This window comes from Cygnus olor, chromosome 2 (genome assembly GCF_009769625.2).
Source record: "Cygnus olor isolate bCygOlo1 chromosome 2, bCygOlo1.pri.v2, whole genome shotgun sequence".
Classification (NCBI taxonomy): Eukaryota; Metazoa; Chordata; class Aves; order Anseriformes; family Anatidae; genus Cygnus; species Cygnus olor.
This window is the reverse complement of record NC_049170.1, coordinates 153,181,900-153,253,988: the sequence shown is the minus strand read 5'-3', so window position 1 is coordinate 153,253,988 and position 72,089 is coordinate 153,181,900.

Genomic DNA, 72,089 nt, shown 5'->3' with positions numbered 1-72,089 from the left:
GCTTGGGAAAGCAAATTTGGAAGGAATTAGGAACTCAATTTTGTGTGTGCTCCTGGGGGCAAGGAATAATAAGGAACATGACAAGCAATAGGTATGTTGAAGGCGCTGAAGAGAGTGAAATTATACACAGGGACGCAAGAAAGGCATATATAGGATCAACAGGAATCAGTTGGTAATGTTTATGCTGGTTTCAGAAATCTTCCTGACAGCCACACCTGTTAATCTGTTACTGACCTCCCTGCTTCTCAGGCTTTTCTGCCTCAGCTCTGACAGATGTTTCCTGGGAACGCTCATCTCTTGCATGTGAGTGAAGGACACCAGAAGTAATTTCTTTTCCTAGTTAGTCCCTGCACAGTGGCCAAAATTGTTGTGATATTAAAACCTAAATCACGATGACAGCATTTTACACCCCTTTTGCCATTCTAGAAGGACAGTGTAACCAGAAATTATTTCAACTCTTCAACTCAGAAGGAACTTCAGATACAGACAAGGTGCTTTCTGTATTAAATGGGCCATTAACATTTAGCCTGAGTGGAGCCTCTTGTTGCAGGAGGTCTTTAGTGGGGAGCTCTCTATTTTAAAGAGAGTCAAATTTTAAAAGACAAGGGGAAAAAAAAATCTTTACAGTGCTTTAATTTCAGTTGCTGAAGGACAAGCAGTTTAAGCCCTACAGCAAATATACTTAAGTCAATTTAGACAGCAAAAAATAGTCTTGTAAGTTTCAGCTCAATCCTACAAGACACTTTCTACCTCCTCATAAGTGACCGTAGCCCATACTCAGTTTGAAGGTCACCTGCGGTGCTCCTCCTGGCCTAGAAGTATTCAGACAGCTCTGTCATTTTTGTGAGACACTGCTTTACTGCACTTTCCATTTGTATTAAATGAGGATAATTCATCATTATCTCACTAACGCTTTGAAAGACTCCGTACCCGATATTGGCCCTGACTGAAAACTCATAAATTCATGAGATTGATGCTGGCACAATCATATATCTTCACTTTTAAATCAAATGGTGTTTTCCCATAAATATTTTGGAGAGTGTCAATTCTAATTAGATTTTAGAAATTAAACTGAAGGGTTAAACATTTAGAAAATGTCTATTTTAACAAATTTTGATTGCAATATGTTAATTTTGATTTTTCAAAGTTTCTAAAATGAAACATTAATTTTTGCTAACTGCTTTTGTTTTTAAGATCGGGAAAAAAAATATTGAATAGCTGTAATGTATTCCATAATTATGGGGAAAAAATCCTACTGCTTAGGAAGTCTGAAGGTAGCATTGTTGCTTTTCCAACTCAGGCAATGTGATTGAGGCAGAAGCTGGATATGACTATTCATGTCTTGCTTGCTTTACCCACCTTTAACTCACTGGCCATCCACCCTTGCTCACAGCACTTGGATTTGTTGGGTTTTCTGGGACTAGGGAAGGCAGAAAGTGAATGAGGAAGGATCATGTATTCGTAACGATCAAATCAGTAGCACACCTTGAAAAGCACAGCCTATGAGCATGAAGAGCTCTAGGAGAAATCTGGCCAAAAAATAATTCAGAAAACAGCTGAGAGAACAAAATACTTCAAATGCCATGATTTATCTTGCTTGACCTTGAGCCCTGCCTTGATCTCATTTCTTTCCCGCCTGAACTGGTTTTGAACAGAGTGCATCAGATAAGCTTTTGGGGGAAGGGTTGTGGGAGTGGTTACAGGGGTGGTAAGTGGAGTTGTTTACCTATGAATGTGGAGGATCTACAGCTCTCTTATTCTTCTGTCAACACAATTTGCTGCATATGATCAGTCATAGAACAGGACTTCATAAACCCTTATCCAAATTGAAGATGTCTACACCCCTGCAGTCCTGAAACAAAGTGACAGGAACCATCTGATCTTTGTTCGCCCTTGGTTTTGATAAGACCAGATCCATTCCTAGGACATAATTAATTGTCAAATAACACCATGGAATATATTGTCACATCTCCAGATCCTACAGAGGGCATTGCTGTAGAGGAATGATAAAAGGATCTGAGACATACTGGAAGACTGAGATGAGTTGGCAGATACAGTGTCTCTTAGACAGAAAGCGCAGTAAATTTTCTTCCTTGTCAGCAAAATCTCATCATCCTCATCCAAGCAAAGGTCCCAGTGAATTTTAACCAGAGATTTGCTTAAGGGGAGACTGTATGAAACGTTAGTTAAGAATTGCATAATTAGTCCTTACATAATGTTGCTCTGAACAAAGAGGAAATGGAGATTATTTTTTTAGCCCAGTGGGCAGAGACAAGAGTAGCTCTTCTTAGTTCAGATAAGGGTTTTCCATGTTCTTCTTTTAAGGAAACAGCTTGAGTTAAAGATGTGGTTATTATACTGGCAATTACATAGAGTCCCATTTTTAATTTAGAAGATATCCATAAATTGCTTTCATGGTATTTTCCAACCAGCTGGTGGCTGTGTTTGCTGACTATCTGAGTTATTAGCGAGTGATTTGGCACACTGTTAATCATTGTGCTCTTGTAATGCCAACTTTGGCAAGAAATTTTGCTTCCTCAAGGTAGTTGCCATTCTGCAAATCAGAATTTAATACCTACCAAACAACATCCATCAAGACTAAAGTCTGCCTTGCACAGCATGAATTACATTATTACATTCCTTTCCAGTGATAAGTCTCCTGAATGGCTTGGTTGTTTTTACCATTTTCTTGGTTTAGGAAAGCAAAGCAATTCTTCAGAATGAATTTCCAATTTATATGCTCGAATAGTTTAAATTCCATTCCAACAATATATATAATGCATCAATACCATGTTCTGTATCCTACCCAGGCTGCTTGGATGAAAGACAACGACCACTTGTCTATTGCCATCAGTACTTAGCAGGGTGAGGAAAATCTTAGAATTAAAATGACTCTCCATGGGTTTTGCATTTGGTAAAGTTAAGTTTGGCATCAATACAAATCCAGGAGCAGTGAAAAATAAAATATGCTTTTCCTTAGTACGTTCTAGAGAAAAGTCTTTTCAGTCTGTCTTGCATTGACACAGCATGCTGTTTGTGTGAAATGTCATGCCTACTGCAGTGCATTTGCTACCATCATCTAAGGTCTCATTAGGTCCTAGCTCAGGATTTGAAGGAATGGTTGAATTTGTGTGCAGCCACAATATATTTTGCTGATGACAACTCCTGATACAAAATTGAAAGACAGGATACCAGCACTATAGCACAGAGACACACTTTACTAATGGAGTTGCAACGTAAAAATGCCCCCAAATATAGCAGTGTCCTGCAGAGTAGGAACTGAAGGGATCTGTAAGTACCTGGAGTCATAGGTCTATTGAAAGTGTCATCTTTCAGAGAACTGAAAATGAGATTGTTTGCCACTTACAGTCATTTTAAATTTGTCAACAGACAAATTATTGATCCCTGTACCAAGGAAAAATTCAATACAAGTCACTCTGCTACTTAAATTCATATTGATGTGTCAATTCTATGCACCGTCCATACTCATTTTGGGCCATAATATTCCTATGCAGCTGGACAAATATATTTTAGGGCTAGCTCCTTAGGTGAAGGAAACCTGGACTTTCTGACAAACGCAAAATGCAGTGTTTTGGAATGGATTTTATTTACACTGGGATGAAAATAAATGAGAACAACGACAAAATATTTCCCATGCACCAAAGAAAAATAAAAATGCATGACAAATAATGTCTTCATTAATTAAACATTCAATCTAATATTGAACTATATGCTCCATTTCAAAATATCCTTTTTTTTTTTTTTTTTTTTTTTTTTTTATGGTCATTTCTTCTGGATGTATTTCAGAATACAGAAATGGTAAGGATGAAGTAATTCACTGTTTGGGTTACAAAAGATAGCAAGAAGCAAGAAAGTCCATTGTTCTTCCTGGAGCTTTTTATTTTTGATGTCAGGCTTAGATGTGATACCAACATTTTTACAGTCACGGGGAGGGAGGGACACCTCTCTGGACCTGCCTATGAAGAAACCAGCTCTTAAACTCCTCTGTTCAAAGCCTATTACTCAGGGAGTAGTGGCAGTAGATGGTTAATCCTCTTTCCTGGCAATTTTTGAACAGCATCTCCATGTGCGTGCACTTTTTTTTTTTCTTTTTAATCTGTTTTTACAGATAAATATTTGGCCTTCAGTGTCCAGATAATAATTTGAGCAGGTTTCAGGGATGCTTAGCAAATATTTCAGCTTTTAAATAGTTACTAAATAGCAATGTATCATGGGATATGTTGAAAGAAGAGCAGTGTTCAAGAAACAGACCTGGATGTGCAAATATTACTGTTTTGCTTCTGTCTCAGCCTTCACATAAGATTATAACTAAACATTATTCTTTCTGTCTCTCTGAAAATCTTCCGAAGCCTGAGGAGACTTAATTAGAAGATAGTAGTAGGGCTCAAGATAGTTGTAGAAATTTCTGAATTGTCACATTTTTAATAGGGATGGCCTGATTTGAAAGCGCTGTTGTTTCCTCTGGCATTGTGGTCAGTTTGCATGGGCAAGTAGCCCACTTTTCTGCCAGTGGGCTGACAGGGAACCCCACTGTCCTCTCACCAGCCATTTCAGTGGTGAGCTTCCTGGCTCCCCAGAGCATGCTGAAGACTAAGGCCAAGAATTTAGTAATGAAAGAGCAGGGAACAATATCTTCCATTTCCCAGAAACAGGGTTATTACTTAAGTGCCATCTTGCAGACAATTCTGTAATTTTTCCTTCCCATTCTCAAGTAAAGTAATGTCTTTCACTCAACCAGCTAATACAGATGGAAAAACACCACCACTACTACCACCACCAAACAAACAAGCAAATAAAACAATCAAGCCTCTTAAAGAAGTGATTGCCCTGCTCTACTCTGCGCTGGTGCAGCCTCACCTCGAGTACTGTGTGCAGTTTTGGGCACCACAGCACAAAAAGGACGTGAAACTGTTGGAGAGTGTCCAGAGAAGGGCTACAAAGACGGTGAAGGGCCTAGAGGGGAAGACATAAGAGGAGCGGCTGAGGTCACTGGGCCTGTTCAGCTGGTAAAAGAGGAGGCCGGGGTTGGGGCCTCATCATGTTCTACAGCTTCCTCATGAGGGGGAGTGGAGGGGAAGGCGCCAATCTATTCTCTTTAGTGACCAGCGATAGGACCCGAGGGAATGGTGTCAAGCTGCGACAGGGAGGTTCAGGCTGGATATCAGGAAGAGGTTCTTCACTGAGAGGGTGGTTGGAACAGGCTCCCCAGGGACGTAGTCACAGCACCAAGCCTGTCAGAGTTTAAGAAGCGTTTGGACTGTGTTCTTGGTCACATTGTCTGAATTTTTGGGTGGACCTGTGTGGTGCCAGGAGTTGGACTCGGTGATCCTTATGGGTCCCTTCCAACTCAGGATATTCTATGATTCTTTGATGCTATAATTCTAGGTCTCCTGCTTTAAATATTAGCTCATTTTAGAGAATGGGGAAATACTGGTCATAGAAAATCCAAGCTTGCTGTCAACTCCAGCCAAGATTAGCCACAGTCTCTTTATTTGTGTTTTCTGTATGAGCCAGAAAAAGAATAACCATAGTCAAAGGGTATTCAGCATGCTAGGGACAGGTCAAGCTGGATGGTATTAAGCTCAGTCATCATCAGACAGAGAAGTTTCCTAAGGACAGTATGGGTACTCTCAGTTCAGGACTGTCTTGGTAGTATAGATGGAGAAAAAAACTCATCCTGTGTTCTGAGCATGTTTTCTGAAGGCATAGTCTCATATTTGCATTTAACTATAGTACATCAGTTCATAACTTAGCATGGTGATTATTTGTGTAATTTAAAGCATCTGAGCAGTTTTATTAAAGTTAGTGCTTAAGAATAAGGATGCTTTTAAGTGCTCTGCTAAGCTATAGCTTTAAAAGCTCACGCCTACACAGCAGTTATCATGGGATTCAGGAGTGTCTCATACAATGTGGTGCTGTTGGAATACCATTACTACAACATCTATTAAGTGCTGGTTCTCCAAGTGGTTGGTTATCACTGTGTTTTTGCTCAGAAGCTATTAAAATTGTTAAAGGGCAGCTTTCTTCCTGCCACTGGCACAAATATATCTCTGTTTTATAGCCTCCATAAAAAGAGAAGGATGAAGATGCACAAACAGAGTAGTGAAGTTTAATGGTGGAAAAAACAGACACTTGAATATATATCCCTTGAAGAACTTTGGTGTATTCTTGATTGAATTTATTTTCCTCTAAAACTCTTTCTGAGTAATAGCTATTAATTAGCACTGTGGTGCTAAGTAGTATATTACTGTGGTGTAGTGTGCTGATGAGGTCAAGTGTGGTTATCTTAGCTGCTTGTTTGAAAATGAGGTTTGTGGCTACATCATAAAAGAAATTCCATTTCAGCTTGAAGCTTCAGCTGGCAAACAATAATAGTCGGGACATATAAAACATTACTGCTCTTGCAGATTTTTGAACTGAGTTTTCAGTTACCTGATGATACTTCTGTGTTGCAGAAATTGTCAGTTTACAAGGTTCTTTGATAAGGCTATATATTTTGTTGGCATAAAGAAGTCATTTATTTTCAGAGGAGGAAGAAGACTATCCTGAAAAAAAACACCATGCTGATGACAGGTGCTGTTCACAAACCTGAGTTCCATGACATGTAACACTGTGTGTTCTCATTTACTTTATTTCTACTGTGCACAAGCATGGAAACAGACAAAGTGAATCTGTAACTGGGAAGGTTTATGAACATGAATGAGAGAAGTTTGGTAGGGCAGGGAGATGGTTTTTTTTTAGACCAATATTCATGTCCCCAAACAGGTCTCTTTTCTATTTGTTTGTTTTGTTGTTGCTTTGGTGTTCTTGATTAAAGACCTGTTAATCTCCTTCAGTGTTCAATTGCCTCTCACATTTGAAAGAGTTAACCTACATTTCTATGGTATATTCAGACAACACAAACTATCCAGGCCTGTTTCAAATGAGTGTAATCGAAGAACAATTCAGGATGGTAGGGATGTCTAGAGGCAAACTGTTCTGATCCCCTACTCAAAACATGTCCAGTTACACTGGACATGTGTTTTCCAGATATGAAAGGTGTTTTCCAGCTACGAAAAAGAATTATTTATGGTTTTCAAAGTCTGAGAGAAAGAATCTGGATGAGTTCACAAGATGGCTTCCCCATGAAGAGCACGTGGCCTGACCTCTAGAAGTCCTGATTTCATTTCCCACCATTCCAGAGCAAAACTTGTAGACTGTTTGGTCAGCATGGTGCAAAAATACCCAGTATAAGCTAATTAATCATACTGAAGGACACAGCTTCACTGGCATAGTGTTGTGCTCGTGTAACTACCCACATTTTTTAAGACTTGGGCCTTTATTGGACATGGGCTTTAGTGTGTAGGCCAACAGATTTGTGCTCTTTGTTCCCTGATATGAGAGTACCTCTGCCCTACCTGAGATGGATATAGTGAGGATTTTTGTGAAATAGCTTGGAGAGTTCACACATACTACATACTGGGAGCTGTGTACCTGTCAAAGACAAACACATCAACTCTTCTATGTGGTACTAATATACACGTCACTTAAGTCTACTTGGTTAAAATCAGAGGTGTAATTATCATCATACCTAAATGGAACAGCAGACACTGCAGAAACCTGCCACAGCAGTTTAGAATCCAATGATGTCCAGGAGGAGTTGGTCAATATATCTAGTGGAGCTCAGGCTACTAGCCATAAAGCTAAATGTACTCAATGTTAAACTGGATGTCAGCAACCCATTCACCAGGTTTTCTCCATTGCTAAAGAGAAGACCAGGATGGCATGTTCAGAAGCAACTGGAATACCACTAGTCCAAGAAGGTAGCTCAGGCTTGCTACCGGTGCTCCCTCTGTACTCAGTTCTAAAAGACACAGGCTCCTCTATGGGAAAGTTCAGCTCAACCTCCAAAACCTCCAACCTCCAACCCATGTTACATGTGCCCACATATCATTTCCTCCCTCTGTTGACTACAAACTCAGCTTTTTGGACGTGTAGTCAAAAAGGATGAATCCTACTCTGAGTTTGCCAATGTGACAAATGGGCAAAAGGAGTCCTGCATCTGTGTCTGTTCTTTATCAGAGTAATTGAGGGGATTTATTTCTGGAAACATCTGCCTAGCATTAACTTTCACATATAAATCTGCATTTCTGAGGTGTTAATAACTTACTGGTATTGCAACTTAGCAAAGCCTGCCTTCACTCTTCTGAAGATGTCTCTGTATTTATTACAGTATTTATTCATTACAGATTCTTTACCTGTAATGATATACTCTTATCACTTGTTTAAAAGGGGCTGCTTAATAAGCAGAGCTATGTTTTTGCTTAGCAGATTGAAGAAACTATTCCTCTGCCAATATTGGACATAATTTGCCCAATTTTATCCTCCTGATGGGGAGGACTGTGAATTTCAGCTGGAAGAGACCTATGAATAAAAGCTCTATTTCCTATGAATGATAACAGCATTGCAAATAATTAGTGTTTCATGACTCCCCATTCCCTGATATGTTTGCACTCCGTTGCAGTCTTTAAGAGATCTGCAAGTTGGTATGATTTTCTTTTTCATGAGGCACCATACAAACATCTTATGTTAAGTAGAATGGAAAATGTACACATGAACAGTTGGCCATTTTTTCTATCTGCATGAGCTAGGGGAAAATGCAAATACTCAAACTCTCACAATGTGTCAGGCACCAGGTTTTGTTCGACTGTAATTGCTCCCCTGATTGCCATGCATACAGCCTCAGCAGCAGCCTCGGGTTTGCAAAACTGTCATCTCGTACTGTAATTCACAGAAGCGAAATAAGGATTCAGAACTACCTCTGTCGTTCCAGTTTCCACACCTTTTTCTGTCCCTCTAACCAACAATAATCCAACCATACCATGATTTTAGATGAGATGCTTTATTATTCCTAGTAAAAGCGAGAGGATTTAATTGGCTAATTTTTATTGTCTAATACACCTTGCCTTTTATTTCTGTCACCATTTTATTCAGAAAATGAATATAGCTTTAATACAGTTCAAAAAAGATGAAGATAGAATGCAAATTATTTAACATGGATTTGTGATGGAACAAATATGTGTATTTTAAAGATCTTATCAGCAGCTAAGTTTCCAGTTGGTCAAAGTTTAGCTAAGCCTAATTCCATATATTTATTTTTCCTTCAGAATTAATTGAATACATTAGTAAATATCTATCTCGGGCTACACATATCTTTTTTATCCATTAAAATGCCAGCAGAAAAGTAATTGCAAACACCAAACAGTGCTTTATATCTCCCATCTCACCCTGGTGTTCCTCTGAGTCAGCAAAAAGAATTTCAAAATAAATTAAAGGCTTCCCACTTTCTTGTGGCAAGACACATCACAGTACATTAGAGGCATCTTTCAAACTCTCCTATGAACTGAAAAAAGAACTTTAAAGAAAACCAAATTCAGAATTCCAGTCTTAGCAAGTCAATAAAAAAGGATATCATGCTATCTTAAAATTTGATTGTGTCATGGTTTTCAACAACACTTTACTGGATGTCTTATTTGTAATAAATAAATGTTTTTTGTTTGTTTGTTTTTTTGGTTGGTTGATTTTTTGTTTTATTTTATTTTTGGAATGCAAAATTGTTTCCATATCACATCAAAGTATCTGGACACCAATTATGACTTTGACCTTTGTAAAAGGTCATCATTGCAGAGATGAAACTACACTTCCTCAACTCTTGCCATTTTTGTGGCTCTCCTTTTTTTCCCACAATTTCTGCACTATCACAGCTGAACTGAACATTTAGCAGAACACCAGGGAGGTAGAAAAGAGCTATAGACCTTTTCTCCAAATTATGTGATGGAGAGGTGTTCTGCTAATATGCAGCCCTCCTCCTTATCTTCCCCCTGAAATAGGGAGTTGCAACCTAATGTCATACTTGCCTTTTTTTTTTTTTTTTTTTTCTTCCTTCTCTCCTTCAAGCCAGGGGCTGTCCAAATCTCATTGACAGAAGTCACCTGTATGAACCAACATGAAAAAGCAAGGAAATTGTTATACATTTTTGCATTGAAATTTGTCCACAGATTTTGCCCAGCTCTGATTTGAAGCCAATGTTTGAATGAACCATGCTTTGCATCCATAAAAGCTGCAACCTGCAAGAGTCTGATAACAACCTGCAGCTAATGCTGAAACATTTTTCTCGCAGGCAAGCAATTCCTTTCAAGGAAAAGAAAATTGCAGAGCAGCCATTAGCACCAGTAACACTGCCTTCCACCCATCCCATGACATGGCGCACACTGGGGCTGCTACGTGAGGGATCCCATGTCTCTGGGTGGAAAATAAAGCTGTCTTTCTGAAATCAACAGCACTCCTTCAAGGGATACAAGCCAAAGCCTTCACAACAGCAATAGTCAGCCAAGTTGATTGTTTTTCTCTCCAACCAAAATTCACCCCGTTTTATTAATTCCCTTTGCTTTTAAAGAAAAAGGTTTTAAGGTCAAAGAGCTCAGGTCTTCTTTTCTGGAACACTCTGTCTTGTCCAAATATCAAGCTGTCAGACTGAGCCTCTCTGGGCTTTCCTCCCACTCCATCTCTCCAGAGACTTGCTAAGACTTTCTTTGCAGCTGAAATTAAACTAGCTACCCTGTAATTTTATATGTAGCTTGTCACCAGCAGTCTAAGTAATGAAGACACCTGCTGGTTGCTCACCACCCAGGCATCAGAGACATCTCTCCTGGCATCGATTATAATTAGCTTGTTGCAATGCCTTTAGCCTTCTCATCCTCCTTTCATCATGAAACCTTCAGCCATACTCCTTTCAGAATCACACTTTGCAGATCTTGAATTGTGCTGAGATGCAGCTGACTCAAAATTGGACCTCTTGTGGTCAGAAACTCCACTACTGAAGGCGAAGAAATAGAGCAATTGCCCTCTCTTCTTATGCCCTACTTATCCTCATATAATATAAGTGGTTCCCATATCTTGTGAAGGATTTGAATACCATAGAATCTACGCTAAAAATATCTGACCTCATTAAAAAGGAAGTGTTTCAGCGTCTGACACTGAACAGTCAAAATATATTACGGGATGAGCAGAAGTGTGAGCTGCAGCTATCCATCACAATTTTCATCATGCACCATACATTTATAACAGCCATTTTTGCAACAGTGGACAAGATAGGGCGCACTTGTTCACATGTAGGACAGTTCCTTTCATTCTGGAAGGAAAGAATCTTAATGAGAAATTTTAAGAAAATAGGAAAAACTATTATCACCATCTTCTGACATGGAAAAAACAAAAGGGATAGGTAAATCATAGCAAGAGACTACCTACAAAAAAGGTACAGTGATGAGCAACACCAGTACTGGTAGCTAAATGCCTGTGAAGACTTCACGTCTTGCTATCAATAGGGATTTGCACTGTGGAGGACTTGTACTTTAGAAAGAACTGGGAATACCCATTTATAGCCTGTTGCTTTGCCATTCAGGGGCCATATTCTGCAGCACTGGTCAGACCAGGAAAGTCTGCACTGATAAATAAATAAGGAGACAAGGAGAAATTTCAGGCACTGGCCACCCACACTGAATGTAATGGGTTTGGACCATTAGCAGATAGATACCTCTGCTATGATAAATACGTATATCATATTTTATATATATATATATATATAATAAGGCTATTTCTAGCATGCAGCAACATGTGCTATTTGGCAATTGCTCACCTTCAGGCCTAGCCATACTATCTTCAGAGAGCTGTCTTGAACGTGTTCCCCAAAATCGTCTCTGGTCTTGGCTGGGGCAAACAAGTATGTTCTTAAAGAGTGACTTCAGAAAGACTCTCTGGAGACAGGGGACCTTATTTCTCAGCTGTTATTGAACAACACAGGCTGTCAAATACAAAATACATTATCAAGAAGAATGGGGCAGTTAAAACAACACTTCAGAGACTGAGGATTGAGGAATTCAAAAGACACAAATAGAGAAAGCCTGAACACTTCACTGTATATCTGGAAGCAATGGGAGCCAGGAAAAAGAAAGAAAAATATTTAGACACTTCTTTATGTAGCTGCTTTTGGCATTTAATAGTTTCCAGTTACCTCCGTTAGAGATGGAGAAATATGAACGTGAATTACATTGTTGAGGAGTGCAGCACTCCCTATAAAAATAAAATTTATAGTATGGTGTTTTCTGCAGAATAGAAAAAAGGGAGGGAACAGAGAGGGCTCTGTGAGTGATCTGAAGCTGAAGAGCCAGATGTGATGTTTCTGTTAGTTAACTGACAGGAGAGCAGATCTCTGCTTCTAGTGCAAAATATTGAGGCAATAACTTCATGATACAGGGATCTGTTGGTCAAGCTGGCAATAACATTTGTTTCCTGGCTGCAGAATCAATTGTCTTGTCTTAGGATGGCACAAATACTGCAGCATTTTCAGCTGGAGGCAGGGTGGTGGGAAGATTTAATTGATTTTAGGGCTGTGGCTACATCCTTAGAAAGACAGAAAGATAAGGTGTTGCAGTCCCTGAGAGATCTGATGAAAAGCATTGCAAATGTGCCACATGAAGGAACTCACTCATTCCCATCTTCCATTTCTGAAGTGGTAATAAGGATGGGAATTGGAGCTTCTTTTCCCAAGCCTTGTGCCATGACCTACTTAGAAGAGGAACAGAGGGGAAGAGTGGAGAAGCCTGACTCTACCGTAGCCACTGAAGTAGAAAAGCCACTTTTTTTTTCCAGATATTCATCCCAACCCTTGCACTGGAGATGGGTGTCCCTTCATGAGGTGTGATTGTACCTGTAGACTGCCCTTTGCTCATTTCTGTCAAAGCCATAAAGTTAAAAAAAAAAAAAAAAGAGAGAGAGAGAAAAAAAACTTATTTTGAGATATGCCTCAAGCAGGACTGGCTGAGGAGAGGTCAGGTGTTCATTCAGACCTCTGAGGGGATTACAAATTCCATAATTCCATTTCCATGGTGAGAAAAGGAGGAGCAGAAGAAGGTGGCAACACTTTAACTTTAGCCTCTGCTTACCCCAATGCCATCTCCAGTAGCACGTGGTCCTTCTTCAAGTTTTTTTTTTTTTTTTTTTTTTTCTGAATATTGTTATAGCATGCAACAGACAGCTCCCTCCCTCCTTTGTTCTGTGCTAGAAAAAATTCAGCCCATAGGGCTCAGTCTGATCCTTTCATAAGAGTTACATCAGTTGCACATTGACCCACCTTTCTCTGCAAAGGATAGTTCAACCTTATAAAGTACCTTTCTTATGACATGTAACTGCAATTAATACTTCCATCTTTCATGCTATTTTTGAGTAACTGAACCTTTCTCTAAGCCCATCCTTACCACCCAGTTATCTCCAAACCCTCTAAGCCCTTTTAATTTAGGAAAAAATCTTCTGTGAGAGCATTAACAGTTTCACTGTTATTCTAGGCTGCCAAACCCTCCCATAGTTATGCTGCTTTTCAAGGGCTACCTCATTATTTATCTTGATCAGTACCCAGGAGACCAAGCCATGCATTAGGTGCTATACAAAAAATAGAACCAAAGAACATATTCTTCACTCGCTAACCCAGAACAAAACAAGAGATATTGGATGCAGGCGAATGCAGAAATAACGAGACATTATTGGTCAGCAAGTCAGTGAGTAGCAGGCCTCTGTTAATCAAAGGACTAGATTTATTGGCAGAAAGGAGCATATTCCTGTTCTGCAACCTGTCGGCCATAGTAGTCTCATCATATTGCAGGTCCTGATCTTAACTTATAAGACATATTAATTCCAAGCTGCAATGTGCTGTTCCATATTAGTCACTGCTCCCAGAATTTCTTATCGTACTAATTAAGTCCTGAGATTCTTAAATTCTGTAAGCCATGCACTGTGTTTATATTACAGGACATCAGATTTTAATTGAACAGTCAGGTCATTATTGCTCATGCTCAGAATATGGGATAATGAGTTATTACTGCTTGCCTCAGGTGATTTCTGAGCTAGGAGGCAGCAGGAGGAGAGTTGTCATGCATAGCTGATGGCATTGCCTCACCATGGTAGCATTTAGGAGAGATTGTCAAAAAAATTAAAAAAATAAAAAAAAATCAAGGAGAAAGAAGTGCCAGGGGCCTGAAGTTCTTATTTTCTCTTAGTAGTGGAAATAATTAAGCTGACACTTTTGTTGGCAGAACACTGGACAGCAAATCAGTCATCATTTCTCCCAAGCAATGGCATTTGACTCATGATGCAGAAGAAACATCATCATCTCATGGATGGAAATCAGACAGATACATCTTTTCACTCTTGGACATACTTGGTGAGCTGTTACATGTTCCTGTCTTCCTCTACAGCCTAGAAATAAGCAAATCCCACATGCCTACAACTGATCCTATCCTTTCTCCTTTTTCATAAAATGTTTCTAAACCTCAGTCTGAGGCCATAGCAAAGATGCCTTTAAAACATCTCTTTTTCATAAGGTTGATTGCCATTCAATTATTTTATGGTAATTTCTAGGAAATGTTTATTCCAATCCCCCATGGGCTGCATTGGGACCTACATAAATATGAGTCATCCAGATTAAAACATATCTAGGTATTTACTAGCGTAGCATCAGAACGCCTTGTGGCTACTGCTCACACTTTATTTTCCTTCTCAGAAGGTTTTGAAGTATTACACATAATTTTAAAGGGAGAGAGGGATAGGGGTTTGGATGACTGGGATGAAACACTGAGGTATAGGATTTAGATACATACTAAGCAGTATTAGGAAATCCACTCATTTCCTTGTGTCCTGGAACAACTTACTCTCCAAAGCATTATTTTCTCAACCTCAAACTCTTTATTCAGACTTCAGAAGACAACCGTCTACTGCACTCCCAACATCTAATTCCACTTCTTTTAACTACAACACTATATACTAATGGTAAAGAAGATAAGTATTCATAAGTTGTGTTTACTTTGACAGATAGTATTTGAAGGACATAGGACTGGAGAATTGGCAGGAAAATATTTTCTTTGACTGTAGCACAATTTCCAATGCCCTGATGTGTTTTCCTTCCACTGCCTTTTACAAACCTCACAGGAGATGCAATGCACCACCTCCGAAACTGTACACAAGACGATGCCTACCTTTAAATGCTGGGTGTCCTTTCCATGAGACAACCATCCCAATGCTGGTCCCTTGACCAAGCTATACACTACATCTGCGCTGCTGGGGTTTAACATGGGGCAGCATTCACTGAGCCTCTTGCAGTGGTGTCAAGCTGTAGGGTGTTTTATGGCTTTTCAGTTCAAAGGGCCCTCAGTAAAGTTAGGGTCACGAGGCTGTGAGTCTGTATTGTCCCAAAGCAGGGTTGAGAAGGATATAGGAGGTCTCAAGGTCTGATGGCAGACATGCAGAGGGAGGAAAATCTTGTGTGCTCTCATGCACATATCTTAAGAATAGTCATCCTTCTAGTCAATGGTCCCTACACTCATTTGTAGGTTTCCACTCAGACAAAGCTAGTTGGTTCTCTTCAGAAATGTTGTGGTTTAACCGGGCCGGCAGCTAAGCACCACATAGCCATTCGCTCACCCTCCCCCCTCCCTATCTGGGATGGGGGAGAGAACTAGAAAGAAATGAAAGCCTGTGGGTTGAGACAAAGACAGTTTACTAGGACAGAAAAGAAAGGAACATAATAATAACAATAATGATGATAATAGTACTACTAATAATAATGTGTACAAAACAAGTGATGCACAATGCAATTGCTCACCACCTGCTGACCTATGCCCAGCCTATGCCTGAGCAGCCGGTCCCCACACCCTGGCCAGGCCCCCATATTAATGGTTCAGCATGATGCCATATGGTATGTAATACCCCTTTGGCCAGCTGTCCTGGGTCTCTCCCCTCACAGCTCCTGCTGCATCCCCAGCCTCCTCACTGGCAGGGCAGGGTGAGAAGCTGAAAAGTCCTTGACTAAGTGTAAGCACTGCTCTGCAACAATTAAAACAAGTAGGAGACATTTCTTCTCAGAAAGAGCAGTCAGGCACTGGGACGGGTTACCCAGGGAAGTGGTGGAGTCACCGTCGCTGGGGGTGTTCAAGGAAAGGTTGGATGCGGTGCTTAGGGACATAGTTTAGTGGGTGACATTGGTGGTAGGGGGATGGTTGGACCAGATGATCTTGGAGGTCTTTTCCAACCTTAATGTTTCTATGATTCTGTGTTACACTGATGAGAGGCTAGAGCCTGAGCTGGAAAATGTCATGTGGACCATGTGGAACAAGGTAGATAAGGCTGCAATTTGCAAGGTCCTGCAGTTTTGCCACCTAACCTAACCCATAAAAGCGGCCTAAAAGAAAGGAGAGTCCCTGGAGAGGGACTCTATCCGGGAGTGTAGCGATGGAAGAAGGAATAATGGCTTTGAACAAATGGAGGGGAGATTTAGATTAGGTGTGATGTGAGGAAGAAATTCTTCACTCAGAGCACAAAGCGCGCATGGGAATTAGGGCTGAAGATGCACCTTGCTTCTGTTCTTTTCCATAAAGTATAGAATGAAATTACCTAAAAATTAGTGTTAAAAATAAACCCAGGGCACAGGATGGGAGGTGGAGGGCAGTCCCTGTGTCCGAGGGGCAGCCTTTCACTCTGGCAAGCCAAATGGCCTGGAGGATCCAGCCCCAGAAAAGGGGCCCTCAGCCCCCCAGACCCTCCTCCTTCTTCCACGTGAGGGCATCTTCCAGGCCGCTCCCAACACAGCCGCCTTTGGCCACGCATGGGCCACTCCATCACAGAGGCTTGCTGAGGTCACAGTGGCCACCACTGCCCCACCTTTGCTGCGGGCCCTATAAAACAGGACCCCTGCAGCTGGCCCACCATTCGCTGAGCTTCTAGGCACTCTGACGGCCAACTTGTGTGGTGGGAAGATGACTAGAAACAGCAAGGCGAGCGGCAGGCCTCCTCGGTGTGAGGACAGCAATGCGGTCTGAGGAAGCACCGAGAAGGAACGCACCTAATGAGAAGAAGTGTCATGGGCAGAGGGAAAGCACCTGCAGCACAACTGACACCAGTGCTCAGGGGACCTCTGGCGCCCAGCCCACAGACACTTATAAGCGATATCATTGGCACCGCAGCAACGCAGGGAACAGGCTGGCCCCTCAGCCATACAGCGACAGGGGGCCTGGGCCTAACCATTAGTGCAATGGTGGCGTGGGGAGAAGGCAGGATCATCAGCCGGACAGCCGTGGGGAGATCAGGAGTTCCCATAATCCGGAATACAGTGTGGGACCCAGCCACGGCCGCAAAACAGACGGCAACGTTGAACCCATGCATGGAAATCAACTGGACAGTGGCATGGGACCTCAGCGTGGAACTGGAAGACCCCCCTGGTTCGGCACCCTGGCCTGAAAACATTCCAGACGGAAGGCATCCCGTCTGGGCAGTCCCAGGCAAGGACTGGCTTGTCCTGCTGCCAAACACCGTGGAGCCCATGGAGCTGGATCCACGAGATGTGGAGGAGCCGATGGAAGTGGATCCACCTCGGCCAGAGCAGACCTGCGACTACCCCGGCCTGTCATCCCTCTCTGCCATCAGAGCACTCAAACAGCGTCGCAGCAGTGCCCGGCGAGCTCCCTACTCGTCGTGCAGGCTCCATGCCAAGCATTAGCTTGGAGCCGCCAAACACCACGGACATCCTGCAGGCTTACCTGCAAGATGTCCTGGCAATAAAGAACTCTGTTGCCAATTCTCAGGGGTTGTGTGAGTGCTTCTTTCCCATCCCCCAGCCCTTGTGCGAGAGGTGGCATCCCTTCTGCACAGAGCCTCGCAGAAGAGCACAAGAGAGGACCCAGCTCCCTTCGGGCTGCTGTGCTGGGGTGACAGGAGGAGTCCCCGAGGGCCACCATGCACCTTTAACATTCGTGAAAATAGACTGAGAAGACTGAAAGAGCAAGCACTGAAGGGCTGCTTGTCTCAGTTTGAGTATACATAGGCAAGGAAGTGAATGAGTCTTTGACCCCGCTCTTCTCACAGCACCTGTAAGGTTATTTTACACCCAAAGCTGAATGGCTGTAAAAAGTGAGAGATCATGTTGTGGTTCCAAGCAGTTCCTGGTTCTTGGTCAGCAACAGCATGTGCTGCTCTAGAGCTGAGTGATATCTGGCCAAATCATTATAAGGGAAGTAACGTCATACTGAATTTAAAAAGTAAAGTACTTTCCTGAATAAAAGTTCCCAAGATGATCATGACAAGGCTACACTGGAGCCTGCCACAGTGGTAACTGTTCCAATTGGTAATGGGTAACAATTCCAATATTTTATTTTTTTATCATTTTTCCAATTATGCTTCTCACTATTTGTTTTACATTCACTTTTTATCCCTGCCTCCATCATCTATGTGTGCTATCCATCTATCACTGTTTTGTTTTATCATAAATGCTCAGTTTTTATTTTTCTGCTATTTAACTCTATCCTAGCTAAAACCAGGACACACCACATCACATGGTATGGAATATTCCTTTGGCCAGTTTGGGTCAGCTGTCCTGGGTCTGTCCCCTCCCATCTCCTGCTGCACCCCAGCCTGCCCGCTGGCAGGACAGAGCGAGAAGCTGGAAAGTCCTTGGCTTGGTGTAAGCACTGCTCTGCAACAATTAAAACATCAGTATGTTATCAACATTATTCTCATCCTAAATCCCAAACACAGCACCATACCAGCTACTAGGAGGAAAATTAACTCTATCCTAGCTGAAACCAGGACAAGAAGAAAGTCTATAAGCCAGCTATGAAAGACTATAAGCCAGATAACATATGATGATTAGGGGAGGTCTGAGGTGAAAGAGATTGCTAAGATATTTGGCACTACTGGTGCCCTTAGATGCCATTAATGCACTTAGATGTCCTTAGATGCTTAGATACCAGGAGAAAAATATGAAACTAAATTCCAGCACAGAGTTGGGACATTTTACTCTGGGGGTAAATGCAATATAAAGCCATAGTTTTGTTCATGACTGATACTGATGTAAAAGGTTTGAATCATGCTCTATAATCCCAGATTCTGAATTAGTTCCTACCTTGAAAATAAAGGTTAAATAACACAGAATAACAGAACGGTTTAAATTAGAAGGGACCTTTGGAAGGTCAACAGGGTTAAGCAGGGTCACCGAGAACAGGTTGACCAGGACCATTTCCAGATGGCTTTTAAGTGTCTCCGAGGACAGAGACTGAACAACCTCTCTGGAAAATCTATGTCAGTGCCCAGTCACTTGCGTCAATAAAGTTCCTGACGTTGAAACCTCTTGTGTTCCAGTTTGTGCCCATTGCCTCTTGTCCTGTCACTGGGTGCCAATGAAAAGAGCCTGGCTTCAGCCATTGCTCCTACCTGCAGTTCTTTATAGACATTGATAAGATCCCTCCGAGCTTTCTCTTCTTCAGGCTAAACAGTCCCAGCTCTCTGCCTTTCTTCATAGGAGCCTTCTTAGCAGCAGGGCACACTGCTGATTCATGTTCAGCTTGGTGTCCACCAGGACTCGCAGGTCCTTTTCTGCAGAGCTGCTTTCCAGATGTGTTGTCCCCAGCACGTACTGGTGGCTGGGGTTGTTCCTCTCCACGTGCAGAACTTTGCACTTGTTGAACTTCTCGCGGTTCTTATCAGCCAGTTTCTCCAGCCTGTTGAGGTCCCTCTGGGTGGCAGCATGACCTTCTGGTGTATCCTCCACTACACCCAGTTTTCTGTCATCAGCAAATTTGCTGAGGGTACACTCTGCCCTCACCACTCAGATCATTTATAAAGATTTTAATTATATATTTACTACATATAATGGTGTATTCACAATATAGTGACATAAATTATATATAATAATAATTTAATGTAATTTATAGTGGCACTATATAATTATATATTCACTTTTAAACAGTATTTTCATGTCTGCCCCCAAGAATTAAGCTGCTTTCCAGATAATAAGTAATAGGATTAAAAGCGTTTGTGAAACCTCTAGAAGAAAAACCTCTGAGGAGGCTCTTTATTTATCTGGAAATAATTTGTGTTCAGAAGGTCACAGGGCTGATAGACCTGCCTAACCTATCTTCTGTCTGATTAAATAAGACAGCACCATCCATGGAGGGTAATATAACACATCTAGCCCACCTCTTTATCTAAATCATAATCTATTGTGAGGTGTGAAGCCCTCCAAGATTGCCACCAGACAGAATGACAGCTTGGGAATAAAGCCATTATAAGATTTCAACAACTCCAATACATGTTTAGCTGAGAGACTGTTTTCAGAGCAGGGAGTACTATCACTAGGGGATTCTTAATTTCTCTCAGAGGCTAGAAATGTCTCCGTTGCTCTTTCCCTCAACAACAAAAGGTATCCAGTGTGTACAGGGTAAGACTACCTGGGAAAATTAATATTAGAGTCGAGCATCCATTTTAACTAGCTTCTTCAGATTATTTATCACTTCTAATACAATTATACGTATGATTCTCAATCAAGCCAAGGTTGTAGGGTGTAGGCTATACTAAATAGCTACTTGTATAAAATAGCATAATCTGTCAGTGGTGAGCAAAGTAGGTGGGTAATGGAAAATAAGAGAGAGTGTGAACAAATGGGCATAAGAATGTGGATATGCCAGGTGTAGGCATTGCTCAGAGCCAATCACCAGCACTAATCATGGCTGATAGAGACAAAATTACTCTGAAATCATTGAAATTGAGAGGGATGATTGATTGGTGTTATGTATTTTGTCTCTGATTGCTCTGTCTACCACTAGCAATGAAAAAATTATTAAAAATTAACCGTTTATACAAGTGATAGACAGCAATGTTAAAAATGCTCACCAAATTCCCATATCTTCAGTCCTCTCAAAATTACATCAAAACAGGTGTTATCTATTGCATTGCCTAAAAGGCCAGCAATTCCTGCTTATTTCATACAAATATGTGTTATCCAATATACTGAAATCAATCAAACTCTTCTTGCATGTGCAAATTAATTTGTGGCTGTAGATCTGTGAATGCGTCTCAATTTCCTCGGTAAGAAAAGAAAATGAATTTGTGGCAGGAAGATAGACCAGCTGTAAGAAAAGAAGAACTAGCTGATTGCTGTATAAGGAGCCCTTAAAGGCTATCACATTTACGAAATTTAAAAGGCTGGCACTCACAAAAGCATGAGAAGAAACCTCCTTTTATGAAAGCACAATCCAGAAATGTCTATGGAGTTCAAAAACAGAAGATAACATTTGTCAAGCCTGATTTCCTGTTTCTTTGGAAAACATCCCGAGGCTTTCTAGGCTGGAGCTTGATGTTTGAAATGGTAGCTTTCAAAATACTACATGTTTATAATTTAGTAACAAACAAGCAATTTGGCATCAACTATCTGCTGAGTTTCACACAGCTCCCTGAATTTTGGTCTGGTATTCTGTTCACTTTTTACAACATCTCCACAGAAAATAGTTTTCCTGCTTTTCTAGGGTAAGTTTATTTCACTTTCCAAGGGCTCGTTCTTCTCAGCCAACACACACAAAGATATACAAATATATGAGTCTCCTTTCTCCCCTGTTTGAGAAATTCCCTTGCATTCCTCTGTTCCCTGGATGTCAGCAGTGTTGTGTGTTTCTCTCATTCTTTCCATACTGGAGGCTCAGTGGAGAATGATCTATCCCGTTAAAGTGTCTTTAAGCAGGCTGAATGTAATTACCTGAACTGGAATATATCCAGCACTCTAGATTTAACAGCCATTAAAAATCTTGTAAAACATTTGTCATACCTTCTTAAATCACAATGCACAGGGACAACTTGGCATCTGAAAGGTGGTCATTCAGAATACGTTCAGTTCTAATGCTGGTGTGTGTGTTCCTCAGTCCAGGAGTAAATGCCCCAGCCATGGGGACGGATGGTACATGGATGGTACATCAACAAACTTTGCAATTCTTACATACTTTGCACCCAAACATCCAAAGAACAGCTAAATTAAGCTGTGGCAAACCTTAAAGCTTGGTAAATACCTGTAAGCTGGGAGGCTTTCAGCACAGGAAGACCAGGAATGGGACTTGTCAAAAGCCATAGAGCAAATCTGAGCAGGGCAGGGAATGTAGATGTCCCTGAGAGTTCACTGCTCCTGCACAGGGATTTCTCCTTGCCAGGGTCCCCATGCCTGAGGCACTACAAGAATTTAAACACAGCAATAAGCTGGTGAGGAGCAACATGGGCCAGACTTAAACTAAATCTCGTGAACAGAAGGTTTGTGCATGCAAGACACAACTCTTGAATCGATCAATTATGATAAATAAAAACACCCACAGCAAGGAAAACTTAAAAGATATTGTTGTCAAAATCTCCTACTTCACACACCCACCCAGACCTCCTGCAACATCTGAGGGTCCTATTTGAAAAATCTGTTGTATCAGCACTCCCAGGGCACCTTTTATGAGTGAGACAGAGAAGTCAGGTTGCTCATGGGATAAATTACTTGAACATGGCAGTGAATTGCTATAACACCAGGCCTGACTGCTTGGTGTATTTTAGCAGTGGAGAAAGCCCAAGATGACTTTTCAGTACAGTGTTGCATGAGAATATTTGAAGAGGATGTAACTGTTGTGGAAAAGCTGTTCGTGGTGGAAATGCTGATATATAACTGGTTTTGTTTGGAAATTAACTTGCAGATGACCCCACACCTCTTCCTGCACAGCTGGTGCGACACATGCTCTGAAGGGAATCAACCTGCTATTCTTGGAGTGTAAGCTATTCAATTAAGGCACTTGCAAATGGTTTCGTGACTGTAGCTCACTGCCAGCAGACGGCTTCCACTTTATAGTCCTATTTTTTAATATGCATTTATATTAAAATGAGTTGTAGCATGATCCAGTTTTCATTACAGGTTTAGGTCTTAAAAGGAAGTGGGTGATAAATCCCAAGTTAAACCTCATAGCTACTTAGGCCACGCACTGAGCCTAATGGGGAATGCTGTAGACAAATAAAAGAAAGTGACTGTTCTGAGAAAGCGACTTATCTCTGGAATTGTATTATCTATGTTCTGAGCCTATGATAAGCATTACTGAATATAATGCTCATTACTTATTCTTCAAATACTCAGTGCCAGTGGTATTTGCTTATACAGCTGTATTTGCTAATCTAGTGAAGTCCTGAGTAAGGGAATTCTAGATTACTCTTAGCCACGAGGAGCTTGTGACCTTCTTTGAGACTGGCAGCCTTCACCATCTGGCTGAAAGAAATTAGGTTGAGTGAGAGTCATATTCCCTTCATAGTTTGTTTGGGTACAAGCTTAACCTTGAAAAAAGCCCATATTTCTTCCAGGAAAGAGAGAAGCACCAATTCAGCTTTGTTGCTTGAAGCGTGTTGGACCCTTGGTTTACTTCTGAACCTATTAAATGTCAAGCACATGTGCTCATCCTAGTGCACACTAAGGAGCTTTCGTAGGTAAGGCACAACAATTTTTTCCTTCTCTGACAAAAACCTTGACAGCTTCTCAAAGAAAAGCAAACAATCAATCAATCAAACAAACATGGAAACCAAAATGCCTTGATCTGAAGAATAGCACACGGGAAAGAAGTGAAAGAGAAAGATCTGTTCTGGAGAAGTACTAGGAACAAGTGTCCAGCTTAGGCAAACAAAAGGATGAGATTTGCAGAACATGGAAGTATGAAGAGAAGATCACACCAAGGTGTGATAAAGCAGGCTCAGATACTGTCTGCTGTCTCTATAAGCTGTAAGGTGAGCTTTAAAAGTCAGTATTTCCCATACTTTTATCATAGATTCATTTCATTTAATTCACCAAAGCTAGGAATCTAGTTCAAGCTAACTATGCTATCCTTATAGACAATTGGAAGGCAGGGTCACTTATCCCAAGTTAAAAGAGGAAAAAATATCCCCTCCCAGAGCTATAAATCACTGTCCCTTGCCTACTGAGGGAGCCTTGACAGGTATGTCAGATAGGGGTGTCTGCACCATAGACCTCTGAAGTGATGTGAGACCAACTCCACCTGATTTAACAGGTATGATCTACTAACTAGTGTGTGCCTTACAAGAAGGTGCTGTTTGTTAGCAGGGGATAAACACAGGTGCTCTGGGAGAGCAAGAATTAAAACAGGGATCAGACTGTGCAAGAACTGGGTGTATCCATCCTCTGGTTTTCAGTGATTGCATACAAGAACTCTACTTTGATCACGATTTGTAGGCAGATATTTGAAAACTAATTTTTTATAATGTATCACCGACATTTTGCGTCAGGGAGGATGAGCCTGGTGCATGCTAAAGATATGAGGGGTGTAATTTTTGTTTTTGCCTTGATTTAATCCCATCAAAGTTAGTATTAAATTAATTTCTGATAAAGTAACTGATTATAGTGAGAACAGACATATGTGAACACCAACTTTCCTGCCAATCTTATGCTCTTATAGGATTGTTTGCAAAATTCATGGATAATTTTACAATCAGATGACCATCTGTAGTTTTTTTCCCCATTTATTTAAAACAAAAATAATGGGTTCAATACTGTCAAAGTGTTGTCCTTTGGAGTGAAGCTACTTGTGACAAATTTTTGTCCAAAAGTCAAGTAAGGTCTATATAAGTAAAACTGGAGAGGATAAGTATGAAAGAAAAAGCTGGAAACATGACAATATTTCCTATCATGAAGTCTCTAACCATCTACAGTTTCAACAGTCATGCAGTGACTGAATCACGATATCCCATTAACTCAATCATCTAAACCCCAAAGAAATTTGTGCAAATAGAATTAGAATAACGGGTAGAATAATAATAATAAATAATAATAATAATAATAATAATAATAATAATAATAATATCAACAACAATAATAATAAATAACAACAACAACAACAAAACAACAACAACAACAACAACAAAAATAATAATAATAATAATAATAATAATAATAATAATAGTTTAGTGCTGCCACTTAGTAATGCCTGGAGCTCACTGTGAATGGGATCGAGTGATTCCATGGAGTGGGAAACATCATTTGTTACACCACAGAACTAGGGTCCAGTCTGGCATCTGGCTTAATACAGATTACCATACCTAAAGAAATTTTGGTATATCTACATTGCACAAGTGAAGGGGTTTCAGTCAGACTCAAAAAGTGAAAAAGAAATGTGGTGGTGTTTTTACTTTAATACTGTATGCATCCACATGTGTATGTATGACATACGGGAAAAAAAACTATTTCCTAGGACTAAACTAAGACTCATTGAAACTGCTAAAAAAAAAGAGAGACAAAAATTTTAGGTAAAGGGCTGGCTAACAAGCAGTTTGGGAGTGTCAGGAAACCTATGGTGCAATTTTCCTGAAGATAGGTAAAGGGATTCGATTTGGATACTTTGTAAATAAACTTTGTGTTCATTGCCACTAATTTCCATTATCATCTGTTCCTTCAATAAGATATAACTTACTGTCCTCTACATTTTGACTGATTTCCTGTCTTGAAAAAGATAACTCTTCATTAGCTCTGTAAACCAATTCAAAGCAGGTATGTACCGAGTCAGAAAAAAACATTCGTGATGCTTTTGTATTCGCTACACATCAGCAAGATATTTTGTTCTCACACAGCCCTTTTCTGTCTGTTCAAAACAATGGAGACCTACCTTGATATTTTTTTTTCCATTCTGCCCATTCCTCAATGTCCATCTCTACCCACATCATTCATTAACCTTTCTTTGAGCTCAGTCTGAGAGCTGGAAATTTGTCCTCTCTTAGCCCCCAGATAACCCCACTGCCTTTCTCTTTCCCCCATGCCCACCAGTCCCAGGCTTTACTTGGCTGGCAAACTGCAGCCAATCTGATTTATTTCAGACCAAATCTCTTGTAAACCCTGCAAGGCCCTCTCATACTTTTTGTTTTCTAAAGGGACCACTTATCTTTTTGGTTTTGTGAGCAAGAGTCAGGGAAGGAATTACTGGTTTATCTTGCCTTGTATTTCTTTATCCTCTAGCAAATACAGTTTCCCTCATCAGGTTTTGTCTTAGCCATAGTGACTTTATTGGTGGAGAGCAGCTTTTTGCTGCCAACGTGAGTGCTCAGGACACGGTCTGCCACAGCATAGCAGATATCTCTGATTTACCTTCATGTCACTGAGGTCAGAATCAAGCCTGTTTCTGTGACTAGCTCAAGAAACATGTCACTTGTTTAAAAAATGCTGCTAGATGACAGCTGGTTGGGCTTTCTCTGTAGTAACTATTGGTAGGCCTCATGCCTAGACTTGGAAGAGCCACCTCAGAAGACCTGAATCATAATCATCATAATCATCATAAGCAGCTGAAGGGGAAAATGTCAATATGGAATCTATCACAGCTCCAGACAAAACACAAGGAATGCACAGTAAATGTAGAGAAAAGTATTCCTTCTCTTAGCAGACACGTGGGTGCTGATACAAAGCGGTGAAGTTAGTCAGAACATTCTGAATTTCCTGAAGAAACATGGCCAGATCTCACTCGTGTGGTGTTTCATGTAACTTGAATAATCATTGGTGTTGGGCTCAAGTGGGCAAGCTCTGAGTTGGAACAGAGTTTTCCAGGACTATCTGTTTTCAAAATTCAGCTCAATATTCATGAGACTAATTCCTCCCTGGCCACGAAGTTGCCCACAAAAGGACATCCTCCTACACTCACCCACCTTGGAGGTTCTCCTGCCAAAGACATGGGTGAACTATCTGTTGCTTTACTAGACCTCCTAGCCAGAGTCTTACTACCTACTTCAAATACTCAGAAACAAATTACTCCAAGATGCTGGTTTATAAAAATGTCTAACGTTAACATCTAATTTTTTGACCCTCCTCAGCTACCGCTGGAGAAGAAGTAAACACTTGTTAGATGCATCAATTGATTTTCACATCAAGGTGTAAGTGTCCTGGCACAGTAGCCTGAGAGAGAAATGAACTGACAAGGTTCACACATTTGTACCATGTGGAAAGCCACAAGTTGTTTCTCTCCATACAATGATGGTTTGTAATTGTTAATGCATTTTCCATGATAAAGTAAATGCAGTAAATACAGTTAATAACATGTGAATCTTACGCTACTGGCTACCAGAGTGGTGGTGAAGATGCTTCATGCTCAAATAAGCTATTCTATCAAAGTATCACCTTAAAACATCCAATGGAAATGGGTACTCTACAAGTACAACAAAATATATAGAAAAAAAAAGATCATTGGTCATAGAAGTTTAACAAGATAGAGGGATTAAAAATAGGTGAAAAGGTACAGAAACGTGAAGTGACTTGCTCTGTGTGTAGCTGGGACCCTACATCTCCCAATTTGCCTTGGAAGACCCTACTTAAAAGAGAACATAGCTCTCTGCAATAACAGCCAAATATAAAGTTCTCATTCTAAACTTGAGTCTGCTATTCCCTCCCCCAAATTCCCAAGCTGAAAGCATTTCAGATGAAGTAATGCTAATAACAGAGAGCTCTGTTCCAGTCTGTCTGTCTGATAAGCCGTTGGAAAACCCTTTGTCTGCTGTTTACAAGAAGTCAAAACCTTCATTTTTGTTCACACCAATTAACACTTGCTTCCTGGAGTCACAGCACTGAGACCAAGTCCATAATGAATAATGACAGCCTGTGTCATGCAGGCAGGCATTGAGCATGTCAGCTGAGCTTCACAGTCTGAAAAAGAAGCATACGTCAACAGTGAAATGTGTTAATTTTGGGGTCATCCTTTTTATGTTGGTCTCTTACATATGGCATGCATCTTCACAAATGAGTCAAGGCTGAAGCAGTTATAGGGTGTTGACATGCATTACTTCATAACCTAATTAAAAGACATTAAGTGTTCTTCACATCCAGCATGATCATCGCATTGGATCATGCTACATCTTGAAGCATGAGGAGAGCACGACCTTGGGTGATTTACATGCCAGGTCTTGTACTGGTCTCTGTTTCAGCTTCCTTACCACCCATTAATTTGTGTCCATGCCAGATGAAGATGAATGTCATCTGAGAGAGTTCTGGGTGTTATCGGGGGATGTGTAGGAACAGAGTTATCAGTGGCTGCTTTGGAGATGACTTGCAACCTGGCTTTATTGACATCCTCTGTCTTATTAGGCAGCTCCATGTGAAGAACAGGGGTAGGTGTCTTGTTTTGCTATGCCCTCTAACATGGTAATCTTTCCTCACCATGGGCCTGGTGACCCAGAGCTTCATTGGCAGAACCTAGGATGAACATTAGACCCTGTTGGCACCATATGAATTTCAGGCTGTGCTGAAGAAGTTCCGATCAGCTTCAGTTGCTCTTGAGCTGCTCAAGTCATGACCGCATTTGGGTGCTGGTGCCTTCATATCTGACTGCAGTATTTTGTCCATGGTTCCTATTTAAATTTGCTGCCCACGGCTGTATTATTTTTAATTACAGTGAGTCCGTCACTCCTCATCAGTCTTGCTGTGGCTTTTCAAAGAAGGAGCAGCAAGTAGAAAGATGACATCACATACTGCTGAGTTGAACTCAACTGAACTGGCTTGAAATCAATTTGCTTGCAACACAGTTTGACATTTTAACAAAACACTGGTAAATAACTATCATTTCACTTTTATTGTGCTGAGAATAGGAATACAGAGGGCAGAAAATGACATCTTCATTGCACCTGGAGAGTTGGGGCAGTGGGAAGGAGGCAATCCATAAGTTGATTTTGATTTTTCATTTAAATGCCACTTTTTTTTCCCACTAGGGTTGCTGAATGCCTTTAATTAAAGAAGTGTGCTTTTAATTTACATCTTGGCTTTCTGAAAAAATTGGTTAGAGAAATGAAAGGAAAGAAGCATGGTCTAGTCACAGGTCTCAGCAGGCTGTGTGTCAATAGAGATCTCCAGGATAGCATTTTTATTTCTATAAGATAGACCTCTTCCTTTGTTATACAACTTCCTTGGTAATTATACATAATGACTGCAGTTTTACATAATGGCAACACTTATATATAATGACTGCATGGGCCACGACAGCTTAACTTCTACTGTATTGGTCTTTTAGTTTTCAATTATATAATATTTAAGGAAAGAAAGAGAAGACAATGTACACATCAGTGAAGAGCTAGCATTAAGGCATGTCTTTACTCTTAAATAGAAATAGCATGAATCTGTTGGAAGAACAGGAATTAAATTGTCTCCAAATTATTTTAAAATGCCAGACCTCAAGCAGTGGGAGCCACTTGCAAACCACATCAGCTGTCCTTGCTGTGTGAGAAACACCAGAGCTGGGGTACACAGAGGGGAGCCCCAGCTCCAGGACTTGTCCAGCTCATGTTCACTTGTGTGAGTCAGTTCTTTTTGGGAAAAAACACCTTAGCTTTATAGTTAAAGAATAGGTGGGCATCTTAGGAAAGTAAGCGATGAGCTAAAAGATGTAAGGGTGAAAAAGGGGTGCAAAACTGCTCACCTGTGCTCCTAGCCTGGATGGACATTTCACGGGGGCTTCCATTTTAGAGGCTAGTGAATGACCTTCCTCAAGTCAAGGAGGGTCAGCAGCTCTACAAGTGCACAGGGGACATAAAGAAAGTAGTTAGGTAATTTACTGATTCTGCAGTATTGTGTCCATGGTCTTTTTATGTCTGATGTCCACAGTTGCACTTTTTTATTTTATTGGAACAATTTTTCAGTTCCCTAGAAAGTGCAGAAAAGACAGTGCAGAAGGGTTGGCACATTCAAGGAAGCAGGGGAAAATGGATTGCCCCTGAGAAAATGGACAGCGCTGCTAGTATCAAGCAAAGGAGATCCCAGTCTTGATGGATTCTAAAAGCCCTGCAAAAGGTGGGAAGGGTTGTCTATCAAGCCCTTAGAAATCACACACACACACACAAAATCTCTTGCCAAGGCTTAGATTAAGTTCTCAAGTATATTCTTTTTGGATGTGCAGACAGACACCAGTTTGTGTGAGAGAATATAACTGATCAGATACACCTGGCCTCATTAGATGGAGTGTCTGACTCAGGCCTTGATGAAGGCTATCAAGGCCATATGTAAGGAATGTGTCTTATAGCTCAGAAAAGTAGATATCTCTGAAAATGTGATAGCTTAATTGCATGGCTTCTTGCCCCTCAGGCGGCTGAGGCCGTGGAGCAGGAAAAAAGAGTGTATGTGCCAGCATCCCAGAAGTGTGAGGAAATGTGGGGAAGGAAGAGGGGCCTTTTATTCTACATGATGCTTCCCTCATAAACACTCATTTACTTGTTGAATACTGCTAAGTCTCTGCTGCCTATTTTGGTCTACTTTGGCCATTGCTTACACTGCCACATAAAGAATGAGCAGCTTTCTGGAGGGACCTTCCCCATCCCAACATCAGGCATTATTATCTACAGAATGAACAAATGCTTGGCTGGATTTTCCCTCAGTCCCACTGTGAGGACATATTTGTTTGATGGAAAGATGCTCTTTTTCTCCCTTAGCTTTGCCCCCCGATTTACCAGCATGGCCATTTGCTGAGCCTGGCAAGGGTTGGTTAATCTCTCTTTCAGGAAGCAGTACATCTGCCCAGCCCGCTGCAGACAGACCCATGCTTCCTGCACTTGTGTTTGAAGCTGCCAGGACATGGGAAAGGACTGCTCCAAGGGCTGTGTAACACCACCAGGCAGTGCTGTGCCCTCGCAGTGGGTACAGCTCCCTTGGGTTGGAGCTGGCGGTGGCCCAGCTGGCACAGAGGTCTGGGAGAAAAGGCCCTCAGCAGTTCTTCTGAGCCCTAACATTTGCTGTGTGAGGACTTTCAGGAACTCCATTAAGGTGAAGTAAACTGAACTCATTACACATATTAATTAAGTATAATTAGTCTAATGTAGTGTCTAATGAGGATATATGGACCCTTTTTACTGGACATTAAGCAAAAAACTTACTGGCTGAATAGACAGACAGCGTATGTGGGAGGGAGGGCATGAAAGCTCTGAGATGTACTCCAATCATCTACCTGTAAAAAAATGTTATTTTTACATGGATTTTCACCTCTCTTCATTCACATCTGATTCCTACCAGCAAAATTAAGACTTCTTGTTGTCTGCTTCTGTAGACACCGAAGTCCTTCACCAATAGCTTATCACCTGCTTGCCAATGTGAGTGTTGCGTGACTCATACAACAAAACTTGTAGACCTTCCCAGTGCTCCTGTTTCCATGATTAGGACTAGTCCAGACACAGTTATTCACATCTCTCCTGCACGGCCACCACAGCGCTGGAAGCCGGCCTCTCCTTCCTGGCTGCCCACTGCCCTTAAAAACTGACAACGAGTTTTGAAATTCCCCATTCTCCTGCTGTGATCCTTTGTGAATAGAGACAGATGTCAGCCTGCAAGAAATACAGTGACAATTTTCTCTGTGTCAGTAATATAAATTCATTCTCTGATGAGTTCACTCTGAAATCAAGTTTTTTCCCTCTGAAACACTTTATGAGATCCGGATCAAGTTTGGGTCTCTCTGCTCTATGTCATTCTTCAACTTTGTTCCAACAAGTTCTACATTTTTAGGCAACACCATGTATTCTCATACCACATCCCAGGGCTCATAACACCCCTCATGACTCTTATTACAAAAATAATCTTCTGATGGGCTGCAGAACAGAAGTTTGAACTCCAGAAATTTTCAAATCAAGCCTCAGTAAGGTCACAGAGCCCTGTACAGGACCCAAATGAGATGCAGAGGAGAGGAACACCGACTGCTATGTACTGTTAACATACTCAGTCCACTCTAGCTGGACTAACCTTGAACAGTGTCGACTATTATGTACCACTTGGCTTTGAGGTCAAAGATTACATAAGGAGAGACTGAGATATGAAACTCAGATCTAGTCACTTACAACGCTTGAGGAGAGGCTTATGAAATTGAATAGAGGCTCTTCTGGGAGCCAGACGTCTTCAGCTTTTAGAAGAACAAAATGAAGAGCAAAATAGTGAAAAAAGGGACTTCAGTAAGGAGAAGCTTAGGTACATGTACTAAGGTATGACATTTTCCTTTATGGGATCCCTTAAGATAAGGGATTTCTAATGTATTTGTTTAAAGAATAGAAAATAATAATAATAAAAAATACTGAAGAGTTTTCCAATAACACTTCAACAGTCATAGAATCATAGAATCATAGAATAGCTCAGGTTAGAAGGGACCTTAAAGATCACCTAGCTCCACTCCCCCTGCCATGGGCAGGGATGCCACCCACTAGATCAGGTTGCCCAAAGCCCCATCCAGCCTGTCCTTGAACATCTCCAGTAATGGGGCATCCAGAGCCCTCTGGGCACCTGTTCTAGTGCCTCACCACCCTCTGAGTGAAGGATTTCCTCCTAACTTCGAATCTAAATCTCCTCTCTTTTAGGTAAAAAACACTCCCCCTTGTCCTGCCATTACCTGCCTGAACAAAAAGTTGTTCTCCATCTTTTTTATAAGCCCCCTTTAAGCATTGAAAAGCTGCAATGAGGTCACCCTGGAGCCTTCTCTTCTTTAGGCTAAACAGCCCTACTGCTCTCAGCCTTTCTTTGTAAGAGAGGTGCTCCAGCCCTTTTTCATGGCCCTCCTCTGGACCCTTTGAAAATACTTCCTGCTTATAAACAAAATATCTGAAGTAATTCATTTAGAAGCCATCTTCTTTTGGCAGCAGGCCAAGTCATTGGCTCTCAGATTGCAATAACCCAAATAAAAGAGTTCATTGCTATTCTAAACAGAAATATAAGGAAGTGGATACTTGAGTATGAATACAAAAAGGTGCAGCAAATATAGCCTGAGACCAAAAACAGACGGGCTGATTTTGCATTTCTACTTGGAAATTATAAGTGTAATGAACATATGGCAAACTGCAGGTGGCAGAGGTTTGTTTTTCAGTCCTGCCCTTCCATGTGGCTGACAGGAGATCAGTCGGCGCTGACAGCTTTGTGCTCGGTTTGGCTACAATTCACCACATGGAGAGAAGGGCACTTTCCCCATTAATATCAGCTAGAATGGTGTAAACTCTCACTTAATGTGAAGCTATCCTTTGTACCATTGCATTCACACTGGAAATATATCCATCACTGGGTGAGGGCAATGGGAAAGAGCAAATGCTGTAGGATGAAAGAATAGAGGCCAGAGGAGGGAAGGAGAGATGTTGCTTTGCTTTGGCCTGTGAAGTCTTGTGAAGGGACAAACCTGTCTGGCCTGCCAGAAGCTTTTGTTGCTCCATCGATGAATGTACCTTTCTCCTTTGGGAGGGTCTACGGTATACTCATCCTGCTTCTATAAAAACAAGGCTTGTTTCTCTTCTGCTCTGAGAAACCTTCCCATGTCACTCCAGGATTAAGTCCGCTGCCTCACTGCTGTGAACATCCAGGCAACCCTGGGAACTGGAGGGATCTAGAGCTTCTTTGAGAGGATGCTTTGTGTTTGTCACTGTCAGCAACGACAGAGAATCAATGCTGTCTGGTTCAATGGTAGCTATATTTACAATATTCTTGCTCTCAGACCCCAGGTTACCAAATAATTCACTATCTTGTTATGAAGGATGGAGTGTGCTCTTGATCTCTGTCAGTTCATATGGCATTGATGCTTTGGGTGAAAGGGAACTTCTCCACCATATCTTCACTAAGCCTTTTTGCCACCAATCACTGGCTTTTTGAGCACTGCTGTATTTCCTCTGTGCCAGGTTCATAACTGGCTTGAAGAGCCACATAAGCAGAGATTTTTACTCTGCATCAAAGACAAGGAAGATGTCACTGGTGGGGCTACAAAATTGTTAGGTGACAGTTGACTCTGATAAATTATAAATGACAGATGGTGGACTGGGGAATTAGGCTGTTTTCCTTTCCAGGGTGCTATCAGCATTCCAAGAAATGTCATTTAGCCAGACTCTTAGACTGTGTAGCATGCAACCTCCTTGATGATTTCACTTTCTACTCTTTAGTTGTCATGAGCGTTTCAACTGATTAGTTACTGTGCTGATACACTGAACATGGTTGTAAAGTCAGGTCATTATCAGGAACTATGTAACTTGGAATACCGTATTGAAATATTTCCTAGCCTCCTCTCTGTATTACCACAAGAGTTTTGTATAGCCCTTATTCGGTTCTTTGATGGTGCATAGAAATCCTGCCTGCTAGTCTACTATCTATCCACCTATCCATCATGGCAGGACACCTACCATCTTCTCTTCCATGACAACCTGTTCAGGAACAGAAAATTCTCTGCCTTGCTTTGACATAACATTCTCATGCAAAAGCATCTTTTGGCCAACTACCTCACACCTGCCAGCAATTTGAGTGATATTCCTCCTTCCATCTTCCGGCCACTGACCTTGCGGGCTTGGTTCATTGCATACTACTGCTTCCATAAAGAAGTACACACTGGTGAAACAGGAAACAGCCAAGCTCTGATACCCCAAACTGTATTGGATTTATCAGCTCTTGTTTCAAATTTATACCTCCTGGGTAGGCACAGAAACCAGCAGGCCAGATGCCAACACCAAGGATCAGGCTAACAAGCCATTATATCCAAAATTCATATGATATGGAGCCAGCAACAGTTATTTGGGTTATACAGTTCTTATTCTTGTTAGTTAATGTTCATTCTTGACTAATAGTCAGGAACTCCGGTCAGAACTGAGAGGCAGGCTTGAACTCTACAGAGGAGACAGATTTCTCTTCCAGGAGATTACAGCACCTTCTCAGAAGTTGCCCCATAGATTCACTATGTTATGGTTCACAACATGTATAGCTAATGGCTGGAAAAAGTCTCAGGTATCTGACCTGTCCACAGCTTTTTTTCTGGTTAATTCCATTAAAGGCTGCCTTGTGCAAAATTTAGTAAAGAATTAAGACTAGCCCCATTGACTCCCAGTTATAATAGGTATGATTTTTTTAATTTAATTTCCTTATTTTCTTCTTTCTTTTCCCAGTTCCATGTATGGCTCCTCCCTACTCTTCATTTGAGCATGTACCCAAAAGAGAGGTCCTTACTAAGACATGAAAATACCAGTCACAACCACTTTGAGCAATCCTCATTCACAAATTTAGATTTGGAGAGTTTTCTACATCCAGCTGGAAGAGATTTGCATCTTTGCTGAGAGGATAAGAAGGACTTCACTATTTGGAATGTAAATTTGCACACAAACACAGAGACATGGTTCCTGTATTTTGTTTAGCTTGAGCTGTCTGAAATCTTTGGTTTACCAATTTGATGCTCACTCATCATTACAGCATAATCCTACAAGAAGAAAGAGCATGTTTGCTGCCTTTTCCACCTGTGTGAAGTCTTGCAAAAAGGCTCCAAAGCCTTCTTGTTACAGCAGTTACAGCTTAACTTCCACAGTATTTATTGCAACATGAATTTGTTCATCTCCACGTTTCAGGCTGCCTAGACTATAATTTTATTTCCTGGAAGGATTCTGTCACATAACTTGCAAATCTTTTCCCAGAGAAAGCAGAGAAAGGGATAAAATAGGAAAAGCTAGCCTTCCAATAGCCCAGCAACCCATCAGCAGTACAGCATCTGGACTACAGTCAATTATCAGCAATAACTGGAAAAAAACTGCATGTAGTCTGCTTTTTATTTAAGTTATAGATTAGTTTTTTGCATTTTACCTCAACTCACACAGTAATTCAATCATTCTTTTGATTTCAGGGAGCGCTGGTAAAAATTTCTTACATTTAATTTTCGGTACTAACTTTAAAAATTAAATCAATAAAGCTTTGTTCAACAACAAACTTTTAAATGCAGGCATAACTGTAAACCTGGGAACAGTCTAATTGACTTCAAAGGAACTAAAAGGTGCTTAAACACCTTGCTGAATTAATAAGTAATTGCATTATAACTTCAGGAATAAACTTAGTTTCATTTGCAAGTTCAGTATAATTTATTCAAACTTTCAATTACAGATGGAATGCTCAGATCTGTATGAATAAACTCAGTGGCATATCTGAAATTACAAGTTAAAGCTTGTATGAGGAAAGGAAAACTAGCTCTAGATAACAGGAAGAAACTAGCCTAATATGATTTCAAAAGTTCATCCACAAAATTGATGCTGCTGCCTTTATTCTTGCAAGCTGAAAGATTATAAGAACTGACAGTATAAAATTACAAAGATAGGAGGAATGAATGAACTCCTGGAAAAGAATGAAGGGTCTATTCAGACAACAGTTTCTTTAGCTTTCTTCTGTTGAAAAGGTTTCTGTTACTTCTCATATACAGAAAATGCTGTGTGTTTTTTTGCTGTTGTTGTGGTTTTTTTTTTCCCTATGTACAGAAGAAACAACAAAAAAAGTTTTGATGGTACTTGAGCAGATTTCCAGAAGTATTGCAGTGTACTACAAATAGAAAATACATTTGTTAACTGAGGGAGACTAACAAGACATTTTTTCTTTACCAAATCCAGATGAAATGTAACCAAATGGCTGAACTTGACAGGTGATATCCTCTCCTTCTTCACTGTTCCCAGGGACAATGGAAACTTTTCTTCCAGTGCAAAAGCTTTTTTTTTTTTTTTTGGCTCAAATCTTTGTGAAAGATTTCATTATCTTGAAAATACATTGAAAAGGGAAATTTTAATAAAAAACTTTGAACTAAAAAGATACAATAGGCTCATGCTGTTCATTTAACATGAATGCTTAGGGAATTGCCCTGTAATAGTCCTTTGAATAACCATTTGCAGAACCATGTCCTTAGTTCACAAAATAATTCCATACCATACATATCAGGGACCTCTAATGCTCCTTGCATGCTTGTTTTGATAAAGATATATTTAAAACCATGTAAGGTAATTCAGCTAATTTCACCTGGCTCATAAGAACAGGGCAGTAAGGCTTGGGCTAATTCAATCATTTTGATGAGTTTACATCCAAGATGAATATGGTTTAAAAGAAAGAGTAAAGCTGAGTTTCTAACCACCATGTTGACTAAAATTCCCCACATTATTAATCACTGTTGCAAATACACCACATCCTTCCTGTGCTGTTGCAGTCACCTGCTGTCTGAATGCGGTTATCAAAGTTATGTGTTATTACGATGCGTGGTATGGTAAGCTGGGAGAAGATTTTCCACATAAATCAAAATAGCTGGAGGTTTGCAAGTTAGCCTAATTTACATCAGGGTCCCGACCTGCCAGAAATAAAATGATAAAAACATCTTTTCAGCTTTTTCAGTTATTTTAAATGTTGCCATAAGCAACCAGAGAAAATTGCTTTTCCATTACTGAAGACAAAGCATGGGGACTGCTGACTGTGGGTGGCAGAAGGCATTTGGAGAAGGGGCAAAAGTCACTTACAGCATCACCACTTTGTCCTGAACAGAACCTGTCTTGGTAGCCCACGAAAATCAGATAAGAAAGGCCTGTCAGGCATCTCCTGTCACTGTGGGATCTCTTTGTGAAGTCTCTCATCTTGTTTCTTAACTATCTCACCTGCTGCAGACTACCTTATATATGTTTCTTTCCTGCAGAATAGGATCCCAGTGGTTTTGATCAGATGAGATAGGTTGCTGCCAGCTGAATAAAAAGCAGGTCTATTATCAGGTGCCATTGATGCAGTTGATAGTGTCTGTGATGTAGCAACTTCTCTTCCTTCTCTCTCAGAGGCAAGTACATTACAGTACAAGACTTAACAAACAAGTGATCTAGTTACAGTATTTATAGGGTTCTGATTAAGCTAGGTTTCTCATGAAGGAACTTGAATCATAACGCTACAAGGAAGGAAATCCCCTAAGCGGTGGAGAGGCGCTGAGGCACAGAGTGTCAATCATCCTACATGTCTGCAGCACTGCCTTCAGCTCCCTGAGCCACTCTGAAGCACCCATGTCCTGGGTGGCACAGGGCAGGTAGGGCTAGGAGGCAGGCTCATGTTTTAGTACACCCTGCCACTCATCCTGCGTTCTTGTTATGCTGGCTGGACCTGGCCACAGAGCTCCATGGCTCCTGTTTGCCCTTGTGTCTTTCTTCATACAACCAGGGCATGAGTTTAAATAAACCTGTTTTTCACCCTGTATTGGGCTTACTTGGCAAGGCTTTGGCAGCGGGGAGCTGCAGGAGTGGCCTCTGTGAGCAGTGCCCAGCAGCTGCCCCATGTCAGATCAGAGCCAGCTCCAGCTGCTCCAAAGGGACACACCACTGGCCAAGAGCAGATTTAAGAAAGGAGAAAAATAAATAAATAAATACTGTGCCACAGCAGCTGGGAGAGAGAGCAGTGAGAAAACTCAGAGAGAACCAACCCTGCAGCCCCCACGGTGAGTGCAGCAGGAAGGCAGGAGGTGCTCCAGGCACGCAGCAGCAGTTCCCCTGCGGCCTGTGGAGAGGCCCCTGGTGGAGCAGGCTGTCCCCCTGCAGACCATGGGTCCCACACGGAGCAGATCTCCACGCTGCAGCCCGTGGAGGAGCCCCCGGTGGAGCAGGTGGATGTGGCCTGGAGGAGGCTGCGGCCCATGGAGAGCCCACGCAGGAGCAGGGGGTCTGGGGGGAGCTGCCACCCGTGGGGGACCCGTGCTGGAGCAGTTTGCTCCTGGGGGACGGACCTGGTGGGACGGAGACGTGTGGGAGCAGTTGTTGAAGAGCTGCTGCCTGTGGGCAGCCCCCACAGGCTCAGTTCGGGAAGGACGGCATCCCGTGGGAGGGACCCCATGGAGCAGGGGCAGAGAGGGACCGTGAGGGAGCGGTGGAGACGAAGCATCAGGGACTGACCGCAGTCCCCAGTCCCCGTTCCCCTGAGCTCAGGGGGAGGAAGTGAAAGAGGGTGGATGGGGGGAAGGCGTTTTTAGTTTGCTGTTAGTTTCTTGCTGCTCTAGTCTGCTAGTAATAGGCAATACATTATATTAATCTCCCAATATTGAGTCTGTTTTGCCCATGACAGTAACAAGTGAATGATTTCCCTGTCCTTATCTCAACCCTTGAGTCCTTTTTCATTCTATTTTCTCCCCCTCTTCCTGTGAGGATGGGGAGTGAGAGAGGTGTGGTGGTGTTTAGCTGGCCATCAGCATGACACCACCACAGTCCTTTCCTGCTCCAGCATGGGGACCCTCCCAAGGTGGAGCAATGGGGCTGCAAGGCATAACTAAACTGAGTTCCTGGGAGGGCTGCAGACAGAGACTGAAAAATGAATCAGTAGCAAGTTTAACACTCATTGCAAACTGCACGAACCCAGATATTGCCTGAGGATCTGGGCTGCACTGGTGCACACAGAGGAGAAGTCTTGGGGAAACGAGGACTGGCAGACAGACTGGTCTTCTGACTCAGATACCAGCATCTATCTGGAGGGACATCCCATTGCCTTGACAATACGGCTCCCAGGTCTCCCATGTAATTCCTGTCAGATCTCAGAGAACCTGGGCAAATGACAAAAGAGGTATATTAAGGATGCGACCCTACTCATGAGGTAAAGTACTTGCAGAAAGTGGCATGGGCATAAACCCAAGCAGTGTACCATGACTCCTTCTATTGGAGGATGTACTTGCAAGGCTTGTTAGGAGCTCTCGGTTTGAAAACTAGTCTGTTTCCCCTGAACATTATTAACCTCATACATTGTGGGCTATAGTTCTAACTGAACCCTTCCTGAGACCCTACAAATAGTATGCCAAAAGTTTCCATTTCAGGCCTGTTGCATGGACAGCACTCTTGTTTCTTCTATTGCAAAACAAAACGGTAAGACCTGATACTGAGGCCTGAAGATACAAGTTAAAGGCTGTTTTCAGAGAGCTACTGGGGCCTTCAGCCTCTGTAAAAACTCTGTTGAGTGCCAAATAGGGGTCAGAGGTCTTCAGTACATGGCAGAATAGGAGCAGAGGCTCAGCAGAGAAACCAAATGTCAAATCATGTTTTCAGCTCCACAGCTCAGTGAGCCCACTGGCAAATTTGCAAGCCCACTGTCAAATCTTAATCTCTCCTTGGGGAAGTTGAAATTATTTTCCTCCCAATATTTTGATTTTTTGTTTTTTATCCACAGGTGTCTTTCATTAAATATCTGAAAAAAAAAAAAGGTTTAGGACTATTCCTAGTTTCTGAAAATATCTTTCCATTAAACACCAAAAATATTTAGAAAGGAACAAAAATATTCTGCAAATATCCTTTGGAAACAAAGCTGTGCAATATGTTTTATGTATTTCTTTCAAAAAGAATTGAATGAAAAGTGTGGATGGACTTTTAACTCCCTTCAGGACTGGGACACGCTGGTGAAGCAGCATGTAAAACCTATTCAATTGCATATCTATGGATAAATGGAAGACTTAAGTTTCTGAGGCTTCTTTTTCTTAACACTAAATTCCATTTCACAAGTCATACGTACATGCATCTCTGAAGTGTTACCCGAAAAATCCTCTTAACACTTACAACAGCTTTCATCTCTCTGCTTTCTGCAAGGACTAATCCATACCTAGAGAAACAAGGGACCTTTTGTTCAGCTCCAATCTTAGCACATTTTTTGTTAAATTTTTCCTCTGTAGGAGTAGAGCAGATAGTATGGACCCAGAGAAGCAAATACAAAGGCAGGCTTAACCTGAATGCAAGAATCTGAATTTCTCTCAACTCTAAGGAGGACTGGATAGGCACAAGGGTATTTTCTATCAGCAGTTGATACAGATCTTTATATGATAATTAGTTGTGTCTCTGATTACCTGTTTTGGCTGGCCCTAGAACCACAATGACAGAATGAATTCAATCCTGAGTAATAGTGCTGTCTAAGCTACATCTATTCCAGTAAATTGAATATTTTCAGGACCAATCTCTGGTACTGAGGTGAGCTGGAATGGGTTGACTCCTAAGTGGACTCCTGGACTCCTTTCACCTTAAGAACACTGTGCACTTGCATCCATATTACCTCCTGGGAGAATTTCCTAGCCCTACAGAATGCCCATCTGCACCAGGATTTGTGTTGGTGCCACTTAACACAGGACTAAACCATCCAGAGACAACCCTAAAAAGCTCAAGAGAAGAAATGTCAAAATGCAGCATCAGAGGATACTCTTGAACCAGTGTCATTTATTACAAAGACAGTGTGCACATCCCTGGGAAAGGCGCTGAGAAAAAAACTCCCATTTGTTCATGCATGACACAGATTTATTGTGCAAGGCTGGGCAGCATTGCTCATGGACTGTTTTTCCCCTTCTCACTGCTGTTTCTTTCAGTGCAACGTCTTATCTTGCAGGAATCATGACTCTGACTAGTGTTAAGGATAAAGTGAGCCAGGAAAGCTTGAGGAGAGTGTAGGGCTGTTGGTATTCCGATTAAAATACGTAAATTATGTATTCCTACAAAAGGATTTTTGGTGCATGTTTCCTGTAAGTTTCAACACCCCTCCAGACAAATGGGGATTTTCAACAGCTCATTTAATGGCATGTATAATTCACTGGTGAGTTACACACTGCCCCATCTGTGCCAGCCCGCAGAGCATTACGGTTGGGATAGGCTCCTGCTACAGAGCCTGACTCACAGCACAACCTCATTCATCTCCTTCCCTAACTCTCTGGTTCAGATGCTTTCCCTGCCAGCCAGCACAGCAGCTTGCACACATGCAACTATTAAAACCAGAATAAACTGGGTATTTCCTTCTCATTATAACTTTACTGCATATGTTTGCCTTTGTTTTATTATGGCTGATTTCTGTTGTAGATCCAGGATCTTTTAGTGGTTAGTGTTGACAAATCAGCTAGCACCGTCCCCAAAAGAGTTGTCCATCTCTAGGTGTGGAAATGCTTTTCTATCAGCTTCAAAACTTTCAGATACTTCATCTGCCTCATTGATGGCTGTCCTCTTCCTTCCCCTCTGAATACAGCTGGAATACTCCCTGCTTGGGGATGTCTCTTTGTTCCTTTTTCATGTGCTAGCTCCTGCAGTGGTGCCCTGAGCCCATCCAAGCTTCTTGCTGAAATCACAAGATAAATAATACATATTTTACCATCTTAGGCTTTAGTCCTTTGGTCTTTGTGACAGATTATGTATTCAACCCTGGTTTGAATATGTCAACATTTTAAAATTAATAAAACTGGGGAGGAAATGGCTTTGTGCATACTGTATGTGTCATGGTCTCATAGATCAAAGTAAATTATTTTTATTAAAGTTTAACCTTGCCTTAAATATGTCTGGAGTAACGGCTGTCTCAGAAGCATGTATTATTTCCTTACAGCAATGGCAGGAAAGTGGGTTATTTTTCCAGATACAAAGCAAATGATGCCATGACACTCTAAGCCCTTACGTAGGGACACTGATCATTCTTTCCTTTCAAGTCACCCCCTGTTGGCTTTGACCTCCTCAAGTATCTCCTTTTACTGACACTTCTTGCTGCCAACTGGAGAAACATTGGATTAAATCTGACCTCAGTGATTCATCCAAGGCCATACAATGAATAGGTTTCTTTGTGAAGAACTGAAGATGAGGTTGAGACACATCTCTGTCCCAGCCAGATGGGTGCAGCTCTCCTCCTACATTCTCTGTGGCTGACCAGCAGCAAACTTTGGTCCAATGCATACTTACACACAAGTCACAAATCTCACACGCACACACGTGCACACTCCTTTACGGTTATTCCCATTTACTGGCTTGCTGTGGCTTCCTTCAGGCTAATGTTGATGTGGAACCAAAATGTGCAAACTAGAACAGCAGAAAACATTCCTGTTGTTTAAATCCTGGTAGATGATGGATGAGTTCAAAGTGCAGTTGCAGTTGCAAAGGCAAGGGGCAAGGTAAGGATGGTAAAGTCCTTGAATGGAGTTTCAATGATTGTTCTTTCCTCCTTTGTTGCCTGATAAAAGATCAAAAAGGAAGGCCAGACCTTCCCTCTGCTCTTTTTCTACAGGGTTCTCTTCCAAAATAATACTTGTTTAAAGCTTTGTTTGGTTTTAGTGCTACATACATTGTATTTGTCCAAAACAAAAAAGAGAGAAAAAAAAAAAAAAAGATCAGAAATACAGTTAGGTGTTAACACTGAGAGTGTAGGAATAGGGAAGGCAGTGATTAAAAAAAAACTAATAATAACTCAGTAAAAGGTTGATACCCATGTCAGACTGCAGACCACTGCAAGATTCTGCCCAAGTTAATAGTGCAGAAGTTACATAGGCAAAGAGACCGAAGCAATCCTGGCTTCAAGAGGAGATTTGAAACACTCCAAAAAGAGAGTAGCTCACCTAAAAGATGCGGTTTGAAAAAAAATAATAATTTATCACGCATTGGAGATAAAATAAAACCTTATGCTTTTGGCCAAGGCATCTAATAACCAGCAGGTCTGGAGGAAGTGGGAGGGTAAAATGGCGCTGTGATGGGTGGCTTACTGTACCTGTGAATGTATTGATCTTGCACTTAGGATGTCTTTCAGCCATTATAGGAAAATGTGATTCATCACCGGGAAGCAGAGTGACACTTCAATCTGACAAATTTTAAAAAGCAAGATTTGAAAACCTTCATTTAAAAAAATAAAAAATGACAGGGATGGGTGGTGGGGAGGTTCCTAAGAAAACTTTGTAAGAGATTTTGCTTTCTAATGTAAGTCTCTATTAAATTAAATGAGCATGAACTTTGCAGAGAAATGAGGTATTATATCCTGTGAGATTACATCTACCTGTCATTAAAGCCAATGAAAGAACTTCCATTAATCAAAAAAAGAGAAATATTTTCATCTAATCACTGAAGGAACCTAAGGACCTATCATCTTTTTCAAGTTTGGTTTAATTCATATGCTTTTCTTTTCATCAGTCTTTCCATTACCTGTATGCCTCACAAATACAAAGCAAAATGTTTCTGTAAAAGAGCTGGTAAAAATTAAAGGTTTCCAGCTTGCTGGAAATATTAGGTTGCAAAATTTAATTTCAATACAGTGCTTACTATTGTGTTTTCCTCATATTCTCCATGGCTAACTCAGGCACTGCAGATCTACTTAGCAAAAATGCCCACTATATTCAGTTGTATCTTAACCAATAGCAAGCTGTGCTTCTCGCACAGGGAGTTGTATTACCGGTAACGCTAAGATTTAACACTTTGTAAGTGAATGAATGTATATGTCAGATTTTAATCTCAGTCCTCTACCTCTAAATAAAGTTTTTGAAAAAGCAATTTGCTTTTTTTTTTCTTTTTTTTTTTTTAGTGTGTATGTGGCTGTGTACGTGTAGTGATAAATGCCAGCAAAAAATTAGACGTGTGAGCACTAACCAAAAACTTTGAAACATTTTTTTAATTTTTTTTTGCTCATTTATTCAATGCTTTATAAAGTCCCTAAAGAAATTTGCTCCAAATTAAAAATAGCATAATAATTTGTTATTGAGGACTGAGCCCGTGTGTGCACAATTGAGGAGGATGGATGAAAAGTGAAAAGGAGAATTTAACCTGAACACTATCTAAATTTTAAGTGCCCAACTTTTCAATCTTAATGCTCATTTAGTGTGCATTTTTTGCATGTGAGAGTTCTTGAGCATTAAACCAATGGTATTAAATGTAGCTTAACACCTAGACTGCAATGCTCTTTTTCTCAAATGACAATAGAAAATGCGAGTCACAGGAAATCACATAAGAAGATCTGTATAAAACAAATATTGTTAATATAACATTTAACTTTCTCAAATATTGGCATCTGACCTGTGTGTTTGTCATGAACAATGTCCTGGAATTGCTCTGGAGACCTCCAGAAAACAAAAGCTGTTACAAAATGAATTTAAACAGTTTAGACAGCGAAGGAAGAGGCCACTAATCTCAAATTATGCTAAAGCACACAAAATTTATGTATTATTTGTATAGCAGTTTGAACAATGGAGCCTCCGTCTTGTTAATGAGATACTATCATAATAAAAATAATGAATGGTTAGTTTCCAACAGGCGAGCTTTGCATATGCACTGCCTTTCAAAGGTAAAGGTAGGGGAGCAGACACTTTACTACAAGATACTCATAAACCTCATAAACCACTGATGAAGGTGGTTGGACTCTCAGAATTGGACCTGATTTGGCAACTCCCTGGAGAAAAAATGTCTCACTCTTTCCTATCTGGCAAACACAATTTGATGACAGTGTCAAATAAAAGCCAGCTCTGAATCACCACCTCCTTTGTATCTACTGTTTTTTCAATGGAAATGTTGTAAAGTTTGACTTTTTTTTTTCCTCCTCTTCTAAGGCTATTCCAGACCTGTTCTGTGCAGTTACTCTGAGCAGCTCTGAATCTGAATTACTCAGCTCAGCAGCTGAGAGCATGTTTGGCATTTGTATAGATTTATGTCATATTCCTTTCATGTAAAACCACAGGAATGTAGGCATGAGGATGATAGAAGAAAAAGAAAAAAAGAAAAAAAAAAAAAGGAAAGAAAAAAAAGCTGACCAGGAGCTGTTATTAGACTGTAACTTGCCAAGCTGCTGTGGAAGAAACTGTCCTGGTTTCAGTTAGGACAGAGTTAATTTTCCTCCTAGTAGCTGGCAGGGTGCTGTGTTTTGGATTAGGATGAGAAGAGCGCTGATAACATGCTGATGTTTTAATTGTTGTAGAGCAGTGCTTACACCAAGCCAAGGACTTTTCAGCTTCTCGCTCTGTCCCTCTGTCCTGCTAGCGAGCAGGCTAGGGATGCAGCAGGAGCTGGGAGGGGACAGACCCAGGACAGCTGACCCAAACTGGCCAAAGGGGTATTCCATACCATCTGACGTCATGCTGAACAATATATAGGGGTGGCTAGCCGGGGGGGGGGGGGGGGGGGGGGGCGGCTGCTCGGGGATAGGCTGGGCATTGGTCAACGGGTGGTGAGCAATTGCATTGTGCATCACTTATTTTGTACACATTATTATTATTAATACTATTATTATTATTATTATTGTTATTATTGTTATTATTTTTCCTGTCTTAATAAACTGTCTTTATCTCAACTCACAGGCTTCACTTTCCCGTTTCTCTCCCCCATCCCAGAGAGGGAGGGGGGAGGGTGAGCGAACGGCTGTGTGGTGTTTAGCTGCCAGCCGGGCTAAACCACAACAGAAACACAACACATTGACTCTTTGGGGATATCACCTTTCAGCCTTCCACCCTCTCCTGAAGCACTTGTACTAATAGGCATTAGCTTGTGGAGATGAGTGAAACAGCTAACATCCACCTGTGACTTCCCCAGGCTTTCCAATATACTTCCAAGCCGAACTTCTTTGCACTGGAGAAATGGGGGCAGGAATGACTCTATACCTTTGAAAGGCTGCAAGGGGCAACTTCGCCCAAGGAAAGTACTGAGCAAAGCCAAACAAATTTTTTAGAGTAACAGATGTTATTACTTAGAAAGCCACAGCTATGGCAATGGATTAGAATCACCTCAAAACAAGAAGATGCTTATGCTTTTGAGACTTTCCTCCCCTTCTAGCAGGAATTTCTGAGTGAAGGACCATGCAGGAAACCAGACTGGAGGACCTTAGTTTTCCATTTTTGTCTCCAAAACTACAGATTGTCAGCAGTAGGTCTTATCTTAACATTTCCTGTGGAAATAGTTTGCAGTCATACTTACAGTACGATGGAGTAACAACTATCCTTATAAAAGTATGCTCACAAACATCATTCCTAGAGGTCCACCTAACCTAGTATCTACTGAACTGTGGCCTGCAGGGCAAAAACAGATGCACAGGGAAAACTGAAAACAGGGCAAGTATGTATAAGTCTCACCAAACACTCCCTCAGCCTTTGGATATTTCAAGGAGTCTAAGCCCAGTGTGGTTTGTTACTGAAGGATCTCTCTTCCATGTTCTTGCCATGTCTCCCCTTAAGCCCATCTACCCTATCTCACCCTATGTTCCAAGCTGTTTTCCTCACCGTGATGGTTTTTCACATTTTACTTTAGAGCAGTAGATGGGGGATGGGAGTTGTGTCCCCTTGTGACTGGGATCATGTACTTCATTGAATACTGTTTATGGATTATACGGAGAATTTCTCTCTCCCTCCTTTTCTCCTGTTCTGTTTACAGTCAGCATACTTCAGTCTGTAGGAGAAAACTGAAAGAGACAGTTTCTTACCACGAAAGTGACTCCTGAGCAATCTGGGTTGTGGTTAAACTGCCTCCCACACACTAATGAGCAGCAAATCAAAGAAAACAAGCAAAACTTTTCCCTAAAACTGTAGACAGCAGACAAGCTATAATGCTGCCAGACACAGGACTGTAGAGCTGGACCAGACTGGAGGTACCCCTATTACTGTGTATGGAGAGTCCTGCATTCCTGGTATGAAACTAATAGTCAAATGTAGGATTATCTGCTGTCCTCCTCTGCATTTTCTGCAGTTTTCACACTAATCTTAGTTTGTCATATAGTGATCCCATCTCTGACACATGCACTGTAATATCCTGTTGAAAACCATTATTAACAGAAGCTGCTCATTTACTTTGTCAAGTTCTTCTGATGGTCTTGATTCCCTTCTGCTGCAACACACAATGGGTGCAAACCAAGCAGTGTGGCTACCTCACCTCCCTCATTGTGTGCCCTCATTGAGCATGAGAAAATCATAAAACAGGAGACCACCAGGAAGGAAGTTTTGAAGAAACCTTCTGTGCTTGATCTGAAATGCCCTTGGTAACTAGCACGGGGAGCTGAAGAGGAAAGAAGTCTTTCTGCTGGCCTCCCTCCTCCCGAGCAAGGCTTCAGCCAGAAGACTGACAGCCAGCATGGCTATTAGGTAGTTGTCAATCCTTGTGAGTGACTTGACAGGTTGGAGAGGCCTGTCTTCAAAACTGACGGCTTCTGAAGGCACAACATGTTGAAGGAGATAAAACACTGCAGGGAGCAGCTGAAAGGCATTTGCAGGCTCTCCAAACAGCATGACAGCACCTAGTCCCTCCCAGCAGTAGAGCTAGCTGCAGTTTCTATCACAAAGTGACTTAATGGCTGAAGAAATCATGGCTTCCAGCTCACTTTGAGGCTGGCACAAAGGCAGCATGGTGCGGGCATATCCAGAAATATCCGTACACTGTCAGCCTACAAGAAGTCCAATCCAAACCCATAAGAAGGCCTGAACACCAATCTTTCATGGCTGCATTTGCACATGGTCCAGTATCAGGCGGCTCCAACAGCCCCATGGCAGGGCCCAGCTGAGCCCAGCACCAAGCTGGCGGCGCCTCGGGGAAAACAGATTTCCGAAAGGGCAGAGCAGGCACAGGCCGAGGAGGAGGCCCAGGGCGAGGGAGAAGCAGCAGAGGGCCCAGGCCCCAGGAGGAGGAGGGCAGGAGGGACTCCAGGCCCACAGGCAGCAGGGATTCCCCGGCAGCCCTGCAGAGCCCCCGCTGGAGCAGATCTCCACCCTGCAGCCCGGGGAGGGCCCACGCCGCAGCAGGGGGACATTTCCTGAGGGAGCTGCGGCCGTGGGAAGCCCCCGCGGGCGCAGGGTGTTCCTGAAGGGCTGCAGCCCAGGGCAGGGCCCCCGCTGGAGCAGGGCCACGGGTGAGGAGGAAGGGGCGGCCGAGAGGGGTTGGGGGGGCTGAGCGCAGCCTCCATCCCATCCCATCCCATCCCAGCCCAGCCCAGCCCAGCCCATCCCATCCCATCCCCTGTGTTGCTGGGGCAGAGGGGTCAGGATGAAGGGGAAACATTGAGCATTCAGGAGTTGGACTTGATGATCCTTGTGAGTCCCTTCCAACTCGGATATTCTATGATTCTATGAGGAAAAGGGGATGTGTTTAAATTGTTCTCGTTTCTCACTATCCAAACCTATCTTAACTGACAATTATATATAAATTACTGTACCCCAAATCCAGTCTGTTTTGCCCTTGATGGTAATTGTTAAGTGATCTTCCTGTCTTTATCTTGACCCAAGAGTTTTTTCATCCTGTTTTCTCCCCTGTCCTTTTCAGGATGGGTGGGTGAAAAAATGGCTGAGGGGAAGTTTGGCCCTTAACCGAGGTTAACCCAGCACAAGCCCATAGGTTTTAGTAAACCTTTTCAAAGTCCATGAAAGATAATAGCATCCCAAAAGGACCTCTCCATCTCAGGACCTTGCACAGGTTAGGAAAGTCAACGCTTAAGTCACTGAAGTCAGCAAAGTTACATTTGATTGACCACAATATGCATTCTAAATCATCCCCCTAGATTTTATCTTCAACAGGAAGCACACAAGTACGAAATGAAAATAAAAGGACCAGATTGCTAACAAACTGCAACTGTGACAGGAACAGCTCAGAAAAGATTTACTGAGAAGTCTTTTAGTCTGAAAATAATTGGGTGATGGGTCGGATCAGCGATTTCTAAAAAAGAGGCAAATGAAAGGCTGTGAAAAAAAATATTTGGGGGTATAATTGCTGGAAAGTAAACGTGGAGAAGCTAGTTTTCTAGGTCTTTCCTTTTAATTAGTTTCTGGTTTCTTTTCTCATCCACATTTTATGGTCAAAGATTTTTAGCATAGGAATGATGCAACACAAGTATATTTCCTGTTACCCTTTCTGACCCAAGTAGATAGCTAAAACAGTGTGGTCTTCTGTATTTTTCAGTTGCAAAAAAATAGCTGATGGAGACAAACACCTCTTTAATGGAACCCCTTTCATTTAAAGAAACATAGCACAGTAACTGTGATTGTGATCATTTTCTCCCCAGATCCTCTCTAGTAATATCCCTACCCCACAAAGTTGTCTCTGGGTCACAGTACCAGGTCATAGGCTGACTCTTTATTCCTTCCAAATCTGATATTTTCTTTCTGGCTGTCCTCTTCACTTGTGGCTTCTTTTGGCTTCTCAGAGCCTGAAAAACCATAATGAAAAATAGAGAATTGATCCTCATTATTCATGCATGCTTTACAAGTGCCTTTGCTTGGGCCAATGCTTTATGCCTATGCTTAAAATAAAGTAGCTGTCATCATTGCTAACTAGCTCTGTAAAAAAAAAGCCTTATGAAATCTCAAAATCCTTGAAAGAAGAGCAGTGGCTGTATGGAATCTGTAGCACTATTCTTTCTTGTCTTTTTTTTTTTTTTTTTAACATAGTCTTAAGGTGCACATATTATACATCAGAACATAATTAACTTACTGTTCCTCTTAGGACTTAAAATATAGCTGTTGTGAGTGGCTGGCCCTGCTCCAAGTGCTTCAGTGATATTATTCGTCTACCCAGGAGCATCTTGAAAGTTTGATTGCAATTAATAATTTCACAGAAATGGTTCTCACTTTGTTAATGGTTGTCTTGTTCAGTGTTCACTCAGATCTCAGGGGCCTGCCTGAGGTCTGCAGCGCTCAGTACCTGACTGCTAACTGCTATGCTCAGGACAGGTAGGTTTTCTTTCTCATCAGAAGTAGAAAATACTGATTTAATGATCAACAGTAACTTAACAAGAGGTGTAATACACACTCAAATTCAGTAGTCTACCAATGGCACAAGTTCATGAACAGACTCTGGAGGTCACTGCCAGAGAATCCTGTGGATGCTACAGCTGATTGCTACACTTCTAGGCAAAGGTTTTCAGACCTTTCCAGACTCAGGAAGCCCCTGCGCTGCAGAAGAATGGATAATACCCCTATATAATTGCCTTGCTTTTTACTCTGCACTTAGCATCTACTACTGGTCTTTGCCATGAGAGAGTGCTCATACAAATAGACCTTTCTTTGGATGTAGTATGGTGACTTTTCATATTTAGATAAGCAAACTAACATCTCTGACCCTATAGCTACAGCACTGAACTAAAGAGGGCCACTGCAAACCTCAAGCATTCCTGTGCAGTCATCTATTTGCTGAACAGTAAAAGGTTAGCCTGAAAGCAACAGACGATAAAGCAAAGACATCACACACAGCATGTGACTTGTGTGAAGACATCACTAGAAAGAAAAGGATTCCTGTGTTAGAGAGTGTCTGTAATGCAAATCTCTCCCAGGATTTCAGTGTGTAAACATCAGGTCTGTAGCTTAGGGGGGGAAAAGAGGAAAAAAAAAGCCACCCCAAACTATGACTATATTCACAAGGAGGTATTTGCCATCCCACTTTTGGCAATGGCAAAAAATGTGGTTTATGGCCAGTTGCTGCTAATGCTGCTATCCTGGAAATAAAGAACTGAAACTTTTTATATCCATGGATTTAAGCCAAAGCCTCCTTCTTCATTTCAGCTGTGTTGACATTGTTTTTGTTGGCACTCACAGCACATATGACTGAGCTGCTGTAAAGGCTCCCTGCCAATACCTCCTGAGAGGTGTCCCTGGATGAATTTAGCCTTGTGCCTACTTTCAGGGGATCTCTGATTAACTCTAACATGTTCTTAAGCTCCAGCAAGATTCCCCTCCAATGTCTTTTGGACATCTTTGCAGACCAGCACTTTCTTACTGGCAATTTACCAACTAATCTTCCTACAAAATTTTAACTCTTCAGTACTTCCTCTTAATCTATGTGTCCAGTCTCCCCCAGCAGGGAGTAGGCAGGTGTGTTGGCCAGGGTTTCAGCTGTACTGTGATTTACCTGTAACCTTGTGCTAATTACAATCCCAAGTAAGGCACACGTGACATGCAGAACTTGCAGTAGACACACACCATTGTTTTGAGACTTTTCTGATCTCCTTATAGGCTTTACTGTCTACTATTTTTCAACAGCTCAAAATTTCAAGCAGAAAATCTCAGAACCTGTTATAGTGTCAGGAATGTGTTATATTTCCCTGTGAAACATCTTGGATGTGTAGCACATCACAACTCACAATGTCTCTCAAAAGGAGCACATAGTGTTCACAAACGTGTGCTGTGTTTTGCTTAGGGAACCTGCCAGAACTCTGCTTACACATCACGCATAGAAAAATATTTTATTTCAGCCTTCTCTCCTGGAATTTCTCCCCAGGTAGGAAGAGAAAATGCTTCCTTATTATATATGTGTTTAGCTCTTTGGGATCCATACTAAAATGATGTTTTTCACTTGTTTGGAGAGGCTTTCAAATGACCAATGAATTTGCCAGCTTTGCTGATTTTGTTTTTTTCAACTGTCATGAGCCCTGTGGCAATAGACTGATTAAATTCCTCTGCTAGCCTCTGCCTTAGGACAAGAACTGTGTTAATTAATTTAATAGGTGGGACAGCTGTGGGTTTTGGTTCAGCTCTGTGCTCTGCCAACAGTTTTTTTATCCTGAGGAGGCTTCTTCAATACCGTCAGTCCCTTGCCCTTCCAGAGGATGCAACATAGGACTGCACATATTTCCTGCCTATGTAATTACTATACAAACTCCCTATGTGGGAAATCAGTTCACAACTGTATATCCTAAGTTTAGCCCTTTTACTTGCTAGAGCTTTTGTTTTTCATGTGTATGCTAGCATTACTGTTGCTTGACCTCACTTGAGGTCGTGTATTCAACTTAGAATTAATAACTTGACTTTTTGATGTGAAGTGCCTCAATCCTCACACTTCTTCTCTGTAGTGTCATGATTATGCCCAAGTTAAATGAAAACTATCAAAATCATCAATCTGCTCCAATCATCTATTGGCAGAAACAAGATGAAGATGGTAAACTCTGGAAATAAGGGAATTTACAAAAGGTTCCTGCTGATGAGAGCAGAGAAGGACAACCCCAGCAGACTTCTGGCTTCTTTCCCTGTCTTCTGAATCCCTATTGAACCAAGAAGAACTAACTAAACAGATTATGTTAATGGCAATTATGTGTCAGCTTTTGATGCCATACTGAATGGATAATGGGATTGCGTCAGAAGTACCTAGGGAGGGGTGAAACTGACCTTAGCAACAGTAGTACTAATGAGGTAAAAAACAAAACAAAACAAAAAACAACAGGATATGACACAGTGAAAAAAAAAAACAGACTATTATAACTGTACTCCCGTACAAGACTCTGCTGATATCCTATGCGCCATGAGTCATCCTTCAAAAAATAATATAAAGTGGCAGCTTTGAGGGGACAGGCAGGTGATGAGCGCTAAGAGGGAGCAACGGTAATATCTGAGTGATGAGAAAAATTGACATATTTGGGAGAAATGGCTTCAAGGTGACAAGCAATGAGATGCAAAGTCAGATCTAAGTGGCAAGTAAAGATGAAACGTTGATTGTGGCAAGCACAAGTGAGAAAGTTGATCAGGCAAGTTTGGGGTGTTAAGCAGAGTTGAAACCGTTTGGGCTGGAGGTGCAGAAAGCAGCAGTTTTGCTGAAGGCATATTGCTACCCAACATCAGATCAGTGTCCTTTCATCTGGGGTAGCCAGAGGGTATCCAGGCAGTCTTGATGTTGGTGCAGTTTGTATGCCAGAAGAAGGACCTGCTACAAAAGTTGGGCTCATAAGAGACTCAACAGACAAGTCTGAGTGAAGAGTAACAGAGAGAAATAGCATCTATTTAAATATTGTACTTTAATATCAACTTCTATTTAAATATGCGCTTTCTCCTGACCTACTGACAGTCTGAGGGAAGGGCTGGGGTTAGGCCCTTGCCAAGACATCCTGGAAGTGGCATCTTACACATGCTGCCATTTCCAAGCTTATTCTGTTCTGTCTGTTCTGTCCCTTGAAGCAAAGTTACTGGTTTTTGTTTGTTTTGTTTTGTTTTGTTTCAGGTGAGTAGGCTCCCTGTTTCTCCCCTCAGGTCCTGGAGAGATGCTTGTGTCACTATTTACTTTTCCTCTTTTTTTCTTCTGAAGGAACCCAACAGTTTTGTGACCAAGAACACCTGACACCTGAGTCATATTCAGATCATGTCCCATTTGACAGGATGATATTGCTCAAACTGAAGTTGTACTCACATTTTCTCCAGCTGTTTTCAGAGATTTCATGTCGCAGGAGGCATTTGATTGCCCCATTCTTTCCACTCTAGATATTTTCCTACTTGTACCAACTATGTGTTCTCTCTTAAATCACTCAGAGCCAAACAGATCTGCTACTCCCAAGGTCTGCTTCATGCCTTGTCTAACTGATCAACTGTCTTAGTGCAACACAACTGATTTCAGCTAACTCATCCCAGAGCACCTATATCAGTTGCCCAGCATGTGGACAACTTAATGTATTTTAGGTTGGGCAATCTTCCTAATGAAATACTTCTCGGGGTGCAATGCTATTGAAACACAGCACTTATCAGTGCTACCTAATTTCTTCTACAGTCAGGCCAAGAAGAAAGAAAAATACTGGTGCAGTAGATGCTTTCAGTCACACTTGCATCTGTCTTCCTACAGAATCTCCTGCCAGAGGTTTTTTTTTTTTGTTTGTTTGTTTGTTTGTTTTTTTCTTATGCCTTTTTGGGTGGCTTCAAAGGAAATGAAGTCAGTTAATATGTCTGAGTGTCTATTTGGTGTGCTTTCAACCATGATGAAATTTATAGATGCACACAGGAGAGATGAAGGCTAGCATAGTTCATAAGGAAAATTCACTGTTGGGTTTCTGCCGTGACATATCAGGATGAGATACACCCATTCCGTTCCATCATCTTTCCTCTCTGTATTATTTTAGGAAACCAAGTAATATCACTGGTATGAAAAGACTTTGCAATTGCAACTGGAAAATGGGACAGCAATCATTGAGAACTTGCTTATTGTGGCATGAGAAACATTCTAAAAGGCACCGCCTAGTAGTTAGCCCCTGCCTTTTTATATGAGGTTAATGCCTGTGTGAGACTGGGATGTTTCTCACAGAACTTTTTTCTCCCTTTAATTTATAAAGAGCAATGGCTCTTAATGCCATTCATCTTAACGGGCTGAACACCTCCAGTACAGGGATGAGAAGAACTAAAGAACTACTGTACCTGAAAGCAGAGCCCAATGCTGTACATTTTTGAGTCATATCTAGTCCTCCTTAGCTAAAATAATTATGGAAACAAAGTCACATCTCAAAGAGAAAAAGACATGAAAACCGCATGAAAATGCCTTTAGGATGTAGTTTTGCAGTCTAGCAGTGGGAAGATGTACTTTTCATAGAGAGGATAGTGCCTGTCCCAAAGTGTCCTGAGGTGCTGACTTCTCTTATAAACAGTGGAATGGGGAGTCATAGCATCCATTGGTTCCCAAGTATCCAGACAACTGAACAGAGTAGTCAGACAACTCAAAGAGAAGAAAATAACTTCAGGAAGATTCTCTGCTAGAAGAATATTGGAGAGTTGGAGAGTGACAAACTATGCAACTTCTTAGATAAGCTATTGAAGCTGGTTGGTTTGGGTTCAAAAGGCTAAGGACTTGTCCTGTTTTCATCTGGGACAGAGTTAATTTTCTTCCTATTATCTAGCATAGTGATGAGGTTTTGATTTAGGATGAGAATAATGTTGATAACACACTGATGTTTTACTTGCTGAAGAGCAGTGCCCAGCCAGAGACAAGGACTTTTCAGCTCCTTGTGCTGCCCTGCCAGTGAGGGGCTCTGGGTGCACAGGGAGCTGGGAGGGGACAGAACCAGGACAGCTGGCACAGATGGACCAAAGAGCTATTTCATACCCTATGCCATCGTGCTCAGCAATAAAAGCTGAGGTAAAGAAGGAGGAATGGGGGACATTTGGAGTGATGGCTTTTGTCTTCCCAAGCAACTGATACGTGTGATGAGCGCTGCTTTCCTAGAAGTGGCTGAACTCCTGCCTTCCGACGGGAAGTAGCAAAATAATTCCTTGTTTTGCTTTCTTTGCACATGCAGCTTTTGCTTTACCTGGTGAACTGTCCTTATCTCAACCCATGAGTTCTTGCACTTTTACCTTTCCAATTCTCTCCATGGGGAGAGTGAGTGAGCTGCTGTGCGGTGCTCAGCTGCCTACCAGGGCTAAACCACAACAGGACTAAACAATTGCTAACCAGCCAGCATTTGCTGAAGGTGTTTTACAATCCATTTACAAAGACCAGATAGGTGATGTTTGAAACTACTGTGTACAAAGTGTGTCACCTTTTGTGAGCACCATCATCAGCAAACAACTGTGATTTATTGGCATTTCTGCAGCGATTGCCACAAGTTTATTCAAATGCCTCAAAGAGCACTTGTCAAATTCTAACCTTAGTACCTCATTTTAAAGCTGAGTAGAAGTATTGATGTTCCTGGCCAGCCCTGGGTGTAACTTTTATTATTCACCAATCCCATCTGGTTCTTATTTCTCCTCCTCATGCAAACCCTCCCCATGCATACACCAACCTATAAAACGGGATCAGCCCTCAACGGGAAGGGCTTGTTGATAAGTCTTTGTGCAATGGTATCAGTCTCTCGAGTTGAGGAGGCAGAGTAGGCTTCTTGTCCAAATGCCACAATGCCGGCTGGGGGTGTGGTCGTCACATCAGTGGGAATTTCCCTGGGATAAGAGTAGCTGTGAATCTCTGTTGTTTGAGGTATTCTGTGCATGAGCAATGGGAAAGCTAGACAGAAGTCAAACAAAGGTCACAAGATCCTTAACTTTCCTGTAATTCCAGTATGCAGTTATGAACTTAAAAAAAGTCCTATAAGTAGCTTACAGTGCCAGGTCACATGTTATACAGTCTTCTTCACATTCACACACCCAGTATACACAATCCTTTCCTCAACCCTTGTACTTCTGAGAGACGGAAGTGTCTCCAGTGTCATGTGGGATAAAAACATCTTATTTGGCTGGGTGGTCTCATTCAAAGAGTTGTGGTCAACAGCTCGGTGTCTAGGTGGAGACCGGTTAGGAGTGGCATCCCTCAGAAGCCTGTATTGTCATTTTTAACACCTTTGTCGGTGGTTGTGGATGACACTAAGCTGAGTGGTGTGGTTGATATAGTGGACAGAAGGGGTGCAACCTAAAGGGATGCCACCCAAAGGGACCTTAATAAGCTTGAGAGGTGGAAGTTCAACGAGGACAAGTACAAAGTAGTGCACCTGGGCCGGGGCAATCCCAAGCAAGAACACAGGCTGGGTGTTAAGTGGATTGAGAATGGCCCTGTAGAGAAGGACCTGGGGGTGCTGGTGGACAAATAATTTAACATGAGCGAGCAATGTGGACTTGCAGCCCAGAAAGCCGACCATATCCTGGGCTGCATCAGTAGGTATAGGCCAAGCCTCAGCATGTTGCAGTGATTTTTGTCTCTTTGGACTTGCCAGGGTGATGACACACCTTTTTCAAACATTTTATCAGTTTTTCAGGTTTCTGCACTTGTTCAGGGGTGAAGTTCCAAAGCACTGGAGGTGCCCACTGCTCTAGGTGCCTGCCCATATCCTCCCACACTCCCTGCCACTCATAACTCTCCTGCATTGGGACAGATCTTTGGGTGGCATTCTTAAATAATTGTTTAACCATAAATAAAAACAGAATCCCATTCAGGAGATTGTTTTTACTAGGAACAATGTCATCTGAGGGGGCATTGAGAACCTGGTGAGAAGACTGAACTAATACATGCAATTTGATTTTTCTCTCATTACTTCTGATTACAAGAAGAAAAAACTTGAAGAACAAAATAAGTTACCATCTGCTTGAGATCAACCTCAGAAAGGTGTTATAAGTAGACCTACTTATATATTTTTTTATTTTAGGGAAGTCTCTGTTAATCTGGGGTGACATCCTCCTTTGGTGTCTTATTTATGTTACTGAGAGCTTTACTTTGAAGCCAAAGCGAGGAAGAATAAAACTTTTTCAGTGTCCGCAAATGTCCTAGACAAAGTGCTTAAACATGAAAGCATTGTGTCAGTGAACATGATGTGAAAACTTTGCTTGAATTAAGTCCATAAATCCTATTACACCTGTGTAACATTTCTCAATTGGGAGTAAAGGAAGTAAAGGAGGGGCACAGAGGAGAAGAAGGTAGTCGGAGGGAAATATTAAACAGTACATGAGAAAATTTCCTTTATCCTGAAAAATGAGGAAGTGTGCTTAAAAACTGAGTCACCTTTGAGAACACAAGGTGGGGCTGCACCCAGGAAAGTACATGGGAAAGCAAAACTGTTAATGAATTCTTAAATGTTTTTGAGACCTAAATGGTACTGCTTGATATCACAATTGTTTGTCCTGAGGCCCATGGTGGTTTAGTTCCTTCTATCATGGCTGGAAAGAAAAACAGACTCCTAGAGCTCCATATTCTTGACATTGCCAATATCTCTTACTGAGCACTTTTGTAAAAAACACATCTTGATCATATCCTGTCTTTTTCTGCTGTCATGCTCTTGCTACTTTATTTCAAAGATTATTGACATGTGCTGTTGCAGGACATTTCAGTGGATGTATAGAGTTAGTACCTACTTTAATCCCCTCAAAGACAATGGCACCTTTCTCATTACTAGGACAGAAGATATAAATACCAGCTGAATTAGCTGCCTGACATCTTAGTGCTCCAAAATCTGCTTTGCTCATTGCCAAGATTATCTGAGGTACTTCAAGAAGTAGTTCAAAATAAAATTGATCCTATTAACCATACAGAAAGATAGACCTAAATTAGCGTCTGAATTTCAGACTACTTAGCATCTCAAAATGTAAGTGTCTGAGATGTCCTGAAATCAGAAGGTTAGTTCAACTCCACACCCCTACCCCCAGGAAATTAGATTCTGATATCTGCCAAAAGATTATTCCATATGTTGCCTCTACAACATTCTTGACTGTGTTTTTTATTATTCCTTATTAAGAAAAGAGTACTCGTCTGTAAACTGTATTGCTGTTAGGCTACAAAATCACTGAAACTGCAACTAGCAAAGTTCATCCAGCCATGATGTTCAGACACAGATCTAGCAAACAGCCTTGAAAGCTGTGTATGGAAGGTACTGGCAGCAATTCTCGATATTTTTTGCCATCACTCCTGTAGGAAGAATTATTATTTTCCTCTTACAGACTCAGTAGAGAGATCCTTAAAGTTTTACACAAAACCACAGTCATGGGAGGGATGGGATAAAGAACTGAACCTAACTTTCATGAGGTCAAAATTAACACAGTATGAAGAAAATGCAAGAACTTCCTCCCCACAGAACCTTCCCTTCCACTGTGTTCATGAGTACGTTTCCTTTTCTCAAGTATATGGAACAAAGATTTCGAGTTAAAATTTTGTAAGTTTCTATTCTGTTGTTCCAAATCCATAACTCTGTTCCTGGAAAGTCACAAGGGTCAGTAACTTTGGTATTTAAGCTTTTTTTTTTTTTTTTTTTTTTTTTTGAATACAAGCTTGAAAGACCAGTGGCAAATTTTGTGCACACTTTCTTGTTTTATTAGTCCTCCTAAATGCAAGAATATCTTACTTAAATAGAATATATTTCTGCCTTGCACCCATTTACTGAGCTCTTTCTTCTCAGTTTTTCCTAAATGCATTCTTCCTACTTTTCTGAGAAGAGGTGTTTGTTGTTTTTTTTTTTTTTTAATTTTATTATTATTTATTTTCCCAACTCACTTCAAAATCTTTGATAAAGGTGTACACAATATATTCACCCAAAACAATTAATTTGTCTGCAGTGAAACATTTTGACTACAGAGATGAGAGTAAGACTATAGCTGATCATTCTATGCCTAGCAAACAAACAATGCAGCTTGCTGGAAGCATAATGCTGATTTTTTCATTAATGTACAAACTGAAGGTGAAGAGATACTAAAAAGCAACAGGAGGCAAAAATAGAAAGTTTTTTATTATTATTATTTGTAGCCATATGCCCACCTTCCTGATCACAACTTCACAAATCATCACCTAGCTAAATATGGAAGGAAAGCAAAGCTCCCCTCTGGGAAGAAGGAAGAAAGGCAGAGACCAAAGACCACCTCTGAAAAATGCCTCCAGGCTTTCATTCTACATAGTCTTCTTCTGCTTGATGGCTTGTAGTTAGCTATGTTTGTTAGTGAGGTTCACCTTGAACATCCAGGGGTAATTCAAGCATGGTAAAAATGAAATCTTTCCTGCAGTGCGACAGCAGGGCTTTCTGCTGGCTTCAGAAGTGGCAGTACAGCCTGTGCTGCTGAGATCTTATTTCAAGGCCTCCTGTTGCTACATGACACAAAAGAGAATTTTGTGATTTCTTCCCTTGAGCAGTTCCTTGCTTTCTCTATGCTTATTCAGTAAGCTTGAAAAATGAAGCAAACCTTGGGTGGGTGGGCATAGAAAGTACATGCTACCAAAGATCACTTGATGGTTGATACAATGGTATGTAAAGGCATATTAATAAATTTTCACTCGTGATTTTATTCTTTAATAGTAATGATGCAATTTCTCACAATTACATTTATTTGTACCTGTGCATCAAAATATGACATTATCCCCTGCTTCCCTCATACAAGCAGTTCTAACAATAACTTAGATCAAACAAACAAGCTGCACAAAATTTTGCTTTTCATCATCTTTTTGGATTTGTGTCATCCGTCTGTGCCAGGAGGTGGTGCCACAGAGCAGGAAACAGTTTAGGTATGGTCTGGCATGCACACGTTGCAAAACGAAGGGATGAGGACACGATTTTGCCTTCTTCCAAAGTCTAGTGAAGATCATAGCTGAGGCCTGACACAATTCAAATATCCCAGGACAGAAAGCCGATATCTGTTTGCCCTTTGATTTGTGTTCCCTTCACACTAGTTTTTAATAATAACAATAATTATTATTATTATTATTATTTTATTTTATTTTATTTTATTTTTTTTAATTCAGACATTCTCTCAGAGGATTCCCAGCCTGTATTCCCAGCTTCTCCCCATTTTGTCGGATGGGGATTCCGCCATCTTTCCATTATAAATTGACTCTTATAAAGGTGTGACAGATTTGTGACATCATCCATCTCCTCTACTCTTTCTCTTTTCTTTGCTGTTTCCTTACTTTTAGCTCTTATATAAGAATGTAAGAGACATTTCATGTACTCAGTGCTCAATAATTATAAGAGGCATTTGGAACACAGAATGGACATTTTCTTTTAATTTTATTTCTACAGGGATCCTGCATGTAACCGTGCACAGAGAAAGTGACTCCTTGGTACGCCTCCAAATAATTCCTTCCTGAAAGATGTGTTCCTCCTTTCAAGTCACACAATAATTGCTAAACCACTATTTTGAATAATTTTAGGTGAAGTGTGTTTTACAGGATCATTTGCTGCTAAGGCAAGTGGATATTAGCGTGTTCCTGAACCTACAGATGTGGCTTTAGCCACTACCTTTGTTCAATGTTTTGAAGTCATATGCGTTCAAATGAGTTGGTTTTCAAACCAGTTTCCCCACTTCTTGTTTTCAGTATCTTGACTATGAACTTGATTTAACCTTGTTGCTATCTTCGTTCTGTTGCGTGGCAACATGTTGGTTCTGTTTATTTCAAATACCTGTTTCCTCTGTCCCCCTTCTTTTGTGTCAGGCTTACTCAGGGATATTTATGCTCTTTCTAGGTCTTCTTACCATCTGCACTTTGCCTCTCATTTCAGGATCTGCTTTTTGTTCACTACCACTCTTCTTGAGTTTCATTTACACTTCCACTGTTGTCTGTACCTCGTCTGTTTAGGCTATCCTAACTGCTGTGTTTTGCCATTGGGTTGTGAGGTCTTTCTTTGCTAGGCTCAGACCTTCTCAGGCCCTTCCACATACTTGTTTTCTGTGATTTGCCTTAAAACTCAGCCTTGCTCATATAAAAAGTGACTGGTTTGTCAGAGATATGCCTTTACTCCTCCAAGGGACAAGGTATCCCTTATCCTCCTCCATCTCAAGCTAACTCTGAAGTCTTGTAGAAAGATTGCTTACTTACTCCCTTTCAACTGGTTACTGTATTGCACGCACTGCTCATCCCTCCCTTGGTAGTGGGGCACAGCCCTTGTTCCTGAAGAAGATGACAACTATGGAGTGTTTTTACTGTCTGTTATGGTCTACCTTGGTCTCTGTTCATTGGATTGCCTGGAGACTCTCAAAGTTATATCTAGGCCAGTGTAACATGTCCAGAAATACTCCATGTGTGGAGATCAGCAGACAGAGAACAACCCATGCCTGTACCATAGAACTCTCCTAGACATGAAATTGGGTGGCTACATCCAAACTGCCTGCTGGAGGTAGTCTCTGGCAAGTGCTAATTTCCAAACAGGATGCTGTTTGGGAGAGTACCAGTTTGCTTGGGCCAAAACCATACCAGACACCAGTTTGTCAATTTATGAATGTAGACAAATATGTTACAGTGTTCAAGAAGGTTTCCTCACTGTTGAATTTAGTAACAGAGCCTGAGAAGTCCAGTAGGAATTCACAACTTTTAAAATCTCTTGTCTTTTTTCCAGCCTTGAACTGTTTCTGGAGTCTCTTCAGGATGTCTTGCATGACAGTTTTATAGTCCAAGATTCTCTTCTGGATGTTACTTCCTCCAGTCATACAAATGTCGTCAGCTATAATCTTAGTGTTTGGGAGATCCAGGAGAGACAACTACTATTTTTATCATGTAGTATCACACAGTCTTATCATTTATGTGGTATATATCCAGTAGTACCTGCCCCACTGGGCATATGCCAGTGGAACACTGACATCTAACAGAACATACTGATAAGACTGGGTGTGTTCACAGTTCCTGATAAAGTTTATTACCTGTATTAACATTCATATTTACATCAGCGTTAAGCCAATTCAGATCTGATTACCCCCTACTTTCTTATGTTGCAGTGCTACCTTGCCTCTGTGGTCCTGTCACCTACTTTTTTATTGAAACCAGCAAGTCACATGGTTCCAGATATTTCAACAAGCTCAGACTGAGCAATTTCTCATTCAAATTTGCTCCATAAATGCCCATTGCTTTGAAAAAAATGTTTTTAGAGGCAGAGACCATTTCTGCCTCATTATGACAATGAGAATATTCTGGTGTCATGCTCCCTGGTGTCCCACAATAGATAAGAATTTTGCATATCAACTAGTACAAATGACAAGATAAAACATGTCTTGTTTCCTGGGTGTCTTTTCTTGTTTTTTGTTTGTTTGTTTGTTTTTTTGACAGCCTGCAGTTCCCCTTTGACTTTTAACTGTGACCATCACTTGTCTCCAACAGAATTCTGTTTTTTATTATGACTGATCTGCAGTCTAACTGGGATCAGGCTGTTCTAGATTCTTATATGCCAGGAGAAGGTCTGGCATCCTTCTGCACTGTTTGTGGACTGAGACCATTAGAATATGCTATAATCATGCCACAGATCTTTCCCTGTCCTCTAGAAATCTCCCTATCTTTACAACCACTTTGCATGATCCTCTGGTTTTCCTTCTGGGAGTACTTGGGTTCTGGGATATAAAAGATATTTACATGATGCTGCCTTGTTTCACATGGAGATGCTTCATTCAACTCTGAAAAGATCAGAGTTTTCATAAACTATAAACTATATTAGTGCAGTACTCTACCCAGGATAATTGTTCCTCCTGAGAACCATACTGCACCCGATGTTCCCAAAATTTCCATGGCCCTACATGGGTGCCTGGAATCTCCTGTCTGCCTTTCATGGTGCCATCATTATCATACAAACTAGACCATCCTCAGTCAATTTGCTTGTCCTGTGTGCCCCACTGCTTTAATCTGGTGCTTGTATTCTTATTCTTGCAGTGTACAATGGCTGTTTTTGTTTTGATGCCTTCCTCACAGATGCCTATTGTACTTACTATTAACTAGCATTTTTTTACAGTTGCTCTGATCTGATCTGCTAGAATCAAAAGTTCCAGTAACAGACCCATATCTACTTTAATATCTTTGCTCTTCAGAACAAGCATTTATATTCCTTTTCTAGTTTGTTTCCTTCCAAATAAAACAGTATCTCCGAATAGCTTTGCTCCATCTACATTCACAGTATTTATCAGATGTCCTTATCTACTATGCCAGTAGCTTGGACATTATTCATGTCTTACTTATTTCTTACCATTTTTCTTTGAAGCTTTAGCTGTCTTTTCTTTCCTTTATTCTCTGAGATCATTGCTGTATACTCTCTATCCTTATTACTATGCTTGTGAGAAGTTTGGGTCTTGAAATCATGAATCCCAGTAATCCAGGATTTCAAGGTACTTGTTTGCTATACTTTTAGGTGCTGCTTTGCTACATTAAGTGTAATTGCATTATGATGTGCAACTACCTCACAGATTTTGTAGTAAAAGTAAATGTCTACCATAATCCACCACTGACTGTGCACGACGTGGTAGTGCCAGGTCTTTATGGCATCTGGCATGTTATTTCTTGGGGAAAGGACAAGGAACTAGGTACCTAGTGCCTGTCATCCCAGCATAAAGGAATTAACAAAGAAAGGTGTAAGCCATGAACACACAGTAGGAGACATATAACTTGACTCATTCTCTACCAGAAGTTGTGACACACATATATAGCGCCTCACACATTGGCCCACTGATTTTGGATGGCTGTAAATGATTGCAAATATTGACTCTACCAAATTCTCCTTTCAAGTGCTCTGCATGGCCCAGTACTTCCCCTTGCATGTATGAAAGCTCCTTGAGTACCAACTGTTTCTGAAAATCAGAGTTTATTTTGGTGCCTGTCAGTGGATTTTATGAGCTTGGCTCTTAGCACCATTTCTTCTGCTCAGTGATGTATGGAGCAGTCCTATGGGGCAGCTGGGCTGTCAGGTTCCATTTCTGCCGTGGCAGTTTATAATTAAGTGCATTTTCATGCAGATCATTTTTCTTTGGGCACAATCTGTTTCAGGCATAATCGCTCCTCAGAAATCAAATGCTCCCAAACCCATGTAGCAATTAGAGTGACTGGTCACCTGGCACTTCATAGAGTTCATAAAGACACGGGGCAACTGCACATGAATTCTCCATGTATGCAAATTGGACATGCAGGATTTTCATCCGTGATATCTGTTAAACTCTGAAATGCCAAATGGTGTAAATGCAGCCATTGGCTGTCAGCAGTTTGAAAACCAAATTGTGTGTTTCAATGCGCATAACACAAATGTAGAGAGGGAGAAGGCAGTTTTAAGTTGGGCTTCATGTTTCTTTGAAAAGTGCGGGGCAAGGGTAGAGGTGACTGGTCAGGCTCATGGCTGTGGCCCAGGTGGAAGAAATAAGAGCGTAGGAGTGCATGAATAAGGATTATGAAGGATTAATGCCAGGATTAGGAAGCAAGTGTTTGTGGAACTGGTAGCAAGAGGGAAAGTTCAGAGGTGGGAATGTGAAAAACATGTAAATGTGGTAGAAAACTGCAATTTTGTGCTGAGTTAAGTGAATGATGATGGAACAGAGGATGGATCTTGTATTTGACTGCATCGCAGAATAAATTTTGCAAAGTTCTTGCAAAGGCAAGAGTGCAGAAGAAAGACTTGCACCTCAAACAAGGGAGCAGAAGTAATGCACTCTGAGATGAGCAGGGCTATATAGCATTTCTGTCCACTTCACCTCCCTGACTCCTTTCAGCTGTGTAAAGAGAACAGAGTTACAAACTTTCCTTGCTCTTTTCTATTCTACTGCTGCAGAATCTAGAGAATTTAGAAAAGGTACATGATAACAAGTCTCATGATAACACCTTCCAACTGGTAGAGGGGACATATTTTGATAGGTCTTAGAGGCATAATATAAATAATAAATGCTTGAACAGTACCATGCATTTCATGGGAATTACCCAAGCTCATAACTGAGGATAGAGGCAAATTGCCAGAGGTAGTTTTACAAATGTTGAGCATCCCAGATCCTGGTAGGAGCATAACGAGATGGAAATATCTTGCAGATCAAAAGGGAGTAAGCGATACATGTGTTATCATGTTTCCAGAAAGTTTCAGGGTAGTGTCTGGACTTGGCATCTCACTGTGATGTGGACAGGAGGAAGGTTCTTTTGCAAGCTTCTTAGTTTTCAGTGGAAAGGAAGACAGGGAAGATCCAATGTCCCAAATGAGAGTTAAGTAGAATGGAAGTACATTGACTGACTTCATTCTCTGCTTGCTCTGTGCGCATTTAGTTGAGTGCAAGTGCCCTAATTACGGCCCCTCTTCCCAGTTGCCACAGCTGCAATGAGGCAGGTGCTGATCATGCAAGGATTCCCCAGAGGTCAGAAAAGTAGGTTTGGTGTAGCTGAAACCCAGAAAAAACAGTTACTGGACAACAACAAACATCTAAAAGTTAGGTAGGTTGTTTACATTCATGATCTGGGTTTCCTTCACTGTCAGTATAGAGAAAGGGAACTCCAGGGGGCAATTTTGCCAAATAGCTTCTCTTGCTAATTACTGATGAAAATTAGATGATTGGTTCACATAAATTGCCTGCTTTACAGGTGGCTGAAGATAGGTGAGATAAAGCCCCAAGTCTTGTCAAGATCCCAAATGTTTTCCTTCAGAGAGCAAAATTGCACGAGGGCATTTAGACAAGAATCAGGCTCTGAACTTTAATAGTAGAAATAAAACGAGTTTGACTCTGGAGTGGTCCTCTGTGCTCTTTAGAATAAAAATGCCCAGTACTTCACTTGCTTGTCTGCACAAACAGTCCCAGCAGTGCATGGTCTTCTCTTTATTTCCACCGCTTGCACGTACACGTTCATAGTAAGGCTCTGTGATTGATAGGGCACACATGAACAACACTCAGCTACTCTTTTAAACAGGACAGAGTTTGTTCCTGGGCTTTTTGCAAATGTGTCTGGCTAGAGTGAGTTACACAAATGGACAGATTTACAGTCACCAGCTGACCACTTGTCTTTCCTTTCGGCCTGGTGATGAACTGCTTGAACATGAATGCATGGAGAGACTCATAAGATATATCATACCAATATATCTTACACCCTGGCTCACTTTGTGCTCATCGAACACTCTCCTCTCTCTCCTGGAAATAACTATACATGCATTTTGAAGGAAAAGCAATGACCCTTCTCCCCAGACTAGACTATGAAAAATTATCTGGTAATTTTGCAATGCTGTGCAAGAATCAGAAGAAGGATTCTTCCTGTTTGTGGGATGACTAAATGTTTGGAAAAAGTGTCTCATTTATTATTATAGTTTGTGAAAGTAGGAAGGATTCTGCACCTATCGGATTTCATATCCAGTAACCCCTAGATTACAAAGTAAATTTACCCTTAGAGTCGTGATTCATTTACTGAAATTTAGAGTAGACTTTCTGGAATTTCTTTTTTGGTAGAAGCCTGGTCCTTATCCTCATTTATATTTCCAAATTATATTTCAAAATTATCTCAGTTAAAGTGGATTTAACTAGGTCTTGCCTATCGAAAAACAGCAAAAAGATGTTCCTAATCCAGTGCAAGGAGCATCTCTACTAGGACGTGTGACTGTAGGAGGGATGTGTTGCTAGACTAGCACACATCTACTAGACCAGTGTGCAATATTCACTCTGACATTCCAGGTGCCTACAGGTGCCCAACCACCTCAAGTCTTTCACATTCTGCCTCAGCTGGGTGCAGGTTCAGTGGATGATGAGGATGTTAACACCATCTGGTTGTGCAGGCACTTCTGAGACAAAGTTACAGCTGCACTGACCTCCTTTTGGATAAAAGAGGTATCCACTCCTGTCTGATGTGCTCACATCACTACGGTCAGATCTTCCATTTGGATGTGGATAAAGCCCCATGCGGTACCCAGATACACAGAGACAGCAGTTAAAGCCAAACAGACTGCCATTGGAAATCTGTTATTTCCTTTTAAGCTAAATTGTAATAAAATGTTAGTTAATTCAGGGCTACAATAACAGAATTTCCAAAAGATAAAGGGCAAAACTCTAAAGTAAATTATTCACAAGCAACCCCCTCAGCTGCAACTCTCTTGAGCAGAGATAATTTTCAAGCAGTGTATTTTCTAGATTATGAAAAAAATGAATTCATTTCAGAGACACATTATATGTGAAAGAAGTAGGATTTTTCAAATGAAGCATCTTCCATCAGTCAGTGTTCTGGATGACAATCTAAACCAAAATAATATCTACAAGAGGATTTCTATTGGTTTAAATTCACACTTCCAGCTAAAGTAGCACAGTTTCTGTGTGAGTCTTCATTTTGTTTTCCAGTGTGTGGTGGTTATTGTTTGTTTGTTTGTTTGTTTCAGCGCAATGAATATAAATGAACCAAAAACTGCTACAAAAATTTGAAGGTCCCTATGTGGAGATTTTTTGCTCCATCTGAAAAATCCTAAAAGCCTTCAGGTGGCATTGACTAAATGGATTCAAGCCACTATTATGAATTCTGCAGCATATGTGGCAATATAGGGATTTGCAGCAAGATAAATGTGGTTTGAATTCAAGACTTATTATTTTTGATGCAGTTTGGTACCAGGGAAGAAAAAAGCAGATTAGAGTCTGGGGAAAAGGTGTGGGGAGAAAGCTCTTGAGTTTTGTCAAGACCCTTCAGCAATCTGTTCCTTTCGTCCATCACTGTTACCTAATCCCCTTGGAACGTAGTAGTTCTCACACAGCTTCTATCTGGTGAATTAATGGCATTTTCAAAGAGGAGGAGAAAAAAAAAAAAAAGACTTTCTGATCTGGTATGAGAAGGGAAATTCCACTTTCTCTATCTTGCAGCAGATCTGTTTAGGAGTTATGATGGTTATGCTGGCAGCTTTCTTCCTTTAAATATTTATTTTGACTAGCATAACTATACCCATGTATGGATACAGGTCTTCTGGAATGGACATCTTGATCTTGTTCAGCATAATCCTTTATAGTACTGTCAAATAACTAATAACTTGTGTAAACTATATCTCAAGTGGAAAGTTTGCTCCTCTGACCAGAGCAAAAAAGGGCTAGCAATAATTTTATGATGTAGGCAGATGCATTTAGATATTTTTTCCTGCTACATAAATAATAAAAAAAAAAATCTCATAACACATTTTATCCTCCATATTTTGAAGTTTTTAGTTATATCTTGATCTGATTTTAGCTGAGACTAGCTATATGTTCAAAACTCAAGAGCAGCCTCTCCCCAGAACTACCTGAGCAACTCTATACCCTGCAGTATGTCTACAGCAGAACATCCCTGATATGTGTTTTCCTCTCAGTTTAAGCCCTTTTTTCTCCCAGTGCTTTCTCCACTGCAAAGGGGCCTTTGACTTCAGACCCTGCTCTCTGTCATGTCCCCCCAGCTCTCATTTCTCCAGCTCCAAAACCCAAGAAAGTCCTCTTCCCAGGCAAGGGCAAAGCCATCCGTAACCATCCTCTAGTCCCAAAGGGAAGCTCTCAGGCTTTTCTGAACCAACACAAAGTATGATTACCCCCAGCCCTGGCTGCAGGCCTGACTTTCTGCACATCCTAATGTGTCACTGGTAGCTGGGCATGCAGGACAAAACAGGAGACTGTAATAAATAGTCATTTTCTACCCCCAAAAAAACAAGATACACCAAGGAAAAGTACTTGAGACTGATTCGTTGAATGAACTGGCCTGCCGGCAAGAGATAAAATGGGAATGGAGGCAAGCAAACAGCCCCAGTGCCTGCACACAGCCTTATGGCTCTGTATCTGCCTCTGACAGGGACCTGCAGGCTCCTTTATAGAGTGGCATTGTTTTTGCAGTTTGTCATGACAGTTAAGTGTTCTCAAACAGAGAGCACGAATTACACAGGCACACACGCTTCACCTTCACTGATCTCACTGCAACAGCACCGCTGAGTAAGTAGATAGGATACTCCATTCTGTTGCCACGGAACATGAATAAATGTCATTGGTTTCAATGGGAGCTATTTGTATCCTGCAGCAGGAGAATAGCACCCCGGTATCGCTGCTGCTTTCTGTTTGGCTCTCGGTAGCTGGATCTCTGCAGTAATAGCAGGGCTGATCCTGCTGCCAATTTTCCCTCTTTTTGTTATGCTGTGCTCTGCTTTTATTGAGTCGATCTCTGGCTATTAGGAAGAAGCTTTCCCTCTGGCCTGTTATTCCATTATTGTTCATTATGAGTTTTTTTGCACTTCGTTGCCAGCCTCTGTCAGAGATGAGGCTCCGGACCCGAGGGACCTCAGGGGTTCAGGATGCACAGAGAACTTGGGGCTGCAGAACAGGGAAAGACGCAAATGCAAACAGCAAGGGCAACACAACATGCCCACTCAGCTGCAAGAAATACCAGCCCTGCCTTTACTTACCTGACAGCAGCTGACAGAGGGGAACCACATGTTCCTCCGGGATCCCACAGCCTCAGAGTTTCCCAGACATTTCCACTTCAGAGCGCTGCATCCCCAGCTCTGGTTTCATAGCTGTCCCAGCACGCAAGTCTGTGCTAATCAGTTTGAGCAGGTCCATCATTTGATTGGCTTCAAAGCTGGGCACCCAGTTTCTGTATCTCTTACAAGATAAGGCAGGCCAGCTGGACAAGGGTTGTTTTGCCTGCCTTTAGTTTGTGCTTGTCCTTTGCGGGCAGGTCAGAGATGAAAGTCTATCTGTTCTATGTAACATTTGTCTGATTTCTTTCAGTCACTGTAGGATTAGTTTCTCACATCTTTGTCCAGAAAATGTTTGTTGTTTTTTTCTTTTTTCATCACCCTGTGACAAAACCTCTCCTTGCCTGGTATCACATATCCGTGCTGAAGGAGTGTTGCCTTTGCTTTTTTGTGTGTCTAAGGTTAACCAACACTGATCTGCCATGGAATTTACTCTCTCCAAAGGGTAACAAGAAACCAAGGTCCCATACAAAAAGTACAATCTCCAGAACAATCTCCACAGCCAAAAACTTGGGTGCAATAGGCTCTTTCCATGGCAACACCTTGCAGATGGCTGAGTTTCAGCATTTACCTGGGCTGACGGGTTTATTGTTCTGCACTGGAGGAACAGAACCCTTACACGTGAAAGGGTCTTACATATGAACTTAAGCAATGCTCTGAGCTACCAGAAATGGAAAACTTCAGCACAGGTCTTTTCACCTAATGTGAACCCTAAGGTGTTGGTTTTGTAAGCAGCAATGATTTTGTCATGGTAAGTAATTTATTCCATCATTAATTTCTTCCCTTCCTTTTTGTGAACTGATTACAAATATCTTTTATTTACACCACATTCAGATTTGGTGTACAAGCCATTTTGCACATAACTTTTTCCAAATGTTTACAATCTGAGATTTCCGACCAATGTTGCAGGGATTGCTCTGAGTGGGGGGATGCTCTCTTTGATGCCTCTTGATCAAATGACTGTAACTAACTCGGCCAGCTGGAACTGTGGAGTCCAAGAAGTGGTAGTTCACCGTCTTTAACCAAAACATTCTGTCCTCACTGCCTTGCCTTCTCCAGCAACTGAACTTTAAGTAGCCTTGGCATGGATTCAGGCATCAGCTTTGTTTCTTATCATGTTTTGAAGCCCTCTAAGTGATGGATGCTATTCCTGTTCTTGCATCCCTTTCTTTTGGGGGGTAGGGTGTGTGTGTGGGGGATGTTCAAAGGTAAACTGTCAAGTTAAACTAAAAGATTTTGCAAATAGTGGGCAGGAAAAGAAAAAGGAAAAAAAAAGTATAAAAATGTACTCCATCATATTATTTACAAAACAGGAGATCTGCCTAGCACGGAGTAATGGTATTAACACAAGTGCACATGCCTGTGCTGAAAGGGAAAGGTGAGACCAGTAGGTGACTGAAGATTAAGCATCAGAGTGGAAACAAATTCAAATGGAACTCACAGGCATGAGGAATGGATAAACCTTTTGGGATTTGGTGACTCACATGGGTGGAGCTTCATTTTTCTGGGTGGGGGTGCAGAGGAATTAGAGCACTTTTTCCTCCCAGCATGGTGCTAGTATTTCTAGTCCCAAGTGGTCCCACAAGAGAGAGAGCAGGGAAAAAAAGAGACACCACCTTTTGAGACAAACCATATGTTTTTATATTTATTTTTGTTCTCTCTACCCTCTCCTTTCCCCTTCTATCATGCTGTCAGCATCAACATTCATGTCTATATCCCCTTTTTTAGGGAACTTGCTTTGTACCAGGCTATTTTACTTAAAGGTTTCTCTAGCTTAACAGCCTGGCTCATTACCCATGTTTAAGACTGGAGTCATACGGTTTGCCCAGTGACATCTCCCTTCCCCTCAGTTCCCCTGCCCTGCTTAAAGGTTTCTCACTGCCGATCCAGCGGACGTTTCCAACCCAGAGCACAGCACAGACCTTGTGTGAATTACATACTTCAAACACCGCTGTACAAGAGAGCTACAGCATATGCTGACTAGCTGGAGTTCGGGGTTAGTTGACAGGAAACGTCTTGATGAAGGACCTCTCCTTTCGACAGCCTGCTGTTTTGTGTCTGCTCTCGGGGATGAACAGCAGCCCCAGCCCAGACAGGGCCCCTCTGTCCGACCATTGAACCAGGCTCCTTGCTTGTTTCCAGTTGCTTTGACTAGACAAGAAACAGTGGAGCTAATGGACAGAAGGGGATATTAATTTGCATTTGAATACAGCCCAACACAGTTACTCAATGTTACTGCTGGGTAATGGGAAAATTAAGCTAAAAGGGAGTTAGCATATGGAAAAGAAATGTAGCTGATGCTGAGAAAACAGACCGCAGTTGCAGTGAATTAGTGTCCACAGCTGTTACACAGGATGCCTTGCTGTTGTCGGGGCAGGTAGCATTGCAAAAGTAAATATTCCCTTTTACACAC